Below are 72089 nucleotides of genomic sequence, written 5' to 3'. Positions count from 1 at the left end.
AATTGTTGAGAATAATATATGACTAAAATTTTAAGCGACAAAATATGAAGAGTAAGATAAAAATGAAGGTGTGTCCTAAATAAGGGTGTCCTAAAAGCATGGATGGTTTCCTATTTTAAGTTTAGAAATTTAAAGCAATTTTCGAAACAAAAGTTTTAAAAATGCATTAAAACAAATTGTTATTTATTTTTCTTAATTTCATGTTTTAATTTTAGTTATACATAAATTGTTTTTGTTTTTTCAAAAAAGATAAAAGCGGTTGTAAAGTCCCGAAAAATGTGCTCTCGTATTATACAAATCTTTAATACTTGTTTTCAAACAAATTTTAAATAGATTACTTTTCAAAAAGTAAATTGACCAAGGAAAAAAAATTAAAGGGCAACATTTTCCTTCACAAACTCGTTGGCTTATTTTATTTTTGTTTTCATAATTTAATTTATGTTGTTTTAACTTCTAAAAACGAAACTTAGTAAAGTTTTTATTTGACATCCTACCATATTTTCAGAGTCAAAACATGCTGCACATGGTTTACTTTAAAAGAATACTCTAAATTCTTCCTATCTTTTGAACTCTACGTGGCTTTGACGCCTATATATCATTCTTGATAAACAAATGATAACCATATTAGAAAATGAAAAAAGAATAGCTATAAGAATCAACAAAAAAAGAAAGCAAAAAATGAAAAAAGAAGATCAATTAGAAGGTTAAAGAATAATTATATGTTAGTCCCTTTGCAAAGAAATGTCTCTAAAGAAATAATTCATAATAGCCTTTGCATTGCGAACAATTCTCCATAGCACCTTCTTCAGCCTCCCTTTACCAAAACCCTATGAGGAAAAGGAACTAATACACAAGCTCACTATAACTGACCAGGGAAATGAAAATTAAGTAAATTTTAAAAAAGATTAAAATGAAAATCAAAAGATTGAGAAAATTCTAGAAAATCGTTTAGCCCTCGAGCCTCCTGATCTTTACTCTATGCTTTGTTGATCTCTTTTGCATGATTTTTAGTGTAGTTTGCATGATTATCTTGCACATTTTTCTTTTATTACATGTGCATGTTAATGATAATAATTATTTGCATTATATCAGGGTAGAATAGTCTTTTCCTTTTTATTTTTGTAGGTCATACAAGTCTTCTTTATCTCTTGTAAAACTCTAATGATTCAATGAAAACTTTTTCTTTTCCTAATTTTTTGCTTATTTTGATTCTATCATGGTATCTGTTAGCTTTACCGTGATTCCAAGAGGGGGGGTGAATTGGTGTTTTTTAAAATCTATCCCCTAGGTAATCCTCCTAACAATAGTATGTTCACAATCCTATGGTCAATCTAGTGCGAGTAATATTAGAAATTAAATAAAGTAATTTAATCAATTACACAAGCACCAGAAAGCAGTAAAGAGAAAGGTGACACACAGATATGTTATCGAGATTCGGCCAACTGCCTACGTCCCCGCCTTGGCTAAACAGCATAATGATTATCACAATAACTTGCTCACTTAACCGGGTGGAGCGGCACCTATACAAACCAGGTCAAATTAACACAGGGCTAACCTCAACCTTTACACTAATCCTTACCGGACTGGATTACCGGCCCCTCAGGTCACGCCTGGAATCTCTCAGATATACAAACAAAAGGTACAGTATAAGAGTGCTTTCATGTAAAGCAGATTTGTACCTCAAATGCGCACAATCACAAACACCACAAAGGATTTAAAATGTAAGCTCAATGTGGTCTAAATATTTCAACTCTCAAATATGTTTTCTATCAGTGTAATGCATACGTGAGAGTGTCAACAAGCAATCTTTGTATTTCAATATGTTCTTAATCAAGATGCTCAAACAAAGATATCATGCAAGTCTCAAATATTTCAAATAGTAGTATGTGTCAGTCACTTCAACTAGTGTATATGCTTGGTTTGCAAAAGCATAAGCAATTTTTGTATTTAGCAAGTGATATGAACTTGAATAAATATTGCCACAAAGATTAGTATATCAAATACAAATATCTTTCCACAAAAATGTTAATATGAATACCACAAGATATTTGAGTAAGTTTGAAAGTGTTTTTGTAAGCCAAAAACCAATACAAACTTCCTAATATGTTGCAATGAGAATGCAATACTCGGAAGTTCAACACAAGTCTTCTTAGGATAGGCTTATTAGAAAAGTCTCCTAAGAATACTTAGGTTATGCTCTCGTGAAAAAATCAATTTAAACACTCACGAAATGAGAGAGCAAACCTCTAACTAATAACACTCAAATACACTTACAAATGATACTGAGACGAAGTAGGTAAGTTTGAGTGGATTTGGGAATAGTATGAGCAATAGGAAGTATTTAGCTTGAGAGAGAAATTTGATTTTTGTTTTTGCTAATCGATGCGTAATTCTCCCAAATGAAAGAGTATATATAGACATATCAGAATTTTTGACCATTGGGAACTTTTTAGGAATTGTTAGAAAAGTTTAATGACGTTTAAAATATTTTAACCCTGTTAAAAATATTAACTACGGTAAAAAAATTCAAGGCAACCCGAGAGGACTGGTTGACCAAAAATGTTTCGGTTGACCAAGTCTCATATGGTTCGGTCGACTAGGAGAATTTTGAACTAAGGGCTAGGTCAACCAGGAGAAGGCAATTTCTCAATTTTTTGAGGTTCGGTCGACCAGACCGCTGAGATTTCTCCCGAGGACCCTCGGTCGACCAGGTAGTTGGAGTACAAAAAAGGGGTCGACCAGATGGTCAAAATGTTGACCCAGGGAGGTTTCGATCAATCAAGGCTTTTTAAACTACCTGGTTCGGTCGACTAGGGCCTTGGTTAACCGTTGATCTAGGCCTGGTTCGGTCGACCAGGGCAGAATGAATTGCCTGGTTCGGTTCATCGAAAGTGCACAAAGTGTACATTTCGATCTCGTTTTAACACACACAAATCCTAATGAAGTGCCTAACAAACATGGGTGCAAATGTGTGTATCCTAGGGTCATTTATAATTATGAATACACCGAAAAAGTTCGGTGTCGGTCGACCAAAGGGAAAACCCTAAGGTCTTTCTAAGGTCACTTTTAGTTTGTATCTGGTTTGAGCTTACAAAATAAACCATGCATGTGATGTGTGTGCTTATTACAAACCAAATATCCTAATTACTATTACAGACCAAATAGATATGAAATGCATTACAAAAAGAGATTTGATCTTCAACTTTACTTTCTCTTTGTGCCGTCAATGTATCTGTTAATGTAGACCTGCACATGAACTAGATATTCATTAAATACAAGAGTATTTGTCATTATCAAAACCGGGCGTGACCAATAAGGTCAACAGTATTAGAGCTTTGCTCCATGGAATTTTGCATCTCGTCCATCGACTTTGCAAATCCAATTTTGCGGTGAGTTGGTTGGGGGTTGCAGGGGGCAGCGTGCCCCTACTCAGGGTTTGCTTTTGGTTCGAGTTTGACTTGTGATTTGTTGGATTCTCGCTTGACTCAGTATTGGCAGGTTTAGATTTGCTATTGCCATTATCAAATTAATTTGTTTCTTCTACCTTGGGTATATTTGTTGTTCTTCTTCATGACTAGTGAACGTGATGATTCTCTACAATTTATTAGTGTGCGGTTGGATGGTAAAAATTATTCTTATCAGAGTTATGTGATGAGAAATTTCTTAAAGGGTAAGAAGATGTGGAGTTATGTCTCGAGTCTGACTTGTAAACCTATGGAGGGGGTTGATAAATATGAGGGCTTATTGGATGCGTGGGTTACTCACAACTCTAAAGTTATTACTTAGATCAACAATTTTGTTGAAAGTTGCATTGAGATTCAATTGGTAAAATATGAAACTGCTAAGGAGGTTTGGGATCATTTGGCAAGATTTTATGTTCAGTCTAACTTTGTTGTTCAGTATCAATTGGAGATGGATATTCGAGTACTTGAACAAAAGGATAGAAGTGTTCAAGATTTTTATTCGGCTATGATTGATCTTTGGGATCAATAGTCTCTCACATAATCTGTGGAATTATAGAAGTTTGCTCGATATATTTCCTGTAGAGAAGAGCAGCGATTAGTCCAATTTCTAATGGCTTTCCGTAATGATTTCGAGGGCATTCATGGATCGATTTTATATCGCATTCCACTTCCTTCAATTGATTCTGTGGTTAGTGAGTTGTTGGCAGAGGAGACTCATCTCAAATCTCATACTAGGAAGGGAACGTATCCCCCATCTGCATTTGTTTTGGCTATTCCTCCTAAACCACCTTCCTTTAGTCAGAATCGATCTTCACCTCACCCCAAAAATGAGTGCAACTTCTATAAGGAGAAAGGACATTGGAAGACTCAGTGTCCAAAATTGTTGAATAAGATTCAAACTTCACAGCTGTGGAGAAATAGAGGAAAGTCATCTCAGTGTTAAGGGGGTCCAATGCCCCAGCAGTGGTGACTAGGAGGGCACTAGTCTAATATAGCAGCTGTTGCCCTTCATCGAATAACTCGGGGAATGAATCCTCATTTGATCCTTGCATGAGTGCCCTTGCAGAATAGTTTCTTGCTTCACAACCATATGCCATGTCCACTCCATCTACAGTAAGTTTGTCATTGTCTACTCCCTCAGGTATATCCTCTTCTTTGTGGGTTTTAGATTCTGGTGCATCTCACCATATATCCCCTAGCTTCTCTTCATTTGCATTTATACATCCATCATTTTCTTCAAATTATGTGCTAACTTCTAATGGCACTCCGATGGCTTGAAAGGGTGTTGGTTCCATTCATACTCATAATTTGTCATTTTCAAATGTTTATTGTAGTCCTAAACTAACCATGAGTCTTGTCACTGTTAGTCAATTGTGTGATGTTGGTTATTCTGTTCATTTTTTCTCTACTTCTTGTTATGTGCAGGATCCTCAATTTAGGAAGCTGATTGGGATAGGCCGTAGAGAGGGTGGCATATATGGTTTGGATGAGCTGCGTATTCCTAATCATGTGGCAGCATTAGGAGTAGACCTCTCCTCATTCTGCTTGGATTCCTCATCTTTTATTTTTTATTTGTGGCATTCTAGACTTGGTTATATGTTGGCCTCTCATTTAAAATTTTTGGTATCTAGTGGTGTTTTGGGTGACTTGCAGATACATGATATTTCTGATTGTAGTGATTGCAAATTGGTAAAGTTTTCTACATTACATTTTAATTAAAGTATGTCTAAGTCTGTTGCACCTTTTGAGTTAATTTGCTCTAATGTGTGGGGTCCTACTCCTATTGACACAAAAGGGGGGTCTAGATACTATATTTCTTTTATTGATGATTATATTTGGTATTGTTGGGTCTATTTAATGAAACGTCAATCTGATTTCATCCATATCTATTGCCTTTCGATCATTTGTTCGTACTCAACACTCTGCCGTAATTAAGTGTTTTCGTTCTGATTTGGGTGGGGAGTGTACCTCTAAGGTACTTTTTGAGTTGCTCATCTCTGATGGTACTGTTCATCAATCTTATTCGACTAATACTCTTTAACAAAATGGTGTTTCTGAAAGAAAATATCTCCATGTTGTTTAAATAGCTCGCTCTCTTCTCTTATCTGCTAAGGTTCCTAGTGAATTCTAAGGGGAAGTAGTTCTTACAGCAATACACTTGATTAATAGAATCCCCACATCCCACAATTTTGGTCTCTCCCCTTGGGAAAAATTATGTGGGTCCCCCCTAATTACTCATCTCTAAAAGTCTTTGGTTGCCTATGTTTTGTCCTTTGTCCCACTATTGAGCGTACTAAATTATCGCCATGTTTTTCCATGTGTGTCTTCCTTGGTTATGGAGAGGGATAGAAGGGTTAGAAACTATATGTCTCTCGTCATGTTGTCTTCCTCGAACACATTCATTTCTTTACCATTCCTACTAGCTCTCCTCATATGGCGCAGCCAGACCTTATTTGTATTGACCCTTTCTTTCATGATGAAAATGGTGGCGATGGTGGTGGTTATGACAATGCAAATGATGGTGATGATGATGCCCCTCTTGTGGTCCCCCAAGAATCTTATGTGGTTGTGGATTCTCATCAGTCTCGCTATCCCAAGCATGCTCGTAAGTCCACTCAGTTACTAGATTTTGCTTATTCTTGTTATTCTGGTTCTTTCATTTCCTTTTTAGCAGCTATTCACCCACTTTGTGAGCCTACCTCATATAAGGAGGCTGGTTGTGATCCTCTTTGGCAACAGGCTATGGCTGAGGAAATTTCTGCGTTGCATAAAACTCATACTTGGGACTTGGTGTCACTCCCTCCTAGTAAGAAATCAATTGGTTCTCATTGGGTTTACAAAATCAAAATGAAGTCAGATGGTTCTATTGAGCGATACAAAGCTCGTTTGGTTGCTAAGGGTTTTACCCAAGAGTATGGTATGGATTATAAGGAGACTTTTGCTCCGATTGCCAAGATGACAACTATTCGTGCTCTTATTGTTGTAGCTTCTGTTCGCCAATGGGCTATTTCTCAGTTGGATGTTAAAAATGCCTTCTTTAATGGGGATCTTAAGGAGGAAGTTTACATGGTACCTCCACCTGGTGTCTCTCATATCCCATGTGAGTTTTGCAAACTCAAGAAGGCTTTATATGGTCTCAAACAAGCCGCTCGAGCTTGGTTTGAGAAGTTTTTGATAGTTGTCACTTCTCTTGGTTTCTCTTCCAGTGCTCATGATTTAGAATTATTTGTTAAGCGTACTTCTGCTGGCCATATCATTCTTTCTTTGTATGTTGATGATATGATTATTATGGGTGATGATGTTGATGGTATTGTGGATTTGAAAAAGATGTTGGCTCAGGAGTTTGGCATGAAGGATTTGGGGCTAATCCGCTACTTCTTGGGAATTGAAGTAGCTTACTCCCCTAAAGGTTACTTGGTCTCCCAATTGAAGTATGTTGCAGATTTTCTTGACCACGTTTGTCTCACTGATAGTCGAACTGTTGATACTCCTCTTGAGGTTAATGCCCGCTACACTCCCACTGATGGTATTCCCCTACCTGATCCCACCTTGTATTGTACTATTGTTGGTAGTTTGGTCTATTTGACTATTACTCGCTCATATATTGCTTATGTTTTCCACACCGTGAGTCAATTTGTTGCTTCACCTATATTTATGCATTGGTCAACTGTTTTGCGCATCTTGTTAGATTACCACTTTACCTAAAAGTTTAAGCTATTAGGTTGTGGGCCAACAATGTATATCAAGCTTTAACACTCCCCCGCCCGTGCAGCCCGACAGCACGTGGAGAGATAAACACATATTAAATAGCACCCATAATAAGGAATGCAATATTCTTTTTTTTTAAAATTGCGGGCAACAAGACTAGGACCCAGGACCTCCTAGTTACCAGCTCTGATACCATGTTAGATTACCACTTTACCTAAAAGTTTAACCTGTTAGGTTATGAGCCAACAATGTATATTAAGCTTTAACATCTTGTGATATCTTTTAGGGACTCTCTATCAGAGTCTCTTATTCTCTTTAACCTCGTCGTTGAAGCTTTGTGCCTACTCTAATGCAGATTGGACTACTGATCCTACTCATCGAAAATCCACTACCAATTTTTGCATATTTTTAGGTGACTCCCTTATTTCTTAGAAAAGCAAGAAGCAAACAGTTATTTCGTGCTCTTCCACAGAGGCTGAATATCGTGTGATGATGTCTACCAAGACTGAGATTGTGTGGTTACATTGGTTGTTGGTTGATATGGGTGTTATATTTTCTGCTCCTACTCTATGTTGTGACAATAGGAATGCTATCCAGATTGGAAGGAATTCGTTGTTTCATGAACAAGCCAAACACATTGAAATTTATTGTCATGTCATTAGACACCACCTTCAGCAAGGGACTATTACTTTGCCCTTTGTTCCCTCCTCCATGCAGGTTGCTGACTTCTTTACGAAGTCTCACACCGTCCAGTGCTTTCATTTTTTGGTCTTCTTGATGTTTCTTATTGTCGCATTGTGAGTTTGAGGGGGGGGGGGGGGGATCTTAGTGATAATAATGATTTGCATTATATTAGGGTAGAATAGTCGTTTTTCCTTTTATTCTTGTAGGCTATATAAGCCATCTTTATCTCTTGTAGAACCCTAATGATTCAATGAAAACTTTTTCTTTTCCCAATATTTTGCATCTCTTTGATTCTATCAGTGCATATATGTATGTGTCCCCTATGATATAACATATCTTATTTTGGTTGTATAAACCTCACTTTACACTCTAAGCTGCAGTTAGTTTAGTAAAATCACTTCGAATTCACATTGTGATTTTTATTAGGCTTTCTTTTCTTTTTTACTTGTATTATTATTTTCTAGTTACTTACTTCTATATCTATGATAAATTGTAAGACAAACTTTGAGGGTCATGTTTGCGCATGATTTTTAGGATCTTGAGGTGAAGATGGTTATGCAAGACCCCTAATATTTAACGACATGTAATTTGAATAAACTTGAAAAACACATATTAAAATCAATCCGACAACAATTTTGGGAGCTATATTTGTGCATGTTTTTTTATTTTCAAGGAGAGGGTAGTTTTTGTTTTTTGAATTTAAAGATAATCATAGTATAATCTAGTACAGTTCATGGAATGAGTGCATGAGGTGTCCTAGTACCTTTTCTTCGCATGACTGTACTCTCAAACTCAAATTTGGTGACGCAGGCCTTATCTATCAATTTCATCACCCTTAGGTTTAACTAAAAGACCAACCAATCAACAATAATTAGGTGACGGAACTATGCCTAGGCAAATAAATGTTACTGGCAATTTCAAGGATTTTAGGGAACGAATTTCTCATAGTCAACATCCACATCACATTATTGTCCACTCATTGATGCATCCCTATTAATTCACTAAATAAATCATAAGTAGAGAATCAAACTTGGGACCTTGAGACTAACAAAGCCTAACTTCACTCTTACCACTTGAACAAACCCAGCTGGGCAAATCAAGTGCATTCATTAAAAGATATGATCATTAGCCTCCACATTCAAGCTGCAAATAAAATGAAGACTCCAAGAAAGTAAATCCTCTTGAGTAGAAAGGAAATTAACAACTATGTGCATTATGGAGACTAGATTAGTAGTACATACTAGGAAAAAGGATTGAAAGAAAGGGCTTAATTTTCTAATCCAATGATATTCGCAAAATCAAATCCTTTTCCTGGTGACAACTTTATATCAAACTTTTGAGAAAAATGAATGCAAATTTCAAGAAATAAATTTTCAAATACTAACAAGACTAACACTCACCCTGATTTAGATTTTTCACACCTTTTTTTTTTTTTTAATAAAAGCTCATATTTACTATGAACCGCCTTATGCATCCAAGATCTACCTACAATCAATAATAGCATTATAGGTATTGATGATTTGCAAACATTTCTAACAAATCAAATAAGCTTAAAATTGTTACTTGTAATGGGCACCGGTAATGATACTACAATCAATGTTCCTTCCAATCATTGGCAAAAAAAAAAAAAAAAAAAATGTTAAGATTTTCCACTAGATCACTCTTAAGAACATCCTAGCAATCCTAAAAAAAATTCCATGGTAAACCCACAAGGGCTTGAAGTCGTGTCTTCACCCATCCCAAAAACTACTCACCTCATTTCCTCATCTTCCAAAGGCCCTTTTAGCCATAGAGCAATATCTTTAGAAATCAGTCACTAATCTAAAAAGTATTTTGTAATTGGCTTTATTATTATTTTTTAAAAACTTATTTATTTCCTTTAATTATATTTAAATTCATATAATCATTTAATTTTGATTTAAATTTAAAAGTGTATAAAATAAATAAATCAATCCAAAAAAACTATTTCTGAATATTGAAATTTTTGGCTACAGGTTGCCAAAACAAGTGAAACCATAAAATCTGGTTTTTAACTTTTTGGAAAAGAACTAAAACCAACAATAGAAACATAAAAGTACTACAATATAAACAAATGTGTTTTTATAATTCATTTCTTCATTGTGCAGAAATAGGAATAGAAAACTGAAAACAATAACGATACCGAACAGGCCCTTAATTTCTTTATAAAATTTTTTATTTTTCAGTTACTTGCCAATTTTCTATAATGTTGCCAGGTGTCTAGGGCGTTGTAGCGAAGAATATGTTGCATTTGAAATTTAATGGCCGGAGAAAATGGGGTATCTACAATGACCATGTTCAAGAAAGCCTTAGATATACCTTGATTAATTTTATGTCTCTTCTTAAGATACTTGGAGATGGTCTAGGTGTCCTTTTGGATCCATTTATTCTTTAATTACCCAACTACATACAAGGGCTTTATTTTAGGATTCCAACTCCACCATAGGCTCCTTTCCACATAAGCTTAGGTGCATTTATTAGAGGAAGATAATCTAGCTAGCTAGTCAAATTGAGGAACCTAGGTGCAAGTTCAAACTTCAACACACACACACACACACACACATTCTCCCTAGTGGTGAGAACTTTATCCCATTCAAGATTTGGACTCCAAAGGTACTATGTTTACATTCCATGTAAGCTTCTTCATTTGCTCTTAAGTCTTAGTGAGCTGCTTAGCAAAAACTATTATGCACCTAAGGAGGAATTAGAATAAGGTTCCTTCATTGGTTTGAAAGCTTGCTCATATAGAAGAAGATTGAAAGACAATCTTCATCATTGCACGCATAGTTGAGCATAGTCATTGTAGGTGTTGTTGCAGCAAGCATAAAAGCACATCATGGCTATACATATATACATACATATGTGTGTATGTATGTATTTATGTATGCATACTTATGTTTGTATGTAGTATGTATATATATACATACCTATGTGTGTATATGCATACGCATGTACATATGCATGTGCGTTTATATATGGTGCCAAGCTATTGCTATAGAGTTTGAATAAATTTTTCTTGACTTAAATGAGCTGTGCGAACTAAAGAAAAGGATGGTGAGCAGAGATGAGGCTATGAAACCTAAATTCCTAATTTGAATTTGAAATAATTAAAATTGCACATTGAACTTTTGATGGATGCATCCCAGTACTAATTCAAGGAAAGAGGATCTTACTAAAAGAAAATTTGAATAAGATACTGATTCACTCTAAAAATGAGTAGCACAAAGGTTATCTCAAGTATATGAGTTCTGTCATGTAATATTTAGTCTAAAGGTCAGATCGTTTTCTCAGGGAATGCAGATTAATTCCAAACGTTGTGTAAATCCAAAAGAAAATAAGAAAAGATCAAATTTTTACTGAACACAATTCAGATTCTGTTATTAGGATTTTTGAAATTTTTACAAGAGAACAACTTAAACCCTGACTAAAAATTTAATAGGCATGAAATAACAAAATGAATGCTAGATTCAATACCAAAATTATGAAAAAAAACACACCTTGCAATCATTCAATTAAATAAAAACCAGCTATGCTGAATAATAAGTAAAGTCCAACTAAATAAAAGTACCAAATTTAATACGGGGATCAAGCAAAATTAGACTCTTATGAAATTATTGAATAAAAACACTAACATTATTAATAAAATACCCAAGGAAATTGTTTGAATCCTAAAAAAAGTATTTAAATAAGAAGAAGATAGACTAAAGTAACAAAACTCAAAGTAATATAATTAATTAAAACAGGAAAAAAAAAAAAAACAAATTAAAACTTACCGCTACACCCAGCGCAAGGCCCCCACAAGCTCACGCTTGCACATGGGCCGGTTCACGTTCCTTCTCCACATGGGTCATCATGGGCGGGTCACATCAAGCCCAGCCCTCCTTTTAATTCCCCAACTCACGGGCTTTTCAAGTATGCACACACAACCCACTTGCAGCGCATAGGAAAGACCTAAAATGCGTGGTCTTGCTACGACCTCCTTCACGCATGGCTTCTGCTCTGTTGGCAACCCACGAACCAGCTTCTTCAAATACGACCCAGATGAGCTTTTGCATGGCTTCAATTTTCTTCTCCAAACCTCACGTGCTCCGTGGTCTTTATATCTCACACACGATCAACATACATTTTAATTTTAACTTTAATGTCCAAAAATTATCCGACAATAACAAAACACGAGCATCTGTAAGTTTACGACAAAACTAGAATAAGTATTTTACAATTATCAAATGAGCTCAATGTTAAAATATTGAACATAATTAGGTATTTAATAACAATTATAATCTTTCATGCATGATTTTAAATTTCTAATTACGAAACTTTGACGCGTAATCAGATACCACCTTTTTACCAAGAAAATTAATAATACAACTTCCTAATGCTTAAGTTAGAAATGTGATTTTAAGGAGGAACAAGAGAGTTAAAGGTTTGGGTGTCTTATCTTTTTCTAGTAAGTACCTTATATATGAATGATGGGGAATTGGATATGAGATATTTATAAAGGAGATCATGTAGTTATAACCATCTTGATTTCTTGATCAGATTAATTGTATTTTATCTCTTGTCAATTTGCTATCCAATAATCTATGATCTTCTTGTTATGTTATTTTAATATTTTTGATATTGCTGCGTGTTTGAATTTGTAATCGCAATACTTTGTTAGTCCTTATATATAGGACATTTTTGTATCAATGAAAGTCACTTCTGCAATTTCTATATGGTATCAGAGCACGTTCCTCTAACGAGTTTTTTTTTTCTTCTTTTTTGTTCCTCATGGCTACATCCCCTAAGCATATTGTTAATAATTCCGAGCTTACTAGCAGTGGTGACACTCATCTCATTGCCATTAATCCCGAATCTCAGCTTCCTCTGAAGCTGACCCCTTCTAACTTTCCTTGATGGCGCGCCCAACTGTTGTCCTTGCTCATTGGCTACGATCTTCATGGCTATATTAACAGTACCACTCTCTGTTCGTCACCGACTCTCACCACCAGCACCTCCTCTGCCAGATCATCTTCTGCAGATGTCCCCAATCCAGACTTTTGGCATTGGTCTGCCTCCAAATCAGTGATGCCACTCATTGCTGCTTCGTCCACTGCTTGTGGAGCATGGTCCAAGTTGCAACGATTGTATACCAATCGTTCACTACTCGTGTTATACAGCTTCAGGAAGAGTTGACTTTAATTCAGTGAGAGTCTCGCTTGGTTTCGGAGTATCTCCATGCCATCAAGGTTCTTGTTGATGAACTTGTGGTGGTTGACTCTCCCGTCTCAGTTGATGACATCACTCTTTAGGTCCTAAATCACCTCGGTCTTGAATTCCGTGATATTGTAACACCTATTCGGGCATGTGAGACTTATCTTATGTTTGAAGAGCTTCATGACATGTTGGTTAGCCACAAAAGCTACCTGAAACGTATTGAAGTTTCTAACTCTGCATTGGTTGCTACTGCAAACACCACTTAGCACCACACTACCGCTTCCAAATCCAATCGTAACCAATGCTCCAACACCAGTTCCTTTGCTCAGAATTGCACCAATTCTAGTTGCTATGGTCGCAAAGAGTGGTCTAGTAAGCCCTAGATTGTTTCCAGCTATGTAACAAAGTGGGACAGTCGGCCAAGACTCGTCGCTTGATTTTCGGTGAGAATTCTGTGAATTATGCCACTACCAGTAGGTCTAACGACAAGAAGTTTCTTGTGTACTCAGATGCTTCCCACAATATTGCCTCTGATCTTGCCAATTTATCTGTTCACTCGGAGTATGATGGCACGGATGAGTTCATCATTGGTGATGACTTAGGTTTGCGAGTTACACATGTTGGCACTATGACTCTTCCCTCTTCCTTAAAGCCCTTTACATTAACCAATACTCTTTGTGTTCCTAATATTCAGAAGAACTTGAACTCTATTCATAATTTCACTTGTTCCAATAATTTTTATCTCGAGTTTCACTCATTTCATTTTCTTGTGAAAAATCAGAGCACAGGGGCGATTCTTCTTTGCGGTAAAGGTCAGGATGGTGTCTATCCAAAGTTGATGGCTTCTTCCGCTACCAAGTCTTCTATTTTAGCACCCATTGGTGAGCGAACAACATCTGACACTTAGCATAAATGAGTTGGGCATCTGTCGAATAAAATTGTTGATTTCATTATTCTTAGATTTTCTTTTCCAGTTGTAGTGTCTCGTACCTCTTCAACATCTCTTTGTACTGCTTGTCAATGCAATAAAAGTCATAAATTGTCTTTTTCTTCCACTTCTCTTATTAGTACTTATCATCTTGAATATATCTATACAAATCTTTGGGGCCTACGCCTTCCACTTCAATTGATGAGTTTCATTTTTATGCATTATTTGTTGATCATTTTACCAAGTATCGTTGGTTGTTTCCAATCAATTGAAAAAGTCATGTTCACTTTGTTTTCTGTCAGTTAAAAGGGCTAATTGAAAAACAATTTAGTTTTCAAATCAAGCACTTATACTTGGATAATTGGGGGGGGGGGGGGAGTAAATATATATCATGTTCTTTGACAATATCTTTCTTCTAACTCCATTAGTTGGCTAACCACTACTCCTCATACACCTCAACAGAGTGGTACAAGTGAACATCGACATTGTCACATTGTCGAAACAGGCCTAACTCTATTGAGTCAGGCAAGTCTTCCTCCATCTTATTGGTCCTATGCGTTTCAAGCATCTATTTATTTAATAAGTCGTATGCCCACTACTATTTAAAAATAAATAAAATCCATTCGAGTGTTTATTTGGTCGCCTACCCAATTACAAGAAGTTGCGAATTTTTGGTTGTCAGTGTTACCCATGGCTAAAACCTTATACCACAAGTAAACTACAACCAAAATCAACGTCTTGTCTCTTCCTAGGTTACTCGAGCTCACAAAGTGTCCATAAGTATATGGACCTTGATACATCTCGCATCTACTTGTCTCGGCATGTGGTATTTGATAAGTGTATTTTCCTTTTTCTTCCTCTACCCATGTCACTGTGCCCTCTCTATCAGTTTCAGGTGCTAACACATAAGATCTTGCCATACCAGTGGCGTCTTCAATTGGACAGATACCCTCCTCTCTTGCCACCATGAGAGACAACGCTCCTGTAACTCCAACTTCATTTTCCTGACAATCTTCTTCCCCTACACAATCTCGGCCAGTAGAAATAACTCCACCCGCCACACCTGTAGCTCCAACCCGGCCCACCCGTACCCATACCATGACTACCAGGTCTATGAATAATATTTATAAATCCAAAAACCTTTACTTAGCCACAAAACATCCTCTTCCTTAACCTATAGAACCCACATGTGTGTCTCTGGCCTTGAAGGATCCCAAGTGGCGGCATGCTATGTTAGAGGAGTTCACTGCTTTGGTTAAACATGGCAGATGAGAACTTGTTCCACCAAGCTCAACCATTAAACTTGTTGGATGCAAATGGGTTTTTCAAATCAAATGAAATCTTGATTGTTGTATTTCTCGCTATAAAGCAAGTTTGGTGGCCAAAGGATTTAATCAACGACATGGTTTTGATTATAATGAGACGTTCAACCCTGTTGTGAAGCCGATGACTATTCGAGTTGTCCTCTCCATTGCTTTTCAGAAAAATTGGTCACTTTAATAGTTGGATGTTAAGAATGCATCTCTGCATAGCCGACTTCAGAAGGACGTCTTCATGGCACACCCTCTGGGTTTTTTTGATCCTAATAAGATTTCTAATGTTTGCAGGTGAAAGAAGTCTTTGTATGGCTTGAAACAAGCACCTCATGCTTAGTATAAAAAACTGAGCACTTGTCTTCACTACAAGAAAACTGGTTTTTAGTGACGGAGGTAGTAGTGAAGGATGAAATTTCGTCACTAAAAGTTTAGTATTAGTGACGTTTTTTAAAATCGTTACTAAGAGTTTAGGTATTAGTGACAAAATTCCATCCTTCACTAATACTGAACTTTTAGTGGCAAAATTACATCCTTCACTAATACCTCCGTCACTAAAAACTAGTTTCCCCCCCCCCCCTTCCGGCGTTCAAACAAGCGTGGGAAACCACTTTTCACGCAAAAACTATCCCAAGAAAATATTAGCGACGATTCTGGAGGTATTAGTGACGATTTCAATGCATCACTAAAAGGGACTTACTAGTGACGGTTAACAGACTGTCACTATTATTATTGTATTAATAAATTAAAAAAAAAATATTTTACAATATTAGTGACGGTTTTATAGTTTCATCACTATTAGTCCCTTATTAGTGACGTTTTAGAGAACCATCACTACTAGTTCTTTTATTTAAAAAAAATAAAAAAAGAATTTATTTCACAGCATTAGTGATAATTTTGCAAACTTGTCACTATTAGTCCCTTATTAGTGACGTTTTAGAGAACCGTTAGTACTAGTTCTTTTATTTAAATAAATAAAAAAAAAACTTATTTCACAACATTAGTGACGGTTTTGCACATTCAACACTATTAGTCCTTTATTAGTGATGCTTTAGAGAGTCGTCACTACTAGTTCTTTTATTTAATAAAAAATAAAAAAATTTATTTCATAGCATTAGTGACGGTTTTGCATATTCGTCACTATTAGTCCCTTATTAGTGATGTTTTAGAGAACCGTCACTACTAGTTTTTTTATTTTAAAAAATGAAAAAAAATTTATTTCATAGTAGTAGTGACGGTTTTGAATTTTTGTCACTATTAGTCCCTTATTAGTGACGATTTAGTGAACCGTCACTACTAGTTCTTTTTTTTTTTCAAAAAAAAATTTAGGGTTTCCCCCAACCCTAGCCTCATTTCCCTCCTCCCCTTCCGATCCTCCTATCTCCATCGCAGCCCTAGCCCCTCGCCCTTCGAAACATAGCTTCGATGCCTTTGATGCCACCTACAATGGCCTCAACCACTACAGCCTCCATCTCCACTGGAACCACTCTCTACAGCCTCCGCAGCTCCTTGCCCCAACCACCCCTCATCTTTGATTTCTTTGAGATTTGCTCATCCATCAACAACCTGCCAAGTAAGTTTGTTTTGATCTTGAAATAGTGTGAATCTCAAGCAACACATTATTTTTGTTTATGCACAAAAAGTATCAATTTTTTGTCTAATGTGAATCCCAAGCACCCACTCACCCCTATTATCAATAAGTTTGTGAAACATGAGGACCATCCACGCCATGCAAAACCAGCAAGCAGTAAAAAAAAGTGTTGTTATATTCTCTAAAAAATTAAGGAAGTGGATTATTTTTTTGAAAATTTGAAAATATTTGGTAAAATAAAACATTACTTGTCGAAGAATTGCATCTGTTCAAGATCAAATTTCTTCATCTGATATGCTTCTTTGGCTAGAATTTTGACCATTGATAAGTGCTATTAAAAACTCTCTCTTTTCCCTATGGGACTCATTTTGAGTCTCATGTTTTCTATGTTTTAGGTAGTATACCCGGAGGTAGGGCTGTTAAAAAATATCAAAAAACCAATCCGATCTAAAAATTCAACCGGAACCGAATCATAATTTCAATTAACCGATTTGTTGGTTCAATTTCAATTTAGATATTTTTAAAATATCGGATATTGGTTTGGTTTTTATTTGTGTTGGACCCAAATTGACAATTACCTTAACCAAACGTCTGATACTAGTAATTATATATGATATATATAATTAAATATACTTATAGTATTATTATATAAATAGTTAACTATATTAAGATAATTATATATATTATGAATTATATTTCAATATCCCATAAAATACAACATAAAATCTAATGAAACCTGGAATATTGAAACACTATGCAACAACATAATCTCCAATCTATTTTACTAATATATAGTTATTGAAAGCTTCATAACTATATCAAAACACTATTCAGGAAACATATTTTCATAAAACTCATGAATCATTAGATTTCAATTGTTTGGGATAATGGTTCAGTTTAGTTTCAGTTTTGGTTAAATATTTTTTTTAGTGAGATGTTTTTAAACTTGCTAAATAAATCTATTAACTTCTTATATATTAAGGTAACTTGAATTTTAAATTCTTAGCATTTAAAATTTAATCAAAATTTGCATGCTAGTTTTAGGGTAGGAAAAATATTTATTTGCAGTTACTTTAAAATTTTAAATTAGATCCAACAATTCTTCGATTTACTTTTAAATATTGGTCTAAAGACTATTTAACTAATCAACCATTTGAAACGGTTCAGTTTCGACTCTCATTTTTTGATGAATCATAAGTTCTACTTGGGTAACAGTTTGATGAGTATTATTTGATTAACATGAACCATGTCTAACCTTGTGAAAATTCAATACAAATTAAATGAACCTCACCACACAACCATTGTAACGACCCGAAAATTTTTACTCAATTTCTCTGATACCACCTGTAATGACCTAAACATTTCATACAACGGAAGGTTTTAATAATCAATTACTAGAGTACTAATCATCTTAATATAATAATATCATCAATGACATCACAAATTACATGCCTACCGCTTAGAAATCATTAAGACTTAATAAAATAATATAATTCTAGGTAAGACCTTCTATCCCATCCACGCTTTTACTGTGTTACTCTGATTACTCTTATCCTCCACGTGAATATGTAAAATGTTAAAGTTTTCATGGGGTGAGACACCTCTCAGTAAGTGGGGATAAATTATTATCGGTGTGTGGCAGGTGAGTTGTCAAGTAAGTAAGATATAACGATTTATTAATGCACTTTTACTATAATATCATTAATACTGTTCTCACTTATATACATATATCTGAAAATACATATTTCCATTTCACAACATATTTTAGCTCACCAAATACTTTATTCTCATAAATCTATATGCATGCCTGTATAACTATAACTTGGTATAAAATCATATTTCTGTATGTATTCATAACCTAGTATAGATTCAATTCTGTATAAATTATTATAACTCTATACAACACTGTTGCGTTGTATTACTACATAAAATTATCGTAACATAATTCTATAATAATTTGTCATAACATAATACTGCATAGATCTGTCATGTCATAATACTATATATAATTGTTGTATCATAATTCTATAATAATTTGCTATACACATCCTCATGCTAACCTGTATACGAGGAGGGTAACCTCATGCTGGCCCGTATACAAGGAGGGACTCTACTATACTCATCCTCATACTGACCAGTATACGAGGAGGATACAACCTCATGTTGGCCCGTATATAGGGAGGGACTATACTCTATACTCATCCTCATGCTGGCACGTATACGAGGAGGGTCTCTGTTATACTCATCCTCATGCTGACCCATATACGAGAAGGATACAACCTCATGCTATCCCATATACAGGGAGGGACTATACTCAATACTCATCCTTATGCTGACCTGTATACAAGAAGGATACAACCTCATGCTGACCTCTATACAGGGAGGGACTTTGCTCTATACTCATCCTCATGCTGACCCATATATGAGGAGGATACAACCTCATGTTGGCTCGTATATAGGGAGGGACTCTGCTTTATACTTATCCTCATGTTGACCCACATACGAGGAGGATACAACCTCATGCTGACCCCTATATGAGGAGGGAATACGATTATACTTATCTACATATCTCTGTGTATAACAGTCATTACTTATCTACATATCTTTGTGTATAACAATCATTCATAACTGATCACAACCTCTACATCGACATAATTCACAACATCTACGTCGGCCATATCATAATATACTAAAACATGAAATTTCGATACTGCTTTTAACATTACATTCTAAACCATAGTTTCTGCACTGCTTTTATAATTTTTCTGAAAACTATTATAACATGCTTATTCTAGAAAAATCATAATATTTTAATATAACATAATTTTCATGGAAATTATACTCATGCCACACAAATAAGAGTAACCTTCTAAACTCATAATCTGTTTTGAAATCATATTTTCTAATAAAATGCATTAAATATACTTTCCTATTCAACAACAGTATTCCCAAAACATACATATAATAATTAATTCAAACTTTCTATTACCATAAGCTTGATAATTTAGCAAAATCATGTTTAATAATTTTGTACTCCCATGCTCTATTTTAATCAGCTAAATTTCTGAAAATACTTGACATAATCTATTCCCCTTACCTGATAATTAGGCTTGTCTGCTAAATTCTAACTCACGCCAAAACGTCCATAATACCAAAAATCCTGATATAACACATACATACTTCCCTGTCAATCAACTAAATTTCCAGAATAGTTTTCAAACTTATATTTCCTAAATTATAAACTATTTATTATTTACCTGGGTTCCTAGAAACACCCACTAGATTCCCCAACTTGCCTGCAGTAAAAGCCCCAAAACCCTGAAATCATAACACCCTAATTTTACTCCACAGAACTCCAATATATTCTTATACAATACAAAATCTGAGCTCAAGTAAGTCTAATAATACTGAAAATGCCTAAATAATCTATTTACCCTGATTTTGGGATGGTTCCCAAATTTCTCAAATCGAAATTTTGCTTCGGTTAGGTTGTAGAGAATCTCCCCAGGATCAACGTGGTAGCTTCTGATCGTCAAAATGGGGAGAAACGAAGCCGGAAAGCTAGAGAAAAGTGAGAGAAATCGTTTCTATAGAGAGAGAGAGAGAGAGAGAGAGAGAGACTGAATTTCCATCAAAATCTGATTTTTTGCGCTTATATAGAAGTGGCCTCGTCGACGAGCCAGGTCACCTCATGGACGAGTCCAAGAAGGGGGTTCGTCGACGAACACCTAACCTTCGTCGATGAGTTTCATGCCCCGAAAACAGCCCCTCGATAAGTTCTCGCCGACGAGACACATGTCCACATCAATGAGCCTAAGAAGACTGTTTGTCGATGAACTCTTTGTGTTCGTCGACGAGATCCTGCTGAATCTCCTTTGAAAATTTCTTTTTCTCTCTTTTATTTTATTATTTAATTCCCACAATTATCTTGGTTACTACAACCATGCTTAGCCCTATGACAAATCTATACAAATGAATCAGGCCTGTAACAACCTGCTTAATTTCCATATTTTTTTTTCCATAATACAATAACACCCAGTAGATCATAATCCACTTGAACCCGTGGGTACCAGGGATACATCAGAAACACATAATGGAAGCCTAAGCAACAGGAAACATACAATCATAATATCATAAATACAAAACTATCCATCACAATACCAGAGTTACTACATCCACTGTATTTAAGTATATACATCCCAAAAGAAAGACCTAGGGACATTTCCCACAAAATCAATCCATCCCTACCAAAACTTATCCTTCAGAGAGGGCAGATCAACAGTACTAAATCAGCAGAGCTTTATCCGCTCTCCTATCAGGGGCTCCTGAAATGTTTATAAAATTTTGGGGTGAGACACCTCTCAGTAAGGGAAATAAACTAACACAAGTGTGTGGTAACATGAGCATTTCTGTGGTATACATATAATCATAAACATAACCAATAAAACTGTATATATATCATTTCTAGGAACAACATGTATAACCAAAATATGGCAGAACATAATGGTTTCCATAGCATAATTCATCTCATATAAATAATAATACAAAAACAAATCTTGGTAGGTTAGCTGACTGTTGTCATGTATTACCCCCACATGACTGGGTTGTGTGGCCCGAAGGAGGGACTTGACAATGGTTGGCCGACCACTGCCAAGTCAAAAGTACAGTTTCTAAGTCCAATGGATCTGCCAGACCTAGTCTGTACATCAGGGGCACTCACACTTCTTAAAACCACATCAACCATCCAATCTCACACCACTCTGTACAGCGGTATTAACACAATATCATGATGTGTCATGAACACATAGCATTGGTACCGTGCAAGTGCTAGCCTAGACCAAGCCAACCAGGTTCTGATAACATATAACATATAATGAAATTGTGATACATGAATATTTCATACTATTAATTGCCAAATCAATATCATCATGTCGTTTTGCATATATACGTATATCATGAAAATCATCGGCCCGTACGCCGGTATTTCACATTTTATCATAGCTCGGCTCGTACGCTAGCAAATCATACACATAGCTCAGCCCATATGCCAACAAACATATCCATAGCTCGGCCCGTACGCCGGCAAATCATACACACTGCTCGGCCCTTACGCTGACAAATCATATATAAAAATCTCGGCCCATACGCCGATTTTTCATTATAAACATCCATATTTTTATCATATTCCCAAAAAATAGTTATTCATAACAAATTCTACTCATGCCACACAAAATGGGTATTTCGTATATTTCAAACATATCGTCATTTTAATAGTATTTTCCAACATAATGCATAAATATATATAAATACATATATTTCCTTGAAATCAAATGCTATAAAATCATACTTAAAATTTTCATAATCAATTAGTTTAGTTTATCCCCTTACCTGATTCCTGAAAAGCTCCTAAGAGAAATACTTCTGCACCCACAGGGTTCCTCGCTCAACACCTTGAAAACGACATTTCCCAGAATTAAAGTTCAATATTTCTACGCGTACTACGCTTTCTACAAATTTCAAGAAACCAAATTCTGAGTAGAAACCTTACCCTGGATTTGGGATGGTTTTCAACTCAGCTCCACCGACGATCCGTCCCGGTAAACTTGGAGAGAACTTCGCCAAAAGCATCGTGATGACTTCATATCATCGAACCGGTGAGAATCTAGCCCTGAGATCGTAAAGAGAGAGGAGGGGGAGACCGAAGGGAGGAGAGAGAGAGAGGGAAAGGTTTGCACAAGATTTCAGCCAAAAATGAAAGTTAGCCTTATTTATACACTGGGCTTCGTCGACGATCCACGTCATCTCGTCGATGAGGCCAAGAAGAAGACTCGTCGATGAACTCTCTCCTCCTCGATGAAATTCAGAGACCCTAAACCTCCTTTCGGTATTTTCTCGTCGACGAGCCCAATTTTAACTTCGTCGACGAACGCATGCTGCCTCTTTCTTTATCCCTTCTAATTTTTATTTCCTCCCTTTCTAATATTATTTAAATATTATAATTATTCGGGTCACTACATTCTCCCCTCATAAAATTTCGTTCTCGAAATTTACAGTTCGTGTAACTTATCATCCCTTAAAAGAAAAAGGGTCTACTTATTTATTACTTACCCTCACTTATGGCGGAGGAATATCGTGGTTACATTCCAAGTTCTGGGAGATTACGTATACAAAAGAAAATTCTCCCAAAACTAAAATGCCACTTACTAATTAAATTATTACATGTACCTGTAAAAGAAACATTACTTAACTACTTACATTTTACCCGGTTAAACTTTTTGGAATAAGTGTGGATACTTCTGCTTCATCTGCTCCTCAGATTCCAAAGAAGCCTCTTCAACTGTATGATTCCCCCACAAAACTTTTACCTGAGGAATCTCCTTGTTACGTAACTCTTATACTTTCCTATCCAGAATCTGTGCTGGTATCTCCTTGTATACCAGTGAATCATTGAGCTCTAATTCATCATAGCTGATAATATGAGAAGGGTCTGGAACATATTTCCTTAACATAGATACATGGAATACGTCATGAATTCTGGATAACACAGGTGGCAAAGCTAGCTTGTAGGCCACCAGCCCCATTTTCTCTAAGATCTCAAATGGATCGATAAACCTAGGACTAACTTTACCCTTCTTTCCAAATCGCATAATCCCTTTCAACAGAGCTATTTTCAAAAATACATGATCGCCAACTTCAAATTCTAAATTCTTGCGGCGATTATCAGCATAACTCTTCTGTCGGCTCTGAGTTATATTGATTCTTTCTCTGATAAGCTGAACCTTATCACGTGGTTGCTGAACAAGCTCTAGTCCCACTACTCACCACTCACCCACTTCATCCCAAAATAAAGGAGAACGACATCTCCTACCATATAGAGCCTCAAACGGTGTCATGTCTATGCTAGCTTGACAACTATTATTATACGCGAATTCCACTAGCCGCATGAATTAAGTCCAACTACCCCCAAAATCCAATACACATGCTCGGAGCATATCCTCTAATATTTATATCGTCCTCTCAGTCTGCTCATCTGACTGAGAATGAAATGTCATGCTAAAAGACAACTGAGACCCAAGTGCTTCCTACAAACTCTTCCAAAAACGTGATGTAAAGCGTGGGTCTCAGTTTGACACAATAGATACTGGTACACCAAGAGATCACTATCTCCTGAATGTAGATCTCTGCTAAACGGTTGAGGGAGTAGCTGATTTTGATAGGTAAAAAGTGGGCGGTCTTAGTCAATTGGTCTATTATCATCCAAATCATATTCTGACCATGTAACACCGTCAGCAATCTTGACACGAAGTCCATGGATATATGATCCCACTTCCACTCTAGAATAAATAACGACTGCAACTAATCTGCCAGCCTTTGGTGCTCAGCCTTTACCTGCTACCACGCCAGACACTAGGCTATATACTCGATGATCTCTCTCTTCATACCACTTCACCAGTACGATTCCCGCAGATCCCTATACATCTTTGTACTACCGGGATGGACTGTGTACAAAGATCTATGAGCCTCTACTGAAATAGTCTTTTTGATCTCAGTATTGGTAGGAACGCACAATTTGGAACGGAACCAGAAAGCCCCATCATCTGCAATACTGAATTCCTCCCCCTGACCACTCTGTACTTTGTCTATTGCCTCTACTAACTTTGGGTCTTCCTTCTGGGCAGCTTTAATCCTCTCCTGCAGATTAGGCTGCACCACAAAATTGGCAATGTGAGCCTGAGAACCACTTCCAACTAATTCGATGCCGAGTCTGTCCAGATCCATCATGATCGAATACTGGATCTCCATAGTTGTCAATGCTGATTCCCGCGATTTCCTGCTCAACGCATCAGCTACCATGTTTGCTTTCCCTTGGTGATAACTGATGGTACAATCGAAATCTTTAATTAGCTCCAACCATATTCTCTACCTCATATTCAGTTCCTTCTGCATGAAAAAGTACTTCAAACTCTTGTGGTCGGAAAAGATCTTACACTGCTTGCCATATAGGTAATGTCTCCAAATCTTCAATGGGTGTACAACTGCAGCCAACTCAAGATCATGGGTAGGGTAGTTCTTTTCATATTCTTTTAACTGCCTAGACGCATACGCCACCACCCTGCCATGCTACATTAATACACAACCAAGTCCTTTCAAGGACGTATCACTGTAAATGACATAACCCTTACCCCCTAACGGGATGACTAATACTGGTGTTGTGACAAGCCTCTGATTCAATTCCTGAAAACTCTGCTCACAGCTGTCGTCCCACACAAATATGACATTCTTCCTAGTCAAATGTCGTGGGTTAAACCTCCAACAAGGTGGATAAAATTTAATTTTGATGGGAGCTGTAGGGGCAATCCGGGTACTTCAGGAGGTGGAGGAATCATTCGGGACTGCCATGACATGGTGAAAGCGATTTTTTCAAACTATTTTGGCAATGGTACGAACAATAGTACGAAATTAAAAGCAATCCTGGAAGGAATTTGTTTATGCAAATGACTTCATTATTTTAATGTGATTATTGAAAGTGACTTGAGAATTGTTGTCGATTGGTTTCGGAAAGGTAGATGTACCTTGTGGTATCTTTGAGATTTTTGGGAGGACCTTGTGGCAAAGTTAGAAGGAGTGAATTTCATGGTGATCCATCAATATAGGGAAGACAATAGTGCGACTAATTTTCTCAATAGAGAAGGAGAAATGGGAAACAATGTCATCTACGAAGAACAACATATTTTACCACGTTCTCTGAAAGGTATCCTTTGGATGGATAGGTTGGGTCTCACTTCCCTTCATCATTAGTTCATCCTCTCGATTTTTGTTTAGTTGGTTTAGATTTTTTGATTTTAGTTTATTTTATTATTTTTATTTTTGTTAGGCCTATTTAGATTTGTTTCTTATTTAATTTTGGTTGTATTTGTAGTTCTGTTTTGGTTGGTTGTTGATGTTGTTTTTGGGAGGCTTTTAATGTCTTTTTTTTTTTTATCTGTAATCTCCAATAATTGTCATGTAACCATGGTATTCCTCCACCAAAAGTGAGAGTATTTCAATAAATAATTGGAGGTGCCGCCCTCCTTTAGTTAAAAAAAAAAAGAAAAAAAAAAGAAGCCAAAGTACTGTACCTTGCTACCATGATGTATTCAGGAAAAAAAAAAAATACTAGAAAATCAAAATTATTGCATGTAACATAGACAAATTGATTCTAAAACCATATTCGTCTCTTGTCAAATTGTAAACACATTAAAAAATTATTTCAATCTTTAATAAAAGAATGATATCACTAACAATTTGTGAATGACAAATAGACATTTTTTGAACCCCTCCTTGATCCCTCACACTACACTTGTCCAACCATTTGTCCAACATCCTACTCAACAATCCATAGCAAGGGTAAAAAGGGAAGGTGATAAAAGATCCCCTTGTCTCAAATTGGGACTTGGGTTACCCAAGGCTAAACATCAACACAAAAGCAACCCCTTAACTCAACTTCTTTGCTTACAACCAAACCCCTTTTCCTCTAATATATGGAAACATCTAGAAAACTTGATCTTAAACCTTTTCAAATTGTAATAGCAAGACAACTTGATCTCTCTCTCTCTCTCTCTCTCTCTCTCTCTCTCTCTCTCTCTCTCTCTCTCTCTCTCTCTCTCTCTCTCTTTTCCTTTTTTTTTTATATATATAAGGGAGCAGGAAAGATATGACCAACTGTGGGTTGTGGGGCCAGCTACACAGGGCGTGGGATTAGTCACGGACCGTAAAACGGACGTGGACACCCAGGACGTACCTTAAAAAAGAGTTAGAACACTCATTTGGAAGTCATGATGGATGTAGGAGTTTATTTTGGTCATAGTACAAGGAAATGCAACATCTAGTGCACCTATAGAAGGCCTAGGGCCTAATGTACAAGGCCATTTCTATTTAAATCAAGACACTAATATAGTAACAGCCTTGACAAATATGGATACTTCACTTAATGAAAATTGATCTAAAACCTCAAAAATGAATTTTATTGAACTTGATCTACGCTCAAATAGTATTCAAGTTTGTTTATGTATGCTCTAATTAAGATATAGTTTTTTTTTCTTTTTTTAAATAGAGCCATAATGAAAATTTCACTCCTACATGTGTTAGAACCCAACAATCTTCCATTATTAATGAAAATATGTTAATATTTTTTTATAACTTCTCTAAAATATGTATATTTTGGCCAAGTTTCTAAAGGATTATGTGAGTAATCAATTGTACCTCAATTAAGTAAATTGTTTTGACTTTGTTATTTCTCAAGTTTGGCATTAGCACTCAAGTTTGATACACTAGTTCCAAGCTTTGGTCGTTTAGTTGATAAATGAGTTGAACCAACAAAAAGGGATATTTTTGCCTTTTGGTGAGCAAAAGGGAAATGAGACAAAAGATTCTCAAATTAAATACGGTGAAATAAAATACATTTCATATGCAACATAGAGGTGATTTTTCGAAAGTATGTTGATGTGACATCTCATTCGATCTTCTTTATATCCCTTTCTTTCTTTGACAATATATAATAGTTGTCATACTTGCGCTTAAGCCGTCATCTCTCTCTCTCTCTCTCTCTCTCTCTCTCTCTCTCTCTCTCTCTCTCTCTCTCTCTCTCTCCAAACATGTACACAAAGACTCCAATGGCATATGAATCTGCTCTCCGGTTGTATTATTTTATGATTAGTTGTTATTTAATCTGATATGCAATTTTTATGTATCTTAATTAATGTTAGAGATCCTAACCCTAACTTTTCTTGCAGTAAATATCGACCGATGCGTTTTTATTGATTAAATCTATGGCAACAAGGGATTTCAACAAATTTGTATGTTTCTCTTCCTTAATAAGCTTTTATTCATCACTTGTATTCCTCTTCTTATATTTACTAGGTTAGATGGATCTTAATTAGCTACCGAGAAGACTTTTTTTTTCCTGGAAAATTCATCCTCGTGCACACACATACATAAACAAACAAATGCATTCTCGCTTTATTCATTCAATACTGTGCATAAATACTAACTATTATATTTCTTTCCCGGAAAAGGGTATGGATTTTGAGAAGATAACTGAGAAAAGCAATTCTCGATGCGTGTATTTGATTTCCCTAAACCCCAAATGTTGAGATTCATGATTTGAATTTAGTAAGGTAGTGTTTGGGGATATTATTCGAACAAATTTAAATTGAAAACACGAATTCCATGCTGCTGATCACAAGTAATTATTCTCAATTTTATTTTCTAGCATTGATGGTGTGTGTGAGAGCTTGAGGGAACTGAGAAGGGGTAGCTCAAGAACATCTTGAGGCCCATGGGCTGACAGCTGGGGCCTGGATGTGATTGGGCCTGGCTAGATCTACACACATCAATATCAACATCTGTTTATGTGTGTGTGTGTGTGTGTGTGTACTGTGCGGCATGAGTTCTTGGAGGGGTTCAGGAAGGGTAGATAGGGCTGTGTGGGTGGGCGCATTGATGGGCGAAGGGAAGGATGGTGAATTTAGGTTGTGGGCTTCAAGGGACATAAAGTTTATCTTAAGTTGCAAAGTTTTTGGAGATGAATAGCCATTGTTGCCTGCAGCACACAGGAAGCTCTTTTTGTGAGTTTCAATGCAGCAGCCTGGATGGAGATCTTATATGTAGCTGTAGTCACATCCATTGGATTGGATGAGAGAGAGAGAGAGAGAGAGAGAGAGCAACTGTCTGTGTTGTTGAATGAAAGTAATAACCCTTTTAAAGTACAAACTGTTTAAAAAATTTATGAGTAATGATAACTTTGTTTATGTTTGAAGAGATTTTGATTTTGAAGATGTATGGTATTTGAATAGGATGTATAAAATTGTGTTTAAATTTATTTGAATCTGAATATAAGGTCAGAAATTTATACCTAAAACACTACCTTAGTACCTAATTTTAATAAATTCTTAAGGGTACGTCTGGTTCAAGGATTTTATTCCAGTAAGAGGAAAGGAAAATATGGAGAAAATTTATTTTACGTTTATATAAAATACTATAAAAAATAAAAATTTAATTTAATATGACTAAAAATTAGGAAAAATTAAATATTTTTGTCTATAGATTTGATATATATATTTTTTATTTCTTTCTCATTTTTCTTAATAATCAAATATGAAAATGTGTATTCCTTAATATTTTCCTTTCATTTCTCTAATATTTTCTGAATTCCAAACTAGCCTAAAAATTTAGTAAAATTATAAATCATTAAAATAACTAATTTCATGCTAATCTATAATGTATGGGTATGATGATTAGCTTTAAATTTTTAATTAACTATTTCCTTAGCCAACTCTTTTTCCCACTTTGTTCTAATAAAATAAAAGAACCCAGAAGCCATCTCCTCCCAACCAGAGCAGAGCCATTGAAATTTCTACTTGTTTGTTATGTACTAAAAGAGAAAATCATAAATCCTTAATTTCCTACCGCTCTTTGATTAATTGCCAGATAATTCACTAATTAATCAGCAACCACTTCTAAACTTGCAACAACAATTTTTCTTAATGCATGCTATATGTGTGATTAAAATTTAAATGAACTTAAATATATGTCACAGATTAGTGAAATTTCAATAGATATTCATATTATCAACTTAAATAAAATAAGATAATTCAATCATATGAGTAGAGGACAACAAATTACTAATACAAATTCATCAAAATGAATCTTTATCATTGCTTTAATCTCTCTCTCTCTCTCTCTCTCTCTCTCTCTCTCTCTCTCTCTATATATATATATATATATATATATATAAAATTTACTTTCTCATTTTGTTTGATAACTAAACATAAAATAAAAGCATGAATTTCTTGATATTTTTATTTTATTTTTATAATATTTTTTGAATTACAAATAGTACCATTACTATTTTAAAATTTTTTTCATTATCAAGTATTTGAAGAGGAAAAAAAAAATTCTTTCATGCTGCTTTTTTTTGCCCTTTTTAATTTCTTCCTTGCTCCTCCTTTTCTCTCCTACCAAACATAATTTTAATTTCTTGGGGTAGCTAGCTAGCTATCTAGCAAGATCACTAGAAATGGAACCCCAGACACAAGCTCAAATGTAAGGACAAAAGCAATATAACCTTGAAACAGAGGTACGTTTGGGGTTTGAACCCTACCAGTTGAGTGCATATCAGCGATTTACATCCTACATCGGTGGAGGGCACTGTCGGCGTAGGCAGTGTTTGGTGCCACACTGGGGGAATTGGGCTCCAGGGTCGGCTCATCCTTTAGGCCATTGAGGTGTTCGCCTAGGGCCCTAAAAATTTTGGGGCCCCCAAAATTTTTTTTTAATATAATAATATATTTTTGGGGTCTTAATTTTTTTTAATTAAATAATGTTAATATTATTTATTATACTCTTTTCTCATGCATTAACTTCTCAACTAACAAATAAATGCAATTTAATTCTTTTTTTTTTTCAAGTCTCATTGACTTCCCAACTAATAACTTTATTATATTTCTAACTATCTATTGCTCTCATCTCTCTCACTTAGCTTTTCTAAAAAAATCTTTTCATTTCTCACACTCTCTCACTCTTATCTCTCGGTTTCTCTATGATTTTTGCTTCGACTCTTGTGTTCATCATTTTCAAGCTTCTGATTCTCTGTAATTTTCATCAATCCTAATTTTGATTTTAATGTTTGTGCATTATTTTTCTATTATTTTCACTCTAAATTTTTTTCTATTTTTTCTTAAATTTTGAAAGTTTTGAGGTTAGAGCGTTGTATCTGGCAATAATCCGATATCTTTAAAGTCTCGCTCGCTGATCGATTTGCAATAATAATAATAATAATAATAATAATAATAATCAGGTTATATTGTTTCAATCTATTATTTCAATAGATTTATTAAATTTATTTTTATTTGTTTACATAATTTGTCAATTTATATTTAGTGTTAATTTTGAAAATTAATTATATCAACGAGAAAATATGAATCCGCATATGAAAAATGAAGAAAGAAGAAAAAGAAGAATTAGTGTCCTCTCAAAAGGGAGCTTTTGATAAATTTATTTTTGCATTTCAAAACGCTAGAAAAATTAATTTTAAATAAAAATAAAAATTAAATAAAATATTAAGGGTCTTTGACTAAATCATTCGCCTAGGGCCCCATATTATGAAGAGCCGGCCCTGTTGGGCTCATGGGTAGCGGGAGTCACAAAAAAAAAATCACTAGAAATGGAGGGCCCAGATGCGATACCATTTTCATGATGGATCATTCAGAGTAATGTCTGCACATATGATATGATTGTCCCTAGCTACTACACAGACTAAAATATTGAATGGCTCCAAGTAGGGCGCACAGTAAGTTACAGTGACCCATGCAGTACGTTAGAAATTCCCTTCCTTAAATAATTGGTCCCCCAGACTGCATGTTTTCACGTGTCCTGCCCTCTGTTGCCGTTAATTACACCATCATCCGCATCAGCCCCTGCATTGGATTCTAAGGACCATGATCTCATTTTTTTTCAAGCATCATTATCCAGCCCATGACGCCACTCCCATCCCCGGGCGCTTGCCCCCCACGCCCCAATCATAGCTGCCCAGTCCCCTGTATACTCCCCCCTCCCCTCATGGGTGGGGACTAGCATTTATACAAGACAAATCTCCTTCAAGGATGAGAGAGAGAGAGAGAGGGGGAGAGGGAGAGGGAGAGGGAGAGGGAGAGCACTAGACTATTACTATAGCTAGCTAGCTATAGGATTGTGTGTTTTTGGTATGTTGGGCTCCTTGGTGCTGACATTTTGATTTTGCCATTTTACAGTGAGGAGGTAAAGGTGAAGGCTTAGTCCAATTCCAATTCCAATTCCAATTCCAACTCCAACAACATGTTTGATGGAGTGCCTACAGAGCCCTTCCACCACTTCACCACCACAGCTTCATCAAGAGAGAGACCCTCTCTGTCTCTCCCAGCTCTCAGCTTCCGTGGAGGAACCACCCCCGCTTTCCCCACTTTTGATCCTTACCCCATCGCTTCTCATCACCATCATCATCAACAGGCTGCAGTGCTTCATGGACAGCAGCCTGCTCACAGCCAGCTTCTTCATCACCACCACCCATTGCACCATCACTCTCCCACTCAGAGACACCATGGAGAGGAGGACAGCAGCTGCAGGTTGCTCTCTGCTACTACTTTAGAGCTCGAGAGAGATCAGTCAATTGATCCATGGTCCGACGAAGAAGTGCTAGCTCTCTTGAAGATCAGATCTAGTATGGAGAATTGGTTTCCAGAATTCACTTGGGAGCATGTCTCTAGGTACTTACATATTTATTCAATTTACTCATATTTGGTATTCTATATACATATGTTTCATTTCTCTAATTTGTTCTAGCTGCTCAGGTGGTGTTAATTAATTTCCAGTTTGGGATTAATTTGGGTAGTACAGAATTGAGCTGCTGTTGCTATTTGATTTGTTAATGGATTCATTTTCATTCGGTTTATCTAGTTTCTTCATAATCACTTGAGCTCAGATAGGTAGCTGCTTGTATCTAGTTTCTTCATTATCACTGAAGCTCAGGTAGGTAGCTGCTTGAACAATTGTGATCTTTAATTAATTATATATGTTTAAACTAGCTAGCACGTGGATGGGGAGAGAGAAAGAGAGATAGATGTGGTGATTATGAAATTTTCAAATAAGCAATTTTTTTTTTAATACAGCTTTGATCTCTGCTGTATTTTTTTTTTAAATTAATCGTACATAAAGAGAATAAATGCTCATGACACAGGTGGGGTTTGTTTTGTTTGTTTATGGTGGTGGAGCAGGAAGCTTGCAGAGCTTGGGTTCAAGAGGAGTGCTGAGAAGTGCAAGGAAAAATTTGAAGAGGAAAGCAGATACTTCAACAGCTGCACTAATTACAGCAAAATCAACCACAGGTTTCTCAGTGAGCTTGAAGAACTATATCATGGTGATCATCATCAAGACCCTCCACATGAGGTTTTAGCTGAAAAGAGCCAAAAGATAGAAAAACCATTAAGCACTGAAGAAGAAGAAGAAGAAGAAGAAGAAGAAGAAGAAGAAAAAGAAGAAGAAGATGGTGATGATGACAACATGGAAAAAATTTTGGAAGAAGATGATTTCAGAAATAAAACTGCAGTTGGGGGAAACCCAGTTCAGGAAATTAACAAGGAAGAGGCACTGCCAAAACCCAAAAGCAAGAAGAGAAAGAGGAACCACAAGTTTGAAATGTTGAAGGGCTTCTGTGAGGATGTTGTGAGGATGATGATGGCTCAACAAGAAGAAATGCATAACAAGCTTCTGGAAGATATGGTGAAGAGAGATGAAGAAAAGCTTGCGAGGGAAGAAGCCTGGAAGAAGCAAGAGATGGAGAGGATTAGCAAGGAGATTGAGAATAGAGCACATGAACAAGCCATTGCAGGCAACAGGCAGTCCACCATCATTGAACTATTGAAGAAATTCACACCCACTTCTTCCCAAAATCCTCACTTGGAAGGAAAAACAATTGAAGATCTTCTTAAGGTGCCAAACAGTGCCGTAACTCCCCCACAAAACCCTCCTCTCACAACTCAACCAAGCACTCAAACCATAGTAGTTAACGAAACCTCACCAACCCAAAACCCATGTTTTAGCCTTGAGACTACTCTCGACCCATGCATTAATCCAAGAGTACCCACTTCACCTTCTCCAGCCCCATCTTTCGAAAACCCTAATCGGATCCATATCCCAAACAACCCATTACCACCCAATACTATTTCACATTATCCCACACACCCAAAACCCCCGCAAAACCCTAATGCTTCCACCAAGGACAGAGAAGACCATGGCAAGAGATGGCCAAGGGAAGAAGTGCTCTCACTCATAAACCTCAGGTGCAGTCTCTACAACAGCAGTGAAGAGAGAGAGAGTGCAAATAAGGCTCCGCTGTGGGAGAGAGTGTCACAAAAAATGCAGGAGCTCGGTTACAAGAGGAGTGCAAAGAGGTGCAAGGAGAAATGGGAGAACATAAACAAGTACTTCAGGAAAACTAAAGATGCCAACAGGAAGAGGTCTCTTGACTCTAGGACGTGTCCTTATTTTCACCAGTTAAGCAGTTTGTACAGTCAAGGGAAGCTTGGGGCGCCCTCGGATGGGCCGGAAAACCTCTCTACTTCATCGGAAAACCAGTCATCCTATCATCAAGGTGGGTCTAGGACTGATGCAAGTAATAATATGCATGTTGCAGAAGGTGACGAGAAGAATGTGGCTCAAGCACCAGCTTTTGATTTTGAATTCTAGTTTTGCTTTTTTGCGTTTGCGGGCTTTTGAGATCATAAAGTGCTACCTTTTTCACCAGTAAACATGAAGTCCTACCTTTTTGACATACTTCTTATATATTTTCAATATATTTCTTCTGGTTCAACGAGGCATACATGACTAGTATACACTGGCACCGACAATTTGATTCGGGTCACCAAAACCGGATGGAGTTGGGTTCTAGTTTCATCACAATTGCTATTTCTACTCCTATTTTTGCTATTTCAGGAGAATTACTTTTCATTGTCACACGTGAGCATAAATAAATAAATAAAGCAATATGCGCACACTATTTTTTTTAAAAGGCAAAATATTCACGCCTATATACACACACTATTGTTTTACCAAATCTAATAAAACATTGTCAAAATCACTTAGAATCTTATTTAGTCATCTCCAAAAAGATATTTCATGGTCGAATTTTGAAATAAGTATAAAGGGGTATGGAATGGCCGGGAGATGGACTACCACTAGCTCGTTGGGTTGCTCAAGCGTAGACCTTCAATCCAAAAAAAAAAAAAAAAAAGAATATCAATAAGCTAAAAAAAAAAACTAGAATTTGGTTATTTTATAAATGTTTCAAGTCTTAATAGAGGGAGAAATTATTTAGGGAATATGTACTTCTATGTCATGTGTCTGTTTTTAAAATATGTGTCAAATGAGTCCACTCCTCATATGTGTGATGAATGTGGGATCCATCTCCACATATTTCACATGTAAAAAATTAGACATGTGAACTAGCAGTAGGTCTCCTATATAATTTCTCTAAGTACTTCTATTTAGAGGCAGTTTAGTATTAATGAAAATTCATTTACTCGTCATTAACTATATAGTTGTTTCAGGCAGATGAAAAATTGTATTATAATGATATGCGATAAAATTTTTAGACATAGTTTAACAACAATAGAATTATTAATAAAGAGAAATAGATGGTAGGGAGTGTTTCCTTCTCAATTGTTGCATAATGTGGACTTATTTGCTAAACCAAAAATTAGGAAAAAATTTCTTGTAAACCTTTTGAAAATTTTGAAATCTTTTAAATAAATTATTAGAATATGTACATATATCCACAAATAGAAACATTGTTGACCTTATAGGTCACGCCCTGATTTTGATAATGACAAATACTCTTATATTTAATGAATATCTAGTTCATGTGCAGGTCCATATTAGCAGATCATTAATGACACGTAAAAGATCAAAGCTTGAAGACAAATTCATATTCTTAATTGTAATATTTTTAGTGAAATTTGTCTGTAATAGTAATTAAGGTATTCGGTTTGTAATAAGCACACACATCACATGCATGGTTTATCTTGTAAGCTCAAAACAAATCATAATGCAAAATCACCTTAGTATAACCTTAGGGCGGTCGACCGACATCGGACTTTTTCGGTGTCTCTATTTTGGACCCAAGTGACCTTAGGACACACACATGTACACATATGATTGTTAGACACTTAAATAGGGCTTGATTGTGTCAAGACGGGACCAAAATGCACACTTGGTGCACTTTCGGTCGATCGGCCAAATCAGTTCCTTTTTGGCCTGGTCGACTGAACCATACCTGGGTCAACCGTTGACCAAGGTCTCGGTCGACTGAGACCCTACAGTTCATTTGATCCTGGTCGACTGAACCACCTGGGAGTCAACATTTTGACCTCCCGCTCGACCGACTATTTTTGTACTCCAACTACCTAGTCGACCGGAGGGTCCTCGGGAGAATTCCCAGCGGTCTGGTCGACTAAACCATACAGTTCAAAAAGACCCGATCGACCGAACCTCGGAAGTTTGGGAAATCTCCCTCTTCGGTCGACCTAGCCTTTCAGTTCAAAAGTCCCCTGGTCGATCGAACCATTTGAGTCCTGGTTGACCGAAACATTTATGGTCGACCGGACCTCTCGGGTTGCTCCTATTTTTTTCCGCGGTTAATAATTCTAAATAGGGTTAAATTGGTTTAAGTGTCATTAAACTTTTCCAACAATCCCTAATAGGTCCCTAACGGTCAAATATTTTGGTATGTCTATATATACTGTTTAATTTGGGAGAATTAACAAGTAATTAGCAAAAAGGATTAAAAATTTATCTCTCAAGCAAAAATAGTCCTTTTGATTTGTATTGCTCAAACCTTTCTTACAAACATTCTAACTTACCTCTTCAAGCTCAAAATCATTTGTAAGTGTTTTGAGTGTATATTCTAAAAGGTTTTGCTCTCATTGTTTGAAGTGTTTGAATCGATTTTTCCCTCGAGAGCATAACCTAAGTTTTCTTAGGAGGCTTTGTTAATAAGCCTACCCTAAGAAGACTTGTGGTAAACTTCCGAGTGTTGCATTATCATTGTAATATCTTTGAAAGTTTGTGTTTGTTTTTGATTTGCAAAAGCATATTTCAAGCTTACTCAAATATCTTGTGAAATTTATTGAACTATTTGTGAAAAGATATTTGTGCTTGTTACACTAATCTTTGTGGTAATATTTATACAAGCATATATATCATTTTCTGAAAACAAAGATGATCTATTTTGCAATCCAAGCATATACACATTCGTGTGATTGAGATATTCTCTGATTGATATTCTTGAGGCTTGCTTGGTGTTATGTGTAAACACGTTTGATTGAATATTTTGAGATACATAGATTATTATTGATACTTTCACATACTCACTACATTGATAGAAAACATCTTTGAGAGTTAAACTACTTAGACCACATTGAGCTTGCATTATTAAATTATCTGTGGTGTATGTAATATTGTGCGCATTTGTAGTACAAATTTTCTTTACTTGAAAGCACTCATATATTGTACCTTCTGATTGTATATCTGAGAGATTCCAGGCTTGACTTGAAGGGGCGGTAATCCAGCCCGATAAGGATTGGTGTAAAGGTTGAGGTCAACCCTATGATAATTTGACCTGGTTTGTATAGGTGCCACTCCACCCGTTCAAGTGAGCAAGTTAGTGTGATAATCCTTGTACTAGTTAGTCAAGGTGGGGACGTAGGCAATTAGCCGAACCTCGATAACATATCTGCGTGTCACCCTTTATTTACTACTTTCTGGTGCTTGTGCGATTAATTGAACTGCTTCATTTAATTTCTGATATATTTACATTATTCGCATTAGATTGACCATAGGGTTGTGAACATACTGTTTTAGGAGGAACACTTAGGGGTTAAATTTTAAAAATACCAATTCACCCCCCCTCTTGGGATCACGGTAAAGCTAACAAACACCTATACACACACACACACACACACACACACACACACACAATGAGCTAACTAGCGATGTGAGCATAAGCTTACCATTGTTAAAAATAGAACTTGATTCAACCAAAAATCACATGTAACTATTCTGTCATTGTCGATAGTGAGATTAACAACAATGACAACTTGACATTGTTAAAAATAAATTTGACATTGCTAAAAGTTACGAAAACACTAGAATAGGCAATGGCTAGGTTGACATTGCCAAAAATATTGGCAACATTACATATATTTTTTACAATGCCAAATTAACGGTGCCAAAACCTATGTTAGGTTTTGTGTATTCTCAAAAGGGGGGGGGGGGGAGTGAATTGAGTATTTAAAATTTCTCTCCTAAGTTCAACTAATCTAACAACAGTATTACTCAACTTAGGGCCTGTCTATGTAATTATAAACTCAATCATTCACAAGAGTAAAATACAAACATTCATGTGCTGGAATTTAAAATGCGAAAATTAGCACGTACAAGAAATATTATTGGGGTTCGGCCAACTGTACCAACGTCCCCGCCTCTAACTCGCAAGCCCGATAATTTCACTAATGCTCACTTAACGGGTAGATTGACACTATTTACAACCAGATCAATTAGCGGGACTGACCTCAACCTACACCTTATTAGGATGGTGCACCTAACTTTCCTAACCTGATCTAAACCAATCCGAAACTACTCAACAGGGCTAGTCTCCATCTTCAAGCCCATGCCTGGAATACAACGAATATGAAAATTTTTACACAAACAAACGCTTCTTACACAAGTAGATATGTACTACAATATGTACAGTATAATCAATGCACACCAAACATGTAAGAACTATAAGTTCGGTGCTCTATGTGTGCAATCAACACTCAAAATAATGACTTCATCTAATCAAGGACAAGAGTGTATTCTAAAACTATCTTTGAAGCTATGTATCAATATATCTCAATCACAAACTTATTGTTTCAAAGATTTCTACCAAAAGTATTCTAAATATCTCTAAACAATATTTTCTCAATATTCAAGCACAAGGAGATATTTAAAAAACAAGCTTGTAAAAATATTTTTGCATACACAAAAATACAAGCTCAATGAGTCTTGTAATGACAATGCAAAGACTCACTTAACTATAAGATTTTTCTCACAAAAAGATTTATTAAAAAAATCGGGGGAAAAATCCTTTGCTTAACCTTCAAATAAAAATCACAAGCATACAAGTAAGTGAGGGTTTCTAGCAATATAGGATAATGAATAAAACACTCACAATGTAAGATTTTTCAAAGGAATGAAGGTATTTGAGTGTTATGAGCTTAGTATGAAAGAATAGGATTTGGAAATTTTTTGAGGATTTCTCACTAATCAATTTGCTAATTTCTTAATAATCCTCACAAATGAATCCATATATAGAAGTAGGGCAAATTATGACTGTTTAGGACATGTAGGGTATTATTAGAATTTTTTTAAAACAATTTAGAAATTTTAACTCTGTTTAAGCATTTTAACCTCGTTAAAAAAATTAAGTAACGCGAGAATAGACTTAGTTAAAAAAGCAACTTTTGAACATTTGGGTGCCTGAATTTGTGTTTGGTTGGTTGAACCATGGCGAAAATCATTATGTCCACGTTTTGGTCGCCTAGACTATACTTCTATTGACCGAACCCAAGTGTTTGGTTGCCCGAGGGTAAAATGAATGTGAGGTTAGGTTGGGTGAGTTGGTGAAAATGGTCACCTCAGCGGTTCGGTTGCCCATGGACGGTACGGTCAAATATGTTCGGCCTCTTGAATCCAAGTCAACATATTGACTTGTCCATGGTTCGGGCGCCCGAGGTGTTTTGAACACCAAGGGTTCGATTGCCTGACCTCTCACAATTTTTGCCCTTTAAGTCTTATTTTTCTTTAGTTAATTCCCTTGATAATGTAAGTGACTATGGGGACTATTTTATGCGTTTGTGTAGGGACCTAAGGGCTTTCTAAGGTCTTTGAGGACACCAAAAAAATATGGCATCGGTCAACCAAACCTTAGGTCTTTCTAAGGTCTTGAGCTTATAGTCCTACATGCATGATATGCAGATTATTAGATATTTTTTTGAAATGAAATTATTACAGACCCAATAACATTACAACAAATAATAAATGTGTCAGGGTCTTCCTTTTCTTCAAGCTACCGCATGTCATCAATATGATCCAGCTTAGTATGATCCTGCACACAAACTTGAAAGTCATCAAATACTAAGAGTATTTGTCATTATCAAAACCGGGTATGTCATATAAGGTAAAAAATCTCTCCATTTTTAATGATGCAAAATATTTTCCTACTTCTCCCCCTTTTGGTAACAACAAAAAGGGCCTAGATAAACATGAATCACATAGGCATGGACATTGAGTATGAATCATTTGAATACAAGATATGTTTGGAAAAGGTTTTTTTTTAGAAATTTTGGCTATATGCTGTTTATTCTATGAGTCAAATTCGATTTTGATAATGAAAAATCACTTGGTATTTGATATGTGCATTGAGATTGTGAACATGAAAAATTTTTAGCATGCATGGGAGGATAGCAAGTCATGGAAGCCATGAAGATTAAAGAACATACATCTTGGCACAATCCATGGAACTAAAAGAGTTGAAGAATGAAAATGCAAGTGACAAGTTCAAGATCGTCATGGGTATGAGTATTTAGAACTAATGTATTTACATATTTCATATGATTTAATTTGAGGCTCAAAATATACCCTAAACTAACCTTAGGACTCATGCATCTCATGAACATCATTAGGGGATATTTATGGACTTAGAGATATTTTTAAAATCACCAAAAAATATTTTATAAAAGAGCAAAGAAAGAGAGCGAAGTAGATTTTTTAAAATACAAATAAAAAAAACCAGGAAATTAACAGTTCAAAAGACCGAATTCCACATTCAGTCGTCCAAAGATTTAACTTTAGAAGACCAAAGTTAAGTTTAGTTGTCTGAAGAATTTCTTCAGAAGATCGAAGATTAAGTTCAGTCGTCTAAAGATTTAATGGTGAAACACAGAACTTACCAAAAGCACCTTAGAAAACTGAACTCAGACTTTAGTCGTCTAAACCTGACACTTCAGAAGACTGAACCCCTACTTCAGTCGTCTGACCCTGTGTCCAGGTTAATTTTTTGAAACTCTAAGGAACTTCTGTCGTCTGAGCCTTAACCTTTAGTCGTCTGAACCTACAGGAAATTTTAAAATTTTAATTTTTAATGAGAGAACTCGCGAATTATTTTTTGATCTAACGGTTAAGATTCATTCTAAGGGCAAGGTACCTATATAATGAACATCTAAACCCTAGTGCCCTAACCAAGATCAACAAGAACAAGAAGAACGATAAGAAACAACCACAAGAAGAAGAAAATTTAACCTTTGGCATACGATTGAGCATATTAGCACAGCTTGGGAGATCACACTACTGAGATTGTGATTGGGATTTCAAATCTTATACTACAAATCTGAGCTAAAGCTACTTTGATCCTCAAAAGGTTTTCTTGTGATTATTTTGCAATCATTTTGATATTGAGGTTTGGAAAATCAATATACTTGTTAATATTTATTCTCATTGAGTTCTTTATATAAACTGATTTTCTTGTTGATATTTAGTTTTCAAAGAGTTTTTCATCTTAAAATCTATTATTGAATATAAGCTAAGTGTTTGATCTTGAGTGTGTTTACTTATAGATTATTTAGATAAGATCACTACTTAAGAAAGGTTTTCGCCGTTGGTTAAATGGTTTAGATTCAAGTGTGTATTCAGTTAAAGGCTCTATATTTTTTATATCACAAAACCACTTGATTAAATATCCTTAGTGTTCATAACTATTTATATTATTGAGGGATATTTTCTGAAAAACTCTATATTAGGTTTTTTATCTTTGGAAATCATATCATGTATATATAAATATATTTGCATATTACAAAAATCATATTGTGGTTGAATATTTAAAAGAAAACTTTTTGATTTTGATAGATATAATATTCAAGACAAAACTTTTGATAAGTTCACATTTGATATTCATGCATTTTCACAAAGTGAACTAGAACCCTAATTTTCTCCAAAACTTTTACTTATATCATTACTTGGGAGATTTGATAAAAGGGAAATTGGTTGAAGCATTTCATTCATATAACGATTGTATCGTTTCATAGATACTGAACTTCAAGTTTCATCATATGTATATGTGATAGGTTTCAATTGTACTCACTAGCTTTGTTAGAAGCGAATCTTGAGTTATTTTGTGGATTTGATATTATATTGAAATCATGGTTAAGATTGTGAACCGAGTGAGGAGGAAGTTGTGTCTCTTGTAAGCAACGGATGTAAGGGAAGCTCCGTCCCGGTTAAAGGAGTAGGGATATAGTAGAATCCTTGAGTGGGTTGCTCAAGGCGAGGACGCAGGCCGGGTTGGCTGAACCTCATAAAATCTGTGTTATCTTCCTTTACTCTTTTTATATCCACATCGCATTTCAACATCTATCTTGCAAGTGTCTGTTGAATAACTCCACACGCACTTAATTGGGTAAAAAGAATTCATTGATAAAATAAATTTAAATCAGCCTCAAACTCCTACATTTAATTTGTTAAACATAGAAATCGGGATTAAGTGGTAATTAACTTTAAAGGTTTTAAAAATACCCTATTCACCCCCGTCTTGGGATTATACCTAAATTAACACATGCCATTTGAAAATAGAGCATTTTCCCAAAAATACCTACATAGAAATGACCTGATTGAGTTTTAAATTTACAATATATCCACAACTACTAACTCAAACATTTCAGTATGATCAAGACTTATTACTTTCAGCATCCAAAACGATAATATAATCGTACAATGCGCAATGAATGAAAAAGTATGAAATATAGCAATTATGCACACAAACTATATAACTGATTATTAAAATGATTTAAATGACATGGAAACAAGGTTAGACCATAAATATCCTCAAACCATTGCAATTTAAATCATATTGTAAGACCTGTAAAATATCTGATTTTAAAACATAAGGCATATGATAACACGTAGAAGGTTTGAGCATAAAACAGTCTAACTAGTTCGCATGTATTTACATGTGTAGTTATCGAACCAATTATGCAATTAAAAATATATGTATATAATAATAAATATATATCCCCCTTTTGATATTTGCAAAACGGAACGGGGGTTGCTTGTTGAAGGACAAACTTTAATTTAATGCAAGCAAGCAACATTTTTTTGGCTCGTCAATTAAGCACATACATAGAATATAACCAGAACAACACAATCACAATGATCCTAAGGATGTCAGAAAATTTAAATGCAGGATCACTGGCAAACACAAATAACTTGTGGCAAATCAATATATTTTCATTTTAAAATATTCAATAAAATCCTAACAATTAAGCGCATGCCACAAAGAGTTCAAGCCATATCTAAGCTGAAGATATTGGTGAGCATAACAAGATAGAAATTTTAATTTTTGGATGCTCCCCCTATCGATTTGAATCCTAACTTAGATACATTGAATTGCTTATACTAGTCATAGATTAATTGCACAAGTAGGCCAAGTAGTATAGGCATCAAACCAAATCTTTTAAACTAACCATACTAGAGATTTATCAACAATATTTTGATTAGTATGGTCGTCCCAATAGGCAACAAATGCATCAAAAATAGATATTAAGGCATGCTATGTAGTTCATGACTCAAGAACATTTCATATCAAATCATAGAATTTTAAGTGTAGGATATAATGTTCAAGGATATTAGAAGAGCCTCAATATTTTGATAAGCGAATTGATGCATATGAGTTCTTTGAGCCTTTTCTATAAGGATGGAGCTGAGCTCCTCTAAATGTCTGATAATTATGACAGGATGAAATTTAATTAGTTAATTTATTTTCACTTATCCTTTCAAAAAAAAAAAAATTTTAACTTTAATTTTATTATAATCATCTTTGGACAAGGTTTTATGTTGGGAAAAGTCTATCGAAATTTCGGCAGCATGACGTCTGTAAATTGGACTTTTTCCCATAAAACGTGTACCTGATAGGTTCAAATAAGCAATTTATAATTCAGTTCAAGGCACACGAGAACCTATATCCACTACTAGCATGCAATTCGTATCAACTGCATCCGCCATGCAGGAGGCTTTTAATATAAGCATGCAATTCAGTAGTATAATCAACTCAAGATATTCAATATAGCTCAATAATGGTTCGTGCTAGAAAAAATACATCAACTATCCAAAAAAAAAAAAATTTAGCCATTTATCAAATCATGGATAGTGTGCTACAATGCTATACACATATGGGCATAAAAGCATAAACAATATAAAAATATGAGAGCATTCGAATTTATATGGACATGAAAGATAAATGCTCCCCCTCAATTATGTACTCTACTCATTTTATGCCATCATATGCTTTAGATTTCTTGGCTAAGTGACTTGAGGGTATTCAATGATATAAACTTGGCATTTTAATTATAGGCTTATCGGACCAAAAAGTCACAATGAATATGTTTTTTGTGTGCTAAGCCTATCTTGCCTCTTTTCTTATGAATCTCAATACGTGTGAGAGGCACAAGTTCAAATGGCTTTTCTTTCTTCTTGTTCATGCATAGGTTTCTCAGTTATTGCATTTTCATATATGTTGAAACATATAACCATCATATTAGCTATTTAACTTATTTATAAGGATATGAAGCTCTAAAGGATATAACTTAATGTTTTGAGAGCTTATGAGGTGAAGTAAAGAATAAATACTCTTAACAGTTAAATTTCTATTAAGTTCGGGAGAGTATTTTTGAAAAGTAGGACATTATTTAATATAGTCAAGCTAAAGATTATGTCCTGACCATTTTGGCAAAGAGCATTATAAAGTATATGAATTTTGACTATAGCTCTTTGGAGATAGGAATGTATCCTTTAGATATAATTATCATATGAAGCAAGGATACAGCTGGTGAGTAGAAGGGATGTCTTATGATGAGCACTCATTAAATATTAGTCATTTATGATCAATAGTGCTTCAAGCCTAGAGTGATGAATTGATTTTGATTTAAGCTTTTCATATTCAAAAATGAGTTTAGGGTATAGTGATATATGATATAAGATAGATCCCCTAAACCACAAACTTATGTGATGGACAAAATGTGCTTAACTTAAGATGTTTTATCCAAAGGTATAAGTTAAGCATTTGAAATTAATTACCTGGAAAATGTCACACCCCGAACCCGAAAATGGGACCCAGGGGTGAAAATGTAAACCAACCAGTCCCTGTATCTTACAAAACATCCAAAGATACATGACAATATATGAGGGTCCGACCTCATGGGGTTCCCAGGCACCCTTTACACATCCAAACATAACAACATATACACAGCAAAAAAAGGTCATAGTATATACATACAGTACCATACCAAAGTCTATACAAGGACAGAATCAAAGTTCCATTAAATAACGTACAAACGGGTGCCCCACATATCTCAAAATGGCAACCCGCACAAACGCAAGTCTTAGCACTTACCCTAGCGCTACCCGCAGTACACCGGCCACTATGCTTCCTACCCAAGGACGCTAGTTCCGGTTGCTCGAAGGACCTGAAAAATATGTATGTATAGCAGGGGTGAGACACCTCTCAGTAAGGAAGAATACAGGTTATATCGGTGTGTGGCATTTGAGTGTTATCATGATGCAACATACACGTAGTTAAATGCAGTTCCAATACTAATTTCACAGCAGTACATACATGCACACACACATATGATCAGCAATCCTAGTGTCATCACACCCATCGCCTTGAAGCTGGCTCGCGACATATGGCGTTGCCCGTAGCTAACTCACGAACACAGAGCCACCGGCACATGGCTACTCCTCGACTTCTATGGCCATCGTACCAGCGCTAAACTGGGGAATCCACACCCTTCGGCCTAATCTATCGAAATCGGCTCACGCCCTCAGATATAGAGTCGGACACTCTGCCAATCTATGGCCAGCAATTTCATACGCCCTTGGATATAGAGCCGGACACTCTTAGTACCTGGAACAAATTCAGAACCACGTTTACTAGCATTTCAACCAATTCACACACACATGCATGGTCATATAACCAAACAAAGCACACCCATTTGGTAATCTAAAATCATGGTTTTCCAAACACATATATTTTAAACAAGTCAAGGCACGGTCATCCCTATAACACAGTATAAATCAACATATACATTCGGTTTTCAACAAATCCAGGGATGCAGCCCGTCGCCCCCTTTTTCCCAAAACTGTAATCATGAAAAACCCATATTTTTTCCCGTTAGATCCCCCCAAATGAGTAGTCAAAACACACACAGGACCGTGACCACATTTCTACCGAGTTCGATTTCAAAAATAACCAATATAAACACAATTCTCCTTATTTTCCCCCCAAATAGCAAATCCCAAACTCTAAGGCCCCTAAACAGCAAACCAAATTCCAAAACCTACAATCAACAATACAAAAGATACTCACAACCCCATCCTCTACCAAACTACCAGATCAAAAAATAAAATCGTGCCTTACCTCGATTTTAAGCTGAAATCCAAAAATCTCCGAAACAGGATTCTGATCTGTAGGTTTTGTAGAGATTCCTTCCACGATCCTTGTGGTAACTTCAGATTAATGATTATCGTGACGAACGACAAAAAAATCTAGAGAGAGGAAGTGTAGGAAGAGTTCTAGAGAGAGAGAGAGAGAAAAAATACTTTTAGATTTCTTAGCTTGGAAGTAAAGAGAAATGATATTTATAGCCCTTTGACTCGAGCGTCTTCGTCGATGAAATGGTGTCCTTGTCGATGAGGTCATATAGATAGCTCGTCAACGAGATGGTGGATTCGTCAACAAATCCTGATATCACTGGTTTCCTGAAATCACTCAACTTCTCCTTGTCGACGAGCCTCTGAACTTCGTCAACGAACTTTGGCTTTGTCGACGAAATTTGCTAAATTCTTAATTTACCCCTCTCTTATTTATTTAAACCCATATATCATGATTCAGGTTCTTACAGAAAAATGTCATATCCATTTGGAAGTGGATACGGATGCTAGGTTTATATATTTTAACCTCGAACCACTCCTTAAGCCTACAATCATCACAACCCCTAAACCTAGAAACTAAGGGAAGATTAAAATATTTATATAGTTTCTATTGGAATCCGATCTTCCTTAGACCCTACAAAATTTGCCTTCATAATAACCCACATCATTTCTTTGTTTATACCTCTAGCATTTCTAAGTTGGATATGCCCTTTCATTTTACAAGATAAGCGAAATTTATATGCATGTGACAAATTATGCTTGTTTTATTTTTATTTGACGACGTATGACTGTGAGGCTTATAATAGGAACCCTTTTTGAGAAATTTATTTCCTTTGGCTCTTAGGGGTTTATTATGATTATTCTTTTCATATTCTACTTTGGGTGAAACTTTAGAATAATCATTTACTTCTTTCCTTAAGCAGATAATTTTCAATATCTTTTCAATCCTTTTATTTTCTAAGGTGGTATAATAAGCTTTCAATTCTTTTAATTGTTTTTCCACCTTCTTATTTTCCTATTTCAAGATTTTTTTCTGCTTGCACATCCTAACTACTAGAACCTCATGCATTTTCAGTAAAATATTTTCTAGTTTTTTAGGGAGGATATGCTTTCATTATAAATCTCATTGCATGATTTGATACAATAGTTTTGACATGAATTGCTGCATGCAACATGTAACGTCCTACTAAATTAATTGAGATCCCCCCCCCCCTTTTTTTTAACAATTACTGTGAAATTCCAATGCTCTGATACCTTCATATATAACACTAACCATCCACCCAAGTAGCGTGAAGCTAATATAACATAACCACCACCATATATAAATATATACAATACTAGAGTGCCAGAATACTCCCAAAATATACATATGAAGTTGTATCTCCACAATCTCTCAGGAAAAACTAGAACTACACAAAGAAAACCTTTCCCAAAAATACTTACCCTATCAACAGGCAGTATTGAAACCCCTCTAACGACGAGCCTGATCTGCTTGCTTCGCTGGATCACTTGAAAAATATAAGTTAAATGGGATGAGGTGACGCTCAGTAAGAAGAAAAGTGCTATTACTCGGGTGTAGCAGATGAGTCATATACTTGGAAAATCTAATCTAAAATAAGACACTATATATAACAAAACTATGAAAAAACCTGAATACTTGTTATCATATAAAACATGCTTAAGTAGCTTAACATAAACTAATTATTTAGAATGTTCTATTCATAATACTGATAATACTTATAAGTATGATTGTCGTCTATAAATCTGATCATGATATATATAAATAATAACTATGAAAATTCCCTAGATGGATAACTGAAGTCATGAATTATCCCCTCATGACAGGGTTGTGCGGCTCGAAGACAAGACCTAACTTGGCTGGCCGACCAGGGTAAGTCAACTGAACTCTGACAGTCAGATTGTGCCCCCTCAACCCATATCTGATGGGGAGCCTGTCCACAACATAGGCACGACTGACTTCTGAATACCACATATTATCTGAATAGAAGGTTGCACTCTGAATTGAATATAGCTATGGTACCGTGCTCTGCTGCTGAATATGGTCCATTAAGGTCTGATACTATATACATAACTGATATTTCTAAAATACTGTTTTTACCATGATTTTGTAATAGTTGAAATAACCATAACACAATAAATACTGAGCTGAATAAACTGTAATAACTAGATAGCTGATATGTCTGCATAACTGAATACTTGAATTTTCTTTTTAACTGTATAAACTGAATGTTATGGTTTTGAAATGGCTATATCACAAAATTCTAAGAAATACTGTAAAATACGAGTTTCTGTGCGTGTGCTAAAAATCATGGTATTGTGAAAATTATGGTAACCTTGTACTGGGCTAATAATAAACTCATGTCACACAATTTAACATTAATATTATCAGGTTCTGAAATCGCACAAATAATCTGAATAATAATTTTCTGAAAAACATATAATTTATACTGAATCAAAACAAGTTTACCTTGCATAGTATATTTCCCTTACCTGATTATGGCTAAAACCCCCTACTGTATTGGGTCCTACACCCGCAGTGCTTCCCATTCAACACCCTGAAAACCATATATTCTAGAACAAAATATTACTATTTTTACGTCTACTGCATTTCCTACAACTACTGGAAAACCAAATTTCAACAAAAAAGGCTTACTCTGAATTAGGGATGAAATCCAACTTCGTCCCACTGACGATCCGCTCTGGCAGACTTAGGGAGAACTTCCCAAAGAGCGTCGTGGTGGCCTCAGATCGTCGATCTAGTGGTAGATAGGGCCAAAATCGAGGAGAGATGGAAGAGGAGTCATGAGGGAGAGGAGAGAAAGTGTTCCACCGAATTTTCTACGTGAAAAACTGACTTTAACACTATTTATACTGTGGGCTTCGTCGACGAGGCACGTCATCTCATTGATGAGGCCAAAAAGGTGATTCATCGACGACTGCCATCTTCTCATCGACGAAATTCAGAACTTAGGAACAACCTCTCGGTATCTTCTCGTCGACGAAACATGTCCTCGTCAACGAGACCCTCTTGTACCTTCGTCAACGAATCCCCTGTGTTCGTTGACGAGGCCATGAGAAAATTCCTTGGGTTATTATTTAAATACAATTATTCTTCGAGTCGCTACATTCTCCCCTCCTTATAAAATTTCGTCCTTGAAATTTACTATTCATATAACTCATCATCCTTTAAAGGCAAAACGGTCTACTTATTTTATTACCTGCCCTCACTTATGGCGGAGGAATACTGTGGTTACATGGATAGTTCTGGGAGATTACAACTATAAAAGAAAATTCCCCCAAAATCAAAATACTACCTATCCTATACACTACATTACAATTACACAATGCTAAACAAAATAAAATTACTACTACCCTAATCTATACATTATCGCTATGTTCACTAAATAAGTGGGGATATTTCTATCTGATCTCATCTTCAATCTCCCACGAGGCTTCTTCTACCGTGTGATTCATCCATAAGACTTTCACTAATGGTATTCTTTTGCTACGCAATACCTGTTCTTTTCCATCTAAGATCCGCACCAGACCTTCTTTTTATGCTATGGGAAGGATTTGGGACGTATTTCCTTAACATAGAGACATAAAACATATCGTGAATCCTAAATAAAGATGGTGGTAGAACTAGCCGATAGGCCACTGACCCAATTTTCTCAAGTATCTCAAATGGACCAATAAACCTAGGACTCAACTTACCCTTCTTCCCAAATCTCATGATACCCTTCAGTGGTGCCATTTTCAAAAACACATGATTACCCACTTCAAATTTCAGTTCCCGGTGGTGAGTATCTGCGTAGCTTTTTTGCTAACTTTGTGCTGCACTAATTCTATCTCGAATGAGTCGAACTTTATCGTATGCCTGCTAGACTATCTCTGGCCCCAGAACTTGCCTCTCACCCAGCTCACTCGAGTATAGAGGGGAATGACACTTCCTACCATAAAGTGCTTCATAAGGAGCCATGCCTATGCTAGCCTGGTAGCTGTTGTTGTATGCAAATTCCACCAACGGCATTGAGTCCAGCTACCACCAAAATCCAATACACATGCTTGCAACATATCCTCAAGTACCTGAATCGTTCTCTCTATCTAACCATCTGTCTGAGGATAGAAAGCAGTGTTGAGTGCTAACTGAGTCTCCAAGGCCTCCTACAAACTCCTCCAGAACCGTGATATAAAACGTGGATCACGGTCCGAGACTATGGATATTGGCACTCCATGGGGTCAAACAATCTCTTGTATGTAAATCTCTGCTAACCTGTTCATAGGGTAGCTAACTCTAATGGGCAGGAAATGAGCTATCTTTGTCAGCCTATCAACAATTACCCAGATTTTGTTTCAATCATGCGGCACTGATGGTAACCCAGTAACAAAATCCATGGATACATGGTCCCACTTCCACTCAGGAATGAAAAGTGGCTGCAACTGACCAACCAGTCTTTGGTGCTCAGCTTTAACCTACTGGCACGTCAAGCACTTCTGCACAAATTTTGCTATTTCCCTCTTCATGCCACTCCACCAGAAATACTCTTGTAGATCCCTATACATTTCATACTGCCAAGATGAACAGTATATAGAGATCTATGTACCTCCTTTAAAATCGTCCTCGTGATTCTTACATCTGGAGGCACACACAATCTGGTGTGAAATCTCAAAGCCCCATCGTCAGAAATACTGAATTCCTCTCCCTGACCATCTTGTATTCTGCCTATCACCTCCACTAATTCTGGATCATCCCTTTGAGTAGCTTTAATCCTTTCATAAAGTGTAGGTTGTACAACTAGATTGGCTATGAACGCTTGAGGATCATTTGCTACTAGTTCTACGTCGAGTGTTTCCAAGTCCATCCGAATTGGGTGCTGAACTACTGCTGCTCACTGCACTATATCTTCTGATTTATGGCTTAAAGCATCAGCCACCACATTGGCTTTACCTAGGTGGTACCTAATGGTACAATCGTAATCCTTAATGAGTTCTAACCACCTTCTCTGGCGCATATTCAACTCTTTCTGTGTAAAGAAATACTTTAGACTCTTATGATCAGAAAATATCTCACATCTCTCACCATATAGGTAATGTCTTCAGATCTTTAATGCGTGTACCACCGCAGCCAATTCCAGATCGTGAGTAGTGTAGTTCTTTTCATACTCTTTCAATTGCCTGGAAGCGTATGCCACCATCCTACCATGCTGAATCAGCACACAACCAAGTCCTTTCAAGGACGTGTCACTGTAAATCACATATCCATCATCTCCTGATGGAATCGTCAGAACTGGTGCAGTAATGAGCGGCTACTTTAATTCTTGGAAACTCTGCTCACATTCTTCATCCCACACAAATCTGGCATTTTTCCTGGTCAAATGCGTGAGAGGCCTTAATAAGGCTGAAAATCCTTCCACAAATCGATGGTAATAACCTGCCAGTCCCAAGAAACTTCTGACTTCCTGCACGTTCTTCGGCTTGACCCAACTCATTCCTGCATCAATCTTAGTGGGATCCATTGATATACCGTCTCCTAAGATCACATGGCCTAAAAATGCAACTTGCTCAAGCTAGAACTCACACTTACTAAACTTAGTATAAAACTTCTCCTCCCTAAGTGTCTGCAGTACCTGCCTCAAAAGCACCTCATGATCATCGAAATTCTTCAAGTACACCAGTATATCATCACTATAAACCACTACAAACTGATCTAGATACTGGTGAAAAACCTTATTCATCAAGTCCATGAACACAGCTGGGGCATTCGTTAGACCAAAATGCATAACGAGAAATTCATAGTGCCCGTACCTGGTCCTGAAGGCTATCTTTGCAACATCCTCTACCTTTACTCTCACCTGATGATACCCTGATCTAAGGTCGATCTTAGAATACACTCGTGTACCTTGGAGCTGATCAAACAGATCGTTGATACGGGGTTGAGGATATTTATTCTTAATAGTAACCTTATTGATTTCTCTGTAATCAGTACACATCCTAAAATAGCAGTCTTTCTTCTTTACAAACAGCACTGGAGCTCCCTATGGCAATACATTGAGTCGTATAAATCCCTTATTTAGCAACTCTTGCAACTGATTCTTCAATTCTCCTAATTTAACTAGATTCATACAGTAGGGAACCTTAGAAATTGGTGCTATCCCTAGAGGTAAATCTATGGGAAAATCCACCTCATGTTCGGGAGGCAACCCTGGTAGCTCCTTTGGAAAAACATCTAAAAATTCTCGTATGACCGGGATACTGTCGAGCTTCGATTCATTCTCTGATGCTTCTTTTACAAAAGCCACAAACCCTTGACTTCCATCCCGAAGTAGTCAGCTTGCCTGTATAGTGATACTATTTGCAATGGAGCACACACACGAGAGCCAACAAACCTAAATTCTTGCTCACCAGGGGGTTTGAAAATTACTTCCTTCTAAGAACAATCAATACTGGCGTGATTAACAGCCATCCAATCCATACCCAATATTACATCAAATCCACACATCTCAAACACAATCAGGTCTGCTGGTAGCACTCTCCCCTGAATTTCTATTGAATAACCTCTGAGCACCTTCTGACACTATAACACTAACCCTGATAGTGTAGCTACTGGCAATTTCATATCTAACAATTGGGTCTCACTTCTAGATAATTTAACGTAGGATGCAGAGACAAATGAATGTGTAGCACCTGAGTCAAATAAAAGAATAACTGTATATGATAAAACAGTAAAAGTACCTATCCCCACATCCACGGCAACCTCAGCATCCCCCGACACCAATGCGTAAACTCTCACCGGAGCCACATTCCTCTACTGACCTCCCCAAGCTGCCTGATAACCTTCCCGATAGGGCTTGGGAGTTGGAACCTGGTCTGGTGGACTTGGGCACACACGTTCCATGTGGCCAGGTCTCCCACAGCGACAACACATCTCTCCCTGCCCGGTACTCCCCTAAATGACATCTTCCACACGTCTAACATACCAAAAAATTCGGCGTACCCTGATTCTCTCGAGGTCCTGTTGTCTGCCTTTGATTTCCTCTATCACGACCTCCTCTCCATAGACCCTATTGAAGCTAGCCTAGTAACCCTGAGGAACCTGCCTCTTCGTCTAACTTTGAGCTGTTAAACCTCTCTGTATACCACTCTCAATGGTCGCAGCTTTGTCTACAACCTCGTAAATGTCTGAGCTTTAAAACCAATCACCTGCTCAAACAAATTCTGCCTCAGTCCCTCTTCATACTTCCTAGCCTTCTTCTCTTCATCAGGTGCTTGATGTGGAGCAAAAAGTGACAACTCAATAAATCGAGCTGTGTACTGGGATACAGTCATCTTCCCCTATACTAGATACAAAAACTCTAGTGCCTTCGAGCTTCGAATGACAGAAGGAAAATATCGCTCGAAGAACAACTCCTTGAATCGATCTTATGTCACTAGCATTGGAACCGGCCTCTACTCTTCTATTAATCACATTGATCTCCACCAGTGCTTTGCCTCCCCTGTCAACTTAAATGCTGCAAATACTACCTTCTGCTCATCTGTACAAAGGAGCACAGCCAACGTCTCTTCGATGTCCTGAACCCAATTCTCAGCTACAATCGGGTCATCTCCTCTAGAAAAGGATAGGAGCTTCATCCGTGTAAACTGCTCGATCGAACAGCCACGCTCCCTAGAGCTCCTAGCCATCTCAACCATCACCAGCTGGGTGACACTGTGCAGTACTGCATCGATATCACCACCCATGCTGGAAGGTCTTGGCTTGTCTCCCCCAACATTCGTGCCACTGGTTCTTGGGTCCATCCTGAAAAACAAGAACACACTTAAGAACCTTATCTCCTATAGCGACCCAAACTATTTCATTCTACTCAAATCCTATATTTATAATTAACTACTCTCCCCAATCCTAAATCAAAATCCAGTTCTACCACCTAGACACACACCATGGAAAATCCTGTACCCAGACCACAGAGCAAACCTCAAATCATTTCTTATACTCTGGTATTACTTCCACTGCATTCTAAAGTCTGCAAAACCTAAAAACCTAGGCTCTGATACCAAATTGTAACGTCCTGCTAAATTAATTGAGATTTTTTTCTTTTTTTCTTTTAACAATTACTGTGAAATTCCACTGCTCTGATATAACACTAACCATCCACCTAAGCAGCAGGAAGCTAAAATCACATAACTACCACCATATATAAATGTGTACAATACCAGAGTGCCAAAATACTCCCAAAATATACATATGAAGCTATATCTCCACAATCTCTCAAGACAAACTAGAACTACACAAAGAAAACCTTTCCCAAAAATACTCACCCTATTAATAGGCAACACTGAAACCCCTCTAATGACGAGCCTAATCTGCTCGCCTCGCTGAATCACCTGAAAAATATAAGTTAAATAAGATGAGGCGACGCTCAGTAAGAAGAAACATGCTATTACTAGGGTGTAGCAGATGAGTCATATACTTGGAAAATCTAATCTAAAATAAGACACTATATATAACAAAACTGAGAAAAACCTGAATACCTGTTATCATATAAAACATGCTTAAGTAGCTTAACATAAACTGATTATTCAGAATGTTCTATTCATAATACTGATAATACTTATAAGTATAACTATCGTCTGTAAATATGATCATGATATATATAAATAATAACTGTGAAAATTCCCTGGATGGATAACTGAAGTTATGAATTAACCCCTCATGACAGGGTTGTGCTTCCTGAAGGCAGGACCTAACCTGACTGGCCGACTAGGGTAAGTCAACTGAACTCTGACAGTCAGATTATGCCCCCTCAACCCATATCTGATGGGGAGCCTATCCACAACATAGGCACGACTGACTTCTGAATACCACCTATTATCTGAATAAGGGTTTGCACTCTAAACTGAATATAGCTACGGTACCGTGCTCTGCTACTGAATATGGTCCATCAGGGTCTCATACTATATACATAACTAATATTTATAAAATACTATTTTTACCATGATTTTGTAACAACTGAAATAACCATAACACAATAAATACTGAGTTGAATAAACTGTAATAACTGGATAGCTGATATGTTTACATAACTGAATATCTAAATTTTCTATTTAACTGTATAAACTGAATGTTATGGTTTTGAAATGACTATATCGCAATATTCTGAGAAATACTATAAAATACGAGTTTCTATGTGTGTGCTGAAAATCATGGTATTCTGAAAATTATGGAAACAATTTTTTGAGCTAATAATAAACTCATGCCACAAAATTTAACATTAATATTATCAGGTTCTAAAATTGCACAAATAATCTGAATAATAATTTTCTGAAAAACATATAATTTATATTGAATCAAAACAAGTTTACCTAGCATAGCATATTTCCCTTACCTGATTCTAGCTAAAATCCCCTACTGTATCGAGTCCTACATCCACAGGGCTTCCCACTCAATACTCTAAAAACCATATATTCCAAAACAAAATATTATTATTTCTACGTCTACGGTTTGGTCAAACCGTCAACAGTTTCCATTGGCGCAGTTCACGTATTTTGAATTTAGAAGCTTGTAGATTGGTCTTATCTGGAGGTTTTACATCCGGGGGATCACTATAGATGTAGTTTAGTTTTACTAGAACTCTTCTATAGGCATTAGATGGTTATATAAATATCATTATGTAACCTAGAATACATTAAGCTTTAAGTAAACTTCAAAGTTGTAAGCTTTGACATTGATCATAATGAAACCATGGTTGCTACTCTCGTGGATGTAAGCTATTTTCGAACCACGTAAATCTTAAGTGTTCTACTTATGTTTTTGCTTCTTCTTATTATTCTTTGATTGCTTCTTGAGCATATTTCATTATTGAGTATTTGCATTAGTGGTTGTTGGTTCGTTCATGATTAATTGTGTGCTTCTGCTGCATATGTTCAAGTTGAACGTGAACTAAAATCAACATATTTCGATTTGTATTTCCACCATACTAGTTCATATTATCAGTATTATCTATCTATCCTTTGAATTGTAACTTTACCTCTTCTATAACAATTAACAAAAATTATTATTTCATTATATGGTCTCTTGCGTTTGTTTTTTGACTAGGTGGCTTACTTGAAGTATATGAATCCATTTCTCACATCAAAATTCCCATTCCCACATTGGGATAATTTTTGAAAGGGAAAGCATGATTAATACTTAAATATAATGATATCCATGATCGTATTTGTATTATATTTGTATCAAATATTGAAAATCCCTACATATATAGCTTCAAATATATGTGAGACATTTTAAAAGCATATTAATATATATATATATATATATATATATATATATATATTATATTCAACATATCCATTAAATATTTACATAAAAGTAGTGTTTAGAATATGAAGTTTAGAATTTGCATTTAGATTTTTGTCTGAACTTGAACAAAAATTGATACAATTTTAAAATTGCATTTTACGCAAATTCAAACAAGTTCGAATTTAGGATTCATATTTCAAACTCCTAGACATGGTTGTATTATTGATCTTTGAATTATATAGTAATTTATGATCTTAATTTTATTATTGTTTTTGACATTGTGTGTTATGCAAATCAATGCGCAACGGAAACAAACAATCTCACAAAACAACACTTAACAGTAAAATATATAGAAAATACAATCACGCAGATTATAACGAAAGCAATAAAACAATGACACAAAGAATTATGTAATTTAGCAATGCCTACATCCACGTGAGCAAGCGATAATGAATTTTTCACTATCTTATGTCCAAAGACACTGAGTTACATAATAAAACATGTATATATAACTTTTTTGGTGTTTTCCCTCTGAAACCTAACCTATCCAACTTTCCAATTCAAAATTTGAAAACTAACGCTGCGTAACCGAACCAAACTGTCAACGGTTTCAGAAATACTATCGAAAGTTTGAAGCCAAGACTAAATAGTCGATGTAACAACACCAAAAATCGGTCGATTGTTTCTCTACACTTGGCAAAACCTTTGACGGTTTCCTCGTGCATGTCAGCTTCAGTGTTTTCTACCATGTTTTCTCTTTGTACATGTATTCCACTCAACATATGAGCCACATATTACAACAATCTCCACCTTGGTGAATATATGCCCCTTAGGAGAAAATCGAAAACATAACCCACTACTCCACCTATTGGGACAATAGGTTGGGACCACCACCCATCTAACATATGGAGACATTTAGTAAGTCTAAGCAATGCTTGAATTTATCCGTGGTAACTAGATTTGTCAAAATATCCGATGCGTTCTCAAAAGTGTGAACTTTCTCAAGCACAAGTTCACCTGAAGAAACCAACTCTCGAATCTTGTGGAACCTCACATTTATATGTTTGGTTCTTGTATGATACACTTGGTTCGTCTCCAAATAGATGCCACTTTGAATGTCACAAAGTAGCTAAACTCAACCTTACTGTATAGCTAGCTCCTTGACTAAACTTGTAAGCCACGACGCTTCCTTGGCTGCTTTGCAACTGCCATATGCGACTCTATTATCAATAATGCAACCAAAGATTGTACCATAGACCTTCAATAAATAGGTCCTCCCACAAGGGTGAACACATACTTCGTTGTAGACCTCCTGTCATCCAGATCCCTTGCATAATCTAAATCTATATACATATCACACAACTAACGAATCACTCTGCTACCTACCGAATATGATGTCATAGTGATAAGTACCCTACAAGTATCTAAAACTTCGTTTGACGACATCCCGATGTTTTCTTTTAGGATTTGAAAGAAACTTACTTACCACCTGACAGCTTGTGCCATATCTGGTCTTGTATATATTATGGCATATATTAAATACCCCAGTACTGCACTAGCATAGGGGACCTTTGACATGTCACGGATATCATCATCTATCCTTCGGCACTGACTGGTAGACAATTTAAAATGATTCGCTAATGGTGTACTTATCGATTTAGCATTAGCCATTCTAAACCTCTCCAATACACCTTCTCCACATAACCACCTTAAGATAACCACAATATCCCTACAATTCTATCCTTGTGAATCTCCATCCCAAGAATCTTCTTGGCTGCACCCAAATCTTTCATGTCAAATTCCTTATTCAACAGAGCCTTCAGCTGATTTACCTCAATCATATCCTTTGCAACAATTAGCATGTGATCAACATAAAACAATAGAAAAATAAGATAACCATCATCAAGACTCTTAACATACACGCAACAATCATATTCACACCTCTTGTAGCCCATTCGGATCATATAGGAGCCAAAACATTTGTACCATTTCCTCGGAGACTGTTTTAGCCTGTAAAGTGACTTCTTAATTTTACAAACCAAATGCTCATGCCCTAGTTGACTGAACCCTTCTGCTTGTACCATATAAATCAACTCCTCCAAATCACCATGAAGAAATGTTTTCTTTACGCCCATTTGCTCTAAATTCATATCGTAATGCGCCACCAATCCCAACACTATACTAATGGAAGTGTGTCTGACCATAGGGGAGAAGATTTCATCATAATCAACTCCTTTCTTTTGTGAATATACCTTTGCTACTAACCGAGCTTTGAACGTCTCTCCTTCCTTTTCTAATACTGCTTCCTTCCTACACACCCACTTGCAACCTATCGCTTTCTTCCCTTCTGGAAGCCTTACTAAATCCCACTTCTGATTCTTATGCAATAACTCCATTTCCTCTACCATGGTTGTACACAACCCCAAAAATAGTTATACTTGATTAGGGTTATGATCCTAAAAAAATAAAAAATAAAAAATTAATTAATTAAAAATTATTATTAATTAAATAATATAACATAATATATTAATATAATATTATAATATCATAATATTATATAATATATTTATATATATGTTAACCTGAAGGATCAAAAGATCCTTTAGGAATTGTATTCCAAAGAGATCTCTCTCTCCCAAGCCTCTCTCTCGCTCCTCAATTTCTCTCAAATCTTCAGTCAAATTAATGATCAGACACCACCACAGGATCCTAACTTTGATCCTCATCATTTTAATTGGAGTAGATTTTTGATTTGGGAATCTTAGGCACCACTCCAAGGCTAAGGTAAGAGGAATAAATTATGTCAGGATTTTTTATAAATTAACTGATTAAATTGAAATATATGAGTATATGAATATTATGATGGTTTTTAATATGAGTATATTATGAGATATATGACTATATAAATGTTTATTAAAGTATGGTTTAATATTCAAATGTGTGGCATGAGATTATTTCAATTATTGTATAAATTAAACATGTTGAGAACACGTGGATGATTGAAAGTAATGTAGAAAGAGTGTTATGAATATGGTACTGATGTATTGTGCAATTACATATCTGAGGGATATGTTTGGTGATATTAAGGCATAGGGGGATGCGATCTTGATTATAGGACCCTGATCCTTGGGACTTAGCCTAAGGGCTTGCTAGTGGGGGACGACGAGACGTAACGCCTCACAGCGAGTGCCTAGATATGTACCAGATGTGGTCTCTGAAGGATAGATAGATTGCTTGATACGTGAACATGATTCAGGGAGTGAGGTGCTAGATATATTGATTTATGCAATTATTTTATGGTTTATTATATAGTATAGAATGTTATTTATATGAAGCACGTCTTGAATGTTATTTATATATATGATACACTAAAACTCATTGACCACACACCGATGATAATTTATTCCTTCTTAGTGAGAGGGGTCTCACCCCATCATGATTAATTATTTTTCAGATGACCTGTGGAGTATGCCAGTAATCAGAGTAGCACAGTGAAAGTGTGGGTGGGACTAGATAGTGAGATTTAGAGTAAATGTTAATTTTGTTATTCTAGTTTATCTTGAAAATCTTAAGGATGTACTAAATTGATTTTGAAGATATTGTTGATATTTTATTTATGTTTTGATGAGTTCAAAACCTTATTGTGATATTGAGATATTTATTGTAATAAAGGATGGTTTTTAGTATTCTGGTAAATTGCTACGGAGATCTTCCACTGTTATTTATGTGGTATAAGAGATTTAATTTAGAATAACCCTACGGGCCCCACTTGAGGGGTTCTGGGGTATTACAATAGCGCTTATTTATCTACTTTTCTCTTGACTATGCACTGCCTCTTGAAAAGTAGTTGGATCCTTAGAACTGGTAATGAGAGCATAAAATACCAGATCATCAAATCCATACCTAGGTGGTGGTCTGATAGTGCGTCTGGGTCTGTGTATAGCGATATTGTCATCCTACTAGTTTACCGAACTAGAACTCCCTGTATTCTGAACACTGTCATCATTGTCCTGAGTTTTTAACTCTACCTACACCACATGCTCATCTTTGCTCCAGGTTTTTAGCACCTATTTCTCTTCATCTTCTTCCTGAGTACACTTCACCATGACTTTCTTATTGAAAACCACTTTTCTACTGATCACCACCTTGTTTTCCATTAGATCCCATATCTTGAACCCTTTCATACCTTTATGATATCTCTGAGAAATGCAATGTCTAGACTTTGCATCAAGCTTTGATCTCTCCTCATTAGAAATGTGCACATAGGCTGGACAACCAAATACTCTCAAAATGAAGTCATCTACCCCATTACCTGTTCATACCTCCTTTGCAACTTTCTCCTCTAGTGATGCCTTTGGTGATAAGTTAACCAAGAAACACACCATACTCACTGCCTCTACCCAAAAGTTCTTCGCAAGCCTTGCATTCAACCTGAGACACCGAGCTTTTTCAGCTAGAGTTCAATTCATCCTTTCTACCACACCATTCTGTTATGGTGTCTGGTGAACTATGAAATGTCTCCTTATGCCATGCTTCTCGCAAAACTCCATGAACCTTGAATTAGTGTACTCAACTCCATTTTTTGATCTAAGGCATTTAATTTTCCTCTCGTTCTGATTTTCTACCTCAACTTCCCACAGTTTAAACTTGACAAACGTCTTTGACTTGTGCCGCATGAAGCTAGTACACCCAAACCTTCCGTGAGTAATAATCGATGAAACTTATGAAGTACATATGTCCATCATTTGATACTACTCTCACTGGACCCCAAACATCTGAATGAATGTAGTCAAGAATACCCTCCGTCTTATGAGTGGTTGTTTTGAAGTACACCCTATTCTATTTTCCAAAAACACAATATTTGCATAAAATCAACCTTACATGTTTTGATACCCTTCAAAAGATTCCTCTTAAGGAGTTCCTTCATCCTATGATCACCCATATGCCCTAACTGCATATGCCACAAAACAATATTATCTAGCTCAAAATCTGCAGCTATAGCTTCACCTACAACTATAGTACCCAGTAGTGCATAGATATTTCCCGCTAACTTCTGTCATTTCATCACCGTTAGAATGCCTTTACACATCTTCATAACCCCACTTTCAGATGTGTAACTAAACTCATTACAATCCAAAGCGCCTATTAAAATTAAATTCATTTAGAAATCCGGTATGTGCCTTACATCACATAATGTCCTTATAACACCATCATAAATTTTAATTCTAACATTTCCTATTCCAACTATTTTACATAAGCCATCTTTTCCTATTAGAACAGAACCAGAAATAACCGACCTATAGGTGTTAAACCATTCTTTATTTGGTGTCATGTGATAAGAACACGCCAAATCTAGGATCCAAGAATCCGTAAGACGATCTAACCTTGATGAAACAAAAAGCATATCACCATCACCGCTCTCTAAGACTCCTTCTTCAACTACATTCGCTAATTTTGAAGAACCTTCTTGATTTATAGAATTACCCCTTTTCCTTTCTAGACACTCCAGTTTTATGTGCCCCTTTTTCTCACACTTAGAATAATATATGTCCTTCTTCTTCTAGGACTACAACCAAGACTTATTACCACTCGATTCGTTCCAAAACTTGCTTCTCCCATGTTCCTAGTGACCCTTCACCACAAGCCCTTCATCTTGTGAAATCTCATCAATGGCCTTCTTTCTTTAATGAAAACCCAATGGAGCACTTGTTACCTCTTCCAAATTTAGGGTTTCTTTGCCCCATGTTAAAGTCGTAACCAGATTTTCATACGTATGAGATGTAGGTAGGGAATTCAATAGCATCAACACCATGTCTTCTTCCTTGAACTTCACATCAACCTGCGTCAAATTACTTACAATATGATTGAATGCATTGATATGTTGGTTTAAATTCGAACCCTCTACCATCTTAAGCCAATACAACGTTTGCTTAAGATACAATTTGTTCGTAAGAAACTTAGACATTTACCGACTTTCAAGTTTCTACCAAACAGCCATAGGAGATTCCTCATCCATGACATGATGTATCGCGCCATCGGCCAGAAAAATTCTGATAGTTGCCACAACCTTTGCTTTTAATTCCTTCCAACTTGTTTCATCCATCCCTTCTGGTTCACCACCGTATAATGCCTTCACCATACCTTGCCATACTAACAGATCTTTAACACTACTCTACCATAGTGCGAAGTTTCCTATTCCATCGAACTTAACAACATCAAACTTTGTAAAAGAAATTTTAGAAGCCATTACAACAATGCTCTAATACCAATTTTTTGTGCAAATCAATGCACAATGGAAACAAACAATCTCACAGTGCAACACTTAATAGTGGAATATATAGAAAACACAATCATGTAGATTATAATGAAAGCAATAAAATAATGACATGAACAATTACGTGATTCAAAAATGCCTATACCTACGTGAGCAAACGAAAATGAGTTTTTCACTATCTTGTGTCCAAAGACATTAAGTTGCATCATACAACATGTATACATCACTTTCTCAATTTTTTTCCCTCTAAAACCCAACTTATCACAATTCAAAATTTGAAAACCAACACTGAGTAATCGAGCCAAACCATCGACAGTTTCAAACATACCATTGACAGTTTGAAACTGAGACCAACAGTCGATGTAACATCACCAATTAACAGTCGACTGTTTCTCCGCACCTGGAAAAACCGTTGACGATTTTTGGGAAACCGTCGATGGTTTCCTCCTACATGCCAGCTTCAATGTTTTCTACTATATTTTCTCTTTATACATGTATTCCACTCAACATATGAGCCACATATTACAACATTGCGCTTTCAATTTATTGATGGGTACTTGTTTTTAGTATTTTATCTTATTTATTGAATTTTATGCTACAAGTTTTTTTTTTGAAACATCACTTGTTTATTAAGGATATTTTGAGAATAGAAAGTTATTTCATAATCATTCTCAATAAGAAATAAAAAAAATGGAAAATACTCATGTCTATGAATTTATCAATAATATGCTTCTAAACAAAACATGCAAATCCTATTCTTTGAAACTTGAATCTCAAGTATCCTAGTTTTTGAGAATCATATTACTAGGGGATGTTTAAGAAGACCAAAGACCACATGTCATAATATCACATTGAATATGTATTGAGATATCTCAATCATATTGAAGATTGTTTAGACTTCAACCTTAATAGGCACCTTTATGGAGAAAAATTATGAAGCTTAATAGGTCAAAGCAGACAATATCTCAAGAACTTGGATTGAGACATTATATTTGATGTTAGAACCACCCTAAGGGCACTATCATGCGGATGTATCTTACAAAGAAGTATAATTCCCGACAAGAATCACTACAAAAAATGGTCTTTTTAGTGACGAAAGTATTAGTGACGAAGAAAAATCCATCACTATTAGTAATGTGCAATTAGTGATGAAAATCAAATTTGCCACTAATAGTTAAAACATTAGTGACGGAACTAGTATCCGTCACCAATAAGGCATTTTTAGTGACGGTTTTTACTTCGTCACTAATACTTTCGTCACTTAAAGTAGATTTCTGACTCAAACTATCACGTGAAAATAGTAGCAACAATTTATCGACTATTAGTGATGAAAATTTTCACTGTCAATCGTCACTCCTCCTCGATTGAAAATTATGTCCTTAGAAGCAAACTTAGAAAACTTAATTGATTTAAGCACTCAGGTATCCAAGTCAGGTATACAAGGTCCAACCTAATAGGGGTAAGTTCTAACATGTTTGTGACGTTGAGCTAGACGTGTTGGAGCTCACAATAACCAAAAACTCTTTCTTGATTGAAAACTATGCGCTTAGAAGCAAACTTAGCAAACTTAGTTGATTTAAGCACTCAGGTGTCCAAGTCAGGCATACCCTCTCCAAACCAAGTAGGGCCAGTTCCAACACATTCGTGACATTGAGTTGGACATGTCGAAGCTGACGGTGCCTAAAAACTCCTCCCCAGTTGAAAATTATGCGCTTAGAAGTAAACTTAACAAACTTAATTGATTTAAGCACTCAAGTGTTCAAGTTGGTCATACGAGGTCCAAACCAAGTAGGGTTGGTTCTAAAATTTCTATGACGCTAAGTTGGACGTGTTGGAGTTGATAGTGCCTAAAAAATCCTCCCCAATTGAAAATTATGCGCTTAGAAGAAAACTTAGCAAACTTAGTTTATTTGAGCACTTAGGTGTTCAAGTCGAGCATGTGAGGTCCAAACCAAGCGGGGTCAGTTCCTACATATCCATAACATTGAAGTGAATGTGCCAGAGTTGATAGTGTCTGAGCTGATGGTGCCTAAAAATTTCTTCTCGATTGAAAATTATGCGCTTAGAATAAAATTTAGTTAATTTAAGCACTCAAGTGTCTAAGTCGAGCATACGAGGTCCAAAATGAATGGGGTCAGTTCCAACACGTCCATGATGTTAAGTTGGACATGTCAGAGTTAACGGTGCCTAAAAACTCCTCCCCAACTGAAAATTATGAGCTTAGAAGCAAACTTAGAAGAAAGTTATACTTAGTTGATTTAACCACTTAGGTGTCCAAGACGGGCATACCCTCTCTAAATCGAGTGGGGTCAATTTCAACACATCCATGACATTAAGATGGATGTGTCAAGGCTTACAATGTCCAAAAACTCCTCCCCGACTAATCAAACTTAGATATTTAAAATTGTATCATTTGTTGTTTAAGTGTGTATAATCATTCTTTCTATCAAATCATTTGTAGTTACAGTACATACGTATTCAAAAATTTTATACTAATTTTTTATATAATTATTACTTTGTAGGGTCTATAGTCTGTCAAAGAATGATGAGGATGACAACGAGCATAATGATAATGATGCAGACTATTTTTTTTTAGTATTTTTTTATTATGTGAACAAATCATGTATTATATATGATGTATACACATTCTAACAGTTTTTATATATATATTTTCATTTTATGAATAATATTCTTTTATTTATGGCTTTTATACTTCTGTTTTGATAAGCAAAGAAGGAAGAGGAAAAACATGAAGAAGCAGCACAGCAGGACTCGTTGACAAGGAGCCTATGCTCATCGATAAGGGAACAACAGAGGTTCATCGATGAAGGTTCTGAAGCTTGTTAACGAACAATTACCGAGAGCAGGAAATTTTCAGACTTCTAGAATTGTCGATGAGAGCCCTGTATTCATCGATGAAGGTTCTTCTTGGTCACGTCGATGAGGCCCTGTATTCGTCGATGAGAGGCACCTAGGTTGCGGCAGTTTTTTTTTTTTGAATTTTGAATTTTTAAACGTTGGGTGGTTGGGAAAATGAGGGGAAACCTTCAAGGAACTTCTATATATGTCATCTGGGCATATTTTGAGAGAAGTGATGATCATTATTGAAGTGTATTGTGTACATTTTAATTTCCTTAGTGAAATTTGTGCGTTATTGCTTCCGTGGATGTAGGCTTTGCCAAACCATGTAAATCTTTGTGTTGATCTTGTTCGTATCCTTTTGCCACCAACAATGCCTTGAATTTCTCTCCTCCCTTTTCTGAAATTGCCTCCTTCTTCCTATACACCCATTTGTAACCTATCGGTCTTTTCCCATCTGGAAGCTCCACCAAATCCCAAGTTAGGTTCTTATGTAATGATTCCATCTCCTCAATCATCGCTCCCATCCACCTATCTTTCTTCTGGCCATGCACTGCCTCTTGAAAAGAAGTTGGATCATTGCAACAAGTAAGGAAAGCATAAGATACTAACTCATCAAAATCATACCTTGATGGAGGCCAAATAGTGCATTTGGATCTCTATATAGGAATATCGTCTACTTGCTAGTTTCCCAAGCTAGAGCTCCCTATAACCACGAGACCATGATCATTTTCATTGCCCTGACTCCACCTGCACAACATGTTCATCGCTACCCCAATTTTTTGGCTCCTTTTTATGTTCATCAAACTCTTTAGTACGCTTCACCATAGCCTTCTCATCAAAGACTACATCTTTACAAATCGCTACCTTGTTTGCCACTAGGTCCCACATCTTATACCCCTTCACACCCTCTGGATATCCCAAGAAGATGCAACGACGAGACTTCGGGTCAAGCTTAGACCTCTCCTCACTTGACATGTGGACATAGGTTGGACACTCGAATGCCTTCTGTTGGCCCGGTTGAATGTCTAGAGGCGGGGGGGGGGGGTGAATAGACTTTCTTCACGGAAGTGCAACTTTCTACAACCACAAAAATCTTACAAAGAGCAAGTGTATAAAGTTGCTGTGTAACGATGCAGGAAATCTCAATAATAATAAATAAGATATGAAAGAAGAGAAGCTGAACACAAAGATATTTACGTGGTTCGGCACCCCGCCTACGTCCACGCCTTGAGACCAACTCAAGGATTCCCCAAATCCACTATAATCCTCCTTCGAGCGGAGAAGCCAATACACAGCAGCTCACAAAGAGCTTTCAACAAGGTGTTCACTTAGAGACACCCAACAATAGCTCACAAAGAGCCTTTCCTTACAAGAAGTAGATGAGAAATAAATGTAAACTTGAATACTCCCTTTGAGTTGATTACAACAATAAAAACCTTACTCAATGTCCTATTATTAATATAGTAGAAGCAAGACTAAGAGCAGCAAGAAGAGGGCAAGTGAGTGTATAACCAAACCCTAGAAGATACCAACACCAATGAATGATTTTCTTCTAGTATAAACTTTCTTGGTGAGAAGGAATAAATGTTATTTACTCCTATTTAAACATCAAATGGGTAAGGGCAAAGCTGGAGAGCCGTTGGGCATTTATGAATATGAGACAAGGGTCAAACTAGCCATTCTATGGCATTTAATGTTCGTTGCTGCCCGACGTTCGTCGACGATCTCTTCAGTCAATTCGTCGACAAAGCCCTGTGTTCGTCGACAAGTTGCTATTCTGAATTCAGGTACCTCTTAGTATATTTTCGTCGACGAGAACCCTGTGTTCATCGACTAGTTCTTCATTATATTCGTCAACGACGCCTTGTGTTCATCGACGAGTTGTGGTTCTGAATTATGATGCCTCTCGGTATCTCTTTGTCGACGAGAACCCTGTGTTCATCGACGAAGTTTGTGTTACACTCGTCGACAAGGCCCTATGTTCGTCGACGAGTTCCTTCTTATGATTTGTTCTTTTAAGTACAAAGAAGGTCCTTGTCCATTTGGGGGTTTCTTTTCACACTTTTAAATAACTTTACTTGTATTTTGTTGTGCGTGTGTGATATGCCCATTTCTTACTCTTAGTTTTGAGTTTTACTCTATATACAAGATATTTACAAGATGGTCTCTCTCTCATTCTCACATTCATCTTTCAGATGACTTTGTCTATTGTGTAACTTTCATGAATGCGTTGAGAGGCTTGTGCTTTTGGTTATGGTATGAGTTGCTTTGACTGTTTGTTGGTTTAGATGCCGTTCTGTATAGTTGAAACATGACTTAGAGAGAAACGTTAGTAGCCTTAAGAACTGCTAATGGGTTGTTGTCATCAAAACACGGTAGGAATGAAAGACCCTTAACAACTTGGTCTAACATTCTCCCCCTTTTTGATGATAGCAATCCATTAGTGTTCTCTTTGAAAGATAAATGCTCCCCCTTATTGAAAGGAATACTTTATAGTTTGAATAAAATTCTCCCCCTTAATGTTTGCATTTTATGAAAGAGCATTTTATTACATTTTGGCAGCATGTTGTTTATAAGTAAGATATTTTCCATTTATCCCTGTATAAACCATGATAGTCCAGTATATCAATCATTCAAGTACATAGATAGAGCATTTATATTTAAAAGATGCAATGCTTGCTAATGTTTCATTACTGAATATGTGCCATGTTTACAAACAGTGTTTAAGGCTAATATATTCTACTCTAACTACATCCAAATACAACTGAAAAAAATACAACTGAAAAGAGACCTAAATAATCTCTCCCCCTTTGCCATAATCAAAATTTGGGGGATAGCGGAGGGATTGCGCTACTCGCACGGGTGACCCAATTGATTAAAGAGTGCAACAAAAGATGCGTCGAGAGAGTCAAAATGGGTGCGGTTAGCATCCTCTTTCCTAACAAGAGATGCATCTATGGATTCAAAATGGTGGCGGTAATGAAGTTCTAACTGTGTCATAGTGTGATGAAGCCCATCTAGGCGCTCCAGTATGTGGCCATAGACGGTGTCCGCATGCTCGCCTTCTTCTGCTTCTTCCCCGGCCTCCAGGGCGGCCTCAACCTCATCAACGGGAATATTGCCCTGCTCGTGAGCTTTGACCCACATGTTGGTTGTGTCGTCCTTTTCAAAGTGCATGTGATGAAGAGTCACCTCAGTGTAAACATATTTTGATGCGGGACGAATGCAAGGCAAGTCAGCATAAATGAGATCGTAGTAATCAAAGAAGGTCATGAGGAGACGACCATATGGGAGACAACCACATTGTCGTTTGAGGTCTTCTTCCATGTTTTGAACAATAATAGAGGGAAAATAGATACCTCAACCAATCCATAGATAGTACATGTAGAAAATGTCTCCGAGGGTGACCCAATCCTGGCCGCCAGTACGAGGGCACAAGTTATATGTTATGATATGATGGAGGACCCAAAATTCCACAAAGAGGTCCTTGGATTTCCAGCAAGCCATCACAAGAATATGAGGATTATCGGTGATCAGTTTAAGAGTGGTGTGGGAGTTGAACCAATTGAATCGTGTCGGCCAAGAGGACTTGGGGATGCCACAAAGAGGATAAGAGGTGCAGTCGAGTACCGCGGAGAATGTATCATTGGAAAGCTGATTAACGGTGCCTCGAAAAGTGGAGTAAGCGGCAATGCTGCGATATGAGGGAACAAAATTAGCGTAGAACTCGCGAACAAGGTCCTCATAAACGAGCTCATCAAGATTGAAAAGGGCATCCCACCCGAGGGCTTTAATCTTGGTGAGAAGGGTGGGGAAATGAAGCTGGAGAGAATCGGAGGGTATGATTTTGCCATAGACGATATGCCGCTTAAGGATGTCGTCGCGGTAATGGGAGGCAGATTCAGGGGAGACGAAGCGGGGGTCGGGGTTGGCTGGAGCAGGTGTAGGGGGACCAGAGGTAGGACGAGATGATCCTTCGCTGGCTTCTGTTTGAAGATTCCAGTGTTTGGGGCGGGGAGCCATAGAGGAGCGGAGAGAACTGGTGAGGCTGAGAGGAGGAGGGAACTTGAGGGAAGGGAATAAATAAGGGTAGCAGAGAGGAGGGGCTGGTAGTGTGGTGGTGGCGAGAGAGGGAGGTGGTGGCGCAGGGTGGGCGGAGGAAGGACACAGAGCCAAGAGAAAGGAGAGGTCTGTGAGGAGGGCTAGGGTTAGTTTGTTTTAACTGGGAAGAAATAAGTAGCCCGATGGTTTTCGTCGACAATGCCTTGTGTTCGTCGACGAAATTATAGAAAATTTGTCGACGATACCCTATTGTTTGTCAACGAATTATGCAGTCTTCTCAACGACGAATACCTTGTGTTCGTCGACGAGAACTGGAGCAAGGGAAATGAAGAACTAAGTGTAAGAGAATGGGGAGTGAATTCGGGAGTAGGAGCTAACATGAGGATTCTATAGTACGTCTGAAGGAGTGCACATTCCTAGGGCATGTCGGATTTTGTGGAATCTTTCTTCATTGAGAGGCTTAGTTAGAATGTCAGCAAGTTGGTTTTCAATGGGAACGTAAACCAACTCAACATCTCCTTTTTGGACATGATCTTGAATGAAGTGGTGCCTAATTTCAATATGCTAGGTTCTAGAATGGAGACACAGATTCTTTGATACGTTAATGGTACTAGTATTGTCACAATGAATTGGAGTACTTTTAACTAAGATTTGGAAATCCTCAAGTTGTTGTTTCATGTATAACGCTTGAGCACAACAACTACCAGCTGCAATATATTCAGCCTCGGTGGTGGAAAGAGCTACGGAGGTTTGTTTTTTGCAAAACCAGGAAACAAGAGAGTGTCGAAGGAAATGACATGTTCCACTAGTGCTTTTTCCATCGGTTTTACAACCACCGTAGTCAACATCAGAATAGCATGTGAGGTTAAAAGGAGCATTTTTAGGATAGAAAAGTCCTAGGTCATGAGTGCCTACTAAGTATCTAAAGATTCGTTTGACCGTATGAAGATGGGATTCTTTAGGACAAGCTTGAAATCTAGCGCATAGACAAACGCTAAACATTATATCAGGCCTGCTAGAAGTGAGATGCAATAAGCTACCTATCATCCCACGGTAGAGTTTTTGGTCAATGTTTTTCCCTTTTTCATCAGCGTCAAGCTTTGTTGTGATGCTTATAGGAGTTACCTTAGATTTACCCAATTCAAGATTGAATTTCTTTAGCATGTCCCTAACGTATTTGGCCTAATTTATGAAGATTCCATGTTTCATTTGTTTGATTTGTAATCCTAGGAAAAAGGTTAGTTCATCCATCATGCTCATCTCAAATTTTTCCTACATGATTTGAGCAAAATCTTGACACAAGGTCTCATTTGTGGCCCCAAAGATAATATCATCCACATAAATTTGTATAACTAGCATATCATTAGCTTATGTTTTAAGAAAAGACTGGTATCGAATTTTCCTCTTGTGAACCCACTTTCTAGAAGAAATTTGCTTAAGTGCTCATACCAAGCTCTTGGGGATTGCTTAAGTCCTTAAAGGGTTTTTGAGAGTTTATATACATAATCGAGAAGAGCGTGGCTCTCAAAACAGGAGGTTGTTTGACAAATACTTCTTCATTTATGTATCCATTTAAAAATGCGCTTTTAACATCCATTTGAAATAATTTGAAGTTTTTGTAACAAGCAAAGGCAAGGAGCATTCTAATGGCTTCTAGTCTAGCTACAGGGGCATAAGTTTCATCGTAGTCAATACCCTCTTGTTGGTTGTATCCTTGGGCGACTAGTCTAGCTTTATTTCTAACAATGTTTCCATCTTCATCTTTTTTGTTTCTAAATACCCACTTAGTGCCAATTATTGTGGTATTTTTGGGCTTAGGAACTAAGTGTTATACTTTGTTTCTTTCAAATTGATCTAGTTCTTCTTGCATGGCATTTATCCAATTTTCATCATTTTCAGCTTCTTAATGTTTTTAGGTTCTAGGTGAGATATGAAAGCAATATGATTACATCCACTTCTAAGGTGAGATCGGGTGCTGACTCCTTGAGAGGGACTTCCTATGATGAGATCAGTTGGATGATTTTTTACAAACTTCCAAGCTTTGGGTAATTCATGATCTTCTTTCTCTTCTAGTTGGTTAGATTCTTGAGGAGAAGATCCTAGATGATCTACATTTGTATCTTGACAATTTGTTTCTTGATCATTATTTAACTTGAGTTGTTCTAATTCTCTTTCAATTCTAAAGGTAGTGACTTGGTTTTCTTCATCTATCTCAATAGGTGTTTTAAATGAGTGAGGATTTGTTTCATCAAATACGACATGGGTTGATTCTTGAACAGTTTGAATTCTTTTGTTGAATACTCTATATGCTTTACTGTTCATGGCATATCCTATGAAAATCTCTACATCGGACTTTAAATCAAACTTGGCTAAATGATCCCTATCGTTCAATATAAAACACTTACATCCAAAAACCTTAAAATGCGAGATGTTAGGTTTTCTACCCTTCCAAATTTCATATGGAGTTTTTCCTATCTTGGATCTGATGATGACTCGGTTGCTAACATAGCATGGTGTGCTAACGGCTTCTGCCCAAAAGTATTTTGGCAAATTATGTTCATTGAACATTGTTCTAGCCATTTC

General features: G+C 36.5%; 1 protein-coding gene across 3 annotated transcripts; it reads left to right on the top strand.

The window, feature by feature from the left end:
- The first annotated feature begins 27436 nt into the window (after positions 1–27436).
- LOC131153169 (trihelix transcription factor GTL2) lies at positions 27437–34292 on the top strand. 3 transcript variants are annotated; one of them, XM_058105295.1, is made up of 4 exons: positions 27466–27577; positions 27675–27737; positions 31692–32183; positions 32691–34292. In XM_058105295.1, exons 3-4 carry the CDS (start codon positions 31756–31758, stop codon positions 34159–34161), a joined length of 1899 nt encoding a protein of 632 aa, XP_057961278.1. In that variant the 5' UTR covers positions 27466–27577; positions 27675–27737; positions 31692–31755; the 3' UTR covers positions 34162–34292. The 3 variants fall into 3 exon arrangements, with proteins under 3 accessions (XP_057961277.1, XP_057961278.1, XP_057961276.1); XM_058105294.1 differs by having other exon boundaries at positions 27437–27737; XM_058105293.1 differs by lacking the exons at positions 27466–27577; positions 27675–27737 and having other exon boundaries at positions 31331–32183.
- The last annotated feature ends 37797 nt before the right edge of the window (positions 34293–72089 follow it).

The sequence above is a fragment of the Malania oleifera genome, chromosome 4 (assembly GCF_029873635.1).
Source record: "Malania oleifera isolate guangnan ecotype guangnan chromosome 4, ASM2987363v1, whole genome shotgun sequence".
NCBI lineage: Eukaryota > Viridiplantae > Streptophyta > Magnoliopsida > Santalales > Ximeniaceae > Malania > Malania oleifera.
Note: the sequence above shows the minus strand (reverse complement) of the source record. Positions and strands in the feature narration are given on the sequence as shown.

Excerpts from the sequence above, each read along its gene's own strand:
- LOC131153169 (XM_058105294.1), top strand. The coding sequence starts at position 31,756 with ATGTTTGATGGAGTGCCTACAGAGCCCTTCCACCACTTCACCACCACA. Across the intron at positions 32,184-32,690 it reads ACTTGGGAGCATGTCTCTAG|GAAGCTTGCAGAGCTTGGGT; the intron begins GTACTTACATAT and ends GTGGTGGAGCAG.